This window comes from Salvia miltiorrhiza, chromosome 1 (assembly GCF_028751815.1).
Source record: "Salvia miltiorrhiza cultivar Shanhuang (shh) chromosome 1, IMPLAD_Smil_shh, whole genome shotgun sequence".
Lineage (NCBI taxonomy): Eukaryota > Viridiplantae > Streptophyta > Magnoliopsida > Lamiales > Lamiaceae > Salvia > Salvia miltiorrhiza.
Genome location: NC_080387.1, coordinates 64,219,327 through 64,289,262, shown reverse-complemented (window position 1 = coordinate 64,289,262; position 69,936 = coordinate 64,219,327). Strand labels below are relative to the sequence as shown.

At 37.9% G+C, this 69,936-nt stretch overlaps 4 protein-coding genes and 1 long non-coding RNA gene across 6 annotated transcripts; 1 reads left to right on the top strand and 4 right to left on the bottom strand.

Moving 5' to 3' along the window:
* Positions 1–22,982: 22,982 nt before the first annotated feature.
* On the bottom strand, positions 22,983–24,912 carry LOC131004827 (vestitone reductase-like). 2 transcript variants are annotated; one of them, XM_057931582.1, is made up of 3 exons: positions 24,731–24,912; positions 23,345–24,056; positions 22,983–23,266 (listed from the first exon to the last, which is right to left on the bottom strand). In XM_057931582.1, exons 1-3 carry the CDS (start codon positions 24,852–24,854, stop codon positions 23,128–23,130), a joined length of 975 nt encoding a protein of 324 aa, XP_057787565.1. In that variant the 5' UTR covers positions 24,855–24,912; the 3' UTR covers positions 22,983–23,127. The 2 variants fall into 2 exon arrangements, with proteins under 2 accessions (XP_057787565.1, XP_057787569.1); XM_057931586.1 differs by having other exon boundaries at positions 23,375–24,056; positions 24,731–24,897.
* A 1,982-nt stretch (positions 24,913–26,894) lies between these two features.
* LOC131004816 (4-coumarate--CoA ligase CCL1-like) lies at positions 26,895–33,762 on the bottom strand. The gene is made up of 5 exons (XM_057931575.1): positions 32,466–33,762; positions 29,165–29,360; positions 28,888–29,101; positions 28,707–28,809; positions 26,895–27,201 (listed from the first exon to the last, which is right to left on the bottom strand). The coding sequence occupies exons 1-5, from the start codon at positions 33,456–33,458 to the stop codon at positions 27,100–27,102; spliced, it is 1,608 nt and encodes a 535-aa protein (XP_057787558.1). The 5' UTR covers positions 33,459–33,762; the 3' UTR covers positions 26,895–27,099.
* A 7,709-nt stretch (positions 33,763–41,471) lies between these two features.
* LOC131004842 (uncharacterized) lies at positions 41,472–42,276 on the bottom strand. The gene is made up of 2 exons (XR_009095125.1): positions 42,054–42,276; positions 41,472–41,954 (listed from the first exon to the last, which is right to left on the bottom strand). It is a non-coding gene; the product is annotated as an uncharacterized LOC131004842 (long non-coding RNA).
* Positions 42,277–44,147: 1,871 nt separating this feature from the next.
* LOC131011458 (uncharacterized) lies at positions 44,148–44,549 on the bottom strand. Its single transcript, XM_057939259.1, has one exon. It carries the CDS (start codon positions 44,547–44,549, stop codon positions 44,148–44,150), a length of 402 nt encoding a protein of 133 aa, XP_057795242.1.
* Positions 44,550–53,740: 9,191 nt separating this feature from the next.
* On the top strand, positions 53,741–61,706 carry LOC131004811 (protein YIP4a-like). The gene is made up of 3 exons (XM_057931570.1): positions 53,741–55,595; positions 60,917–60,991; positions 61,176–61,706. The coding sequence occupies exons 1-3, from the start codon at positions 55,089–55,091 to the stop codon at positions 61,434–61,436; spliced, it is 843 nt and encodes a 280-aa protein (XP_057787553.1). The 5' UTR covers positions 53,741–55,088; the 3' UTR covers positions 61,437–61,706.
* Positions 61,707–69,936: the final 8,230 nt, after the last annotated feature.

The following is a 69,936-nucleotide window of genomic DNA, read 5'->3' as shown; positions in this document are numbered from 1 at the left end:
AAGCGAATGATAGCGTGATTACAATGTACGAGTGCGAGATCTATTTATAGAGTACAGGGAAGGGTAAAATGGTAAAATTGGTGTAAGCGCATGTATTTGGCGTGGTCGAAGGGTATATCCGGAATTTCATCTTTACGCGGGAAGTCTTCCGCGTTTCTGGCGATCCCTCTGATGGAGGTGATCTCTCTGGCGTGGCTAACTTCTCTGACGTGGAGGACTTCTCTGGCGTGGCTGACTTCTCTGACGTGGATGACTTCTCTGACGTGGAGGACTTCTCTGGCGTGGAGGACTTCTCTGACGTGGATGACTTCTCTGCCGATGATGACTTCTCTAGCAAAAGCCATTCCTCTGGTGGATGAGTTGTCTCTGATGGATGAAATCCCTCTGGTAAGAATGATTCTTCTGACCAGTATGATTCCTCTGGTGAGGATGATTCCTCTGATTTGTATCCTTTCTCTACTCTGCACATATTACTCCTCATCAACCACTCCCCCCTCTGGTCTGGTTGAACCGGGTATTCTTCGTGTTCAACCATTGAAGTATTGTTAAAGCTGGTGCTATGATGTTTTCCCTGATCCCTGCAAGTCCTGAAAACACGAGAATCTTAATACTATAAGAAAGCAAGGATAAAACCCTATAAATTATTCTCCAGTGTTTTTGTTACTCCCACCCCCTGGTCTGGCTAGTTCACTCTGGATTAGTGCAACTAGTCAGAGGACTCGCCCGCGTGGGTGACGTCACCCGCATTAAATGCCTGTCCGAGCTACAGTGCTTTTCCCGTACCCCGAGGTTATCTTTTAACCTTTGCGTCCTTTCGCCTCTCCGTAAGGATTTTCAGCCGTCGATTTATTTCCGTATGCCACGCGTCGCTCATCCCGCGCATTGGTAGTTGCCCGCGTACATTTTTACTTAGTCGATTCGAACTTTCGTTTTTCACTATTCTTCTTCTCCAAGTTTTCCGAACTCTTTTATCTGTGTTTTCCGGCGATTCTCTCCCTGTTCCGGCGTATTTCCCGCGATCCCCCCGCTCCGGTTTTTACCGTCAATTTTTCTCTGCCCTAGGTAATTTGCGTATCCTTTTTCTTCCCCATTATTTGTGATCAGTGTAAGTAGTTTTGAGGTTTGTTGGTGCTCTGATTGAGCGTGTTAGAAACCCTAGGTTTTGTGTATTCTGACGATGGCCTCCACTTCTGTCCCCCAACCCTCGCGGTCGCCCTCTCCTTCTTCACGAACTTCTTCCTCTTCCTCTCCCCAACTCCAGGATCTTGATAACTTCCCTTCCCCCTCTGCCTCTTATGACTCCCAAACTGTCCCCAGTTCTTCTCAGCTTAAGAAAAGGGGTAAGAAGACCCCCCAACCCCCAAAGCGTGTTCCTGAATCCCTCCTTGGCGTCGCGGCGGTTGAGAAATTGGAACGTAAGTGTCGTCACCCCGAAGGTTTAAAATTCGAGGCCTTCTCTAAAGGTTCAACACCTCCCGAGAGCCTTCGCCACCCTAGGGTAATAGTCATCTGGCAAGCCCAAATAGACGCTGGCCTAAGGCTTCCTCCTCCTACCCTTCTGGTTGATGTCTGCAACCATTTTCGTATCCCCTTTTTTTCAAGTCGCTCCCTCTGCCATCCGAAGACTATACGTCTTCCATATCCTTTGTCGAGCCCACAGTGTTAATGACACCGCCAAACTGTTCTGTCAGACCCAATCTCTTCGCATGCAGGGCAATCCTTTGTATAGCTTTGCGAGTCTTCGAAGATGTCCCACTTCTTTCCTTTCCTCTCTAAATTCTTCTGATGGCGGCTTTTTGAGCTATTATTGTTATGTGCGCACCTTGTTCGGCACCTGGCGCGATTATCATGTTCGGGAACTAGAATGGCACAATCCTCGGACTAGTTATAGACCAGCCTCTCCAGAAGCTCCCTCTGCCTTTGACTTGGAGGTCATAGCCCGTCTGAATGCTATGAACAAAGCCCAGCCCTTAGACTGTAAATACCTTGCTGAGAATAATTCGGCTCTGGCATACAATGGCCTGTTTCCCCTATATCCCCATAAATCAATAGGTAAAGAATATGAATTAGAAAATACATTAACTTTTGTTACCCTGATTTTAAATATGTGGAATTTTGATTTGCAGACATGTCTTGGAGAAAGAAGTGCGGGGACAATCTGCCCGCTATTGCTTCTCCTGTTCCCAGTGGGGAGCATGGCTCGGGGGATTCTGCTTCCCGAACTGCTCCCTCAGAACAACCAGCTGGGGCCGAGCTGGTCATCATTCCCCCGGTGATAGAGATCCCAGAGAGAAATGTGGAAGTCTCCCGCACCTTTGATGCCGAGGAGGTTGATGCGGGTAGCCTTGTTCGCAGGCGTGGCCGCCCCAGCACTGGTGATACATCTGGTGCCGGTGAAGGAGATGTCCAGATTGTGGACATTACCGATGAAGTTCCCTCGCCTGATTCGGTCCCTGGTGTCACCCTCTCCGAGCTTTCAAAGAAGAGGAAGAGAGGTTCTCTGATTTCCGTCGGTGAGAAGGAGAAACAAGAGAGCCTGAAGAAGGCCAGCAAGTCTCAAGAACCATCGAAGAAGTCTGCTGGTGGTTCGAAGGTCCTCTCGTCTGCAGTGGAGAAGGGCAAGGGGCCAGCGAAGAAGTCTGCTGGTGGTTCTAAGGTTCCCCCTTCTGCCGGGGGAAAGGGCAAGGGCAAAGCTGTGGTGCCCCCTGCTGATGAACCAGAGGATGTTGTTCCTGGGCCGATTTCGAGTTTGTCGGGGCAGGGGTTGATTGATGCCTTGATAGCTCGTGTCCACTCAAAGGACCAGGAGAAAGTGGAAAAGCTGACCCGGGGGGTTTTAGTTACTCAGCTGTGCCAGTTGGCTCTTCAAGTACCCTGCTTTTTATACTTTTATTATAGAAAAGACGAAGTTACTAACCTCTTTATTGTTCTTTCGGAATCCTTTTTGTTTTCTTGCAGGTGGAGGCTCGGATGTGGGGGGTTGTTAAGTGCATCCATGATTACGATATGTCAGAAAAAGAGAGGGAGAAGGAACAGGCGGATATCGCTAAGCGTGATGACGACGTGGCCGGGGTGGTGGAGCGTTTGAGTAAGGCTGAAGCGGAGATTGCTGAGCTGAAGGCTCAGTTGTCCCAAGCAGAGGTGGAGAAGTCCTCCCTGGTTTCTGAACTGACAAGGACGACCAAGGAAAGCCATGAGAACCTGGCCAGGTTCAAGGCGGGATATGAAGAAGCCTACAAGGAGACCCGGCGTGATTGGAAGAAGACGCTCGTGGAAGCGCAGAACCGTGCCTATGTCTTGGGGGCGCGAGATCAACGCCTGGAGTATTTCTTGTCTCCGCAGGGTCAACACTTTCTAGGGTTGATGCTGGAAGGCACCTTGGCGGCCTTCAAGCGGACTCAAGAGTACCTGGAGGATTTCGGACCCCTCTTTGCCTATGTGATACAGCAGTCCGCCTCCAAGGCGTCGCTACCCTGGATTTGCATGCCTTAATGGATAACCTCAATGATGAGGAAATAAATAAGTTGATGGGGATCCCTGCGAATTCTCCGAAGAAACCAGAATGGTGGTATCCAGTGCTGGAGAGGGCCATTCCCTATTTCGCCTTTGGGGTTGGGTCTGCTTCATTGCCCTCCGCTCCATTGTATACGCCTGCTTTCTCTGCTTCCCTGGCGGGCTTTGTGAACCGACTGCGGGATCCCACCAACAAGAGCACCCAAAGATTCTCTCAGTATGGCGTGGTGCCTCCTCTGCCCTCTGATCTGGCGGCCTCCGTTTCTGAAGATTCCGCTTCCTCCTCTTCTGCAATGGATCAGCTTCTTACCCTATATCGAGATGAGAAAACGTTTGTACAAGAAGCTGTGAAACTGCTGGACTTGGGAGTCCGTCTCCCCGAGGTGAAGGAAGCTGGCATGCTGCCAGTATTTACAAAGGGAACCTCTGCTAGCCAGATCCCTGCCAGTGATGTTCCTCCTCTGATTTCCTCTGCCTCTGCCTCTGCTCCTGCTTCCTCTACTCCCGCTGAAGATTCTTCTGCTCCTCCCTCTTGATGTCCCCTATCTCTTCCCTGACTTACAGGAAATTTTTGTAACTCTTAAATTTGTACAAACTTAGTACTTACTTCTTGTTCTTGGATGTACAGCTGTGCCTCCTTGGCATGTTTTTATGAAATTTCTTCCCTACTTGCGTTGCTTTTCTCTCTTTGTTCTTTGTGTTGTTTTGTTGCTCTTTCATGTTGGATTTATATTCCCGCATCTCCTCTGCTGGTTTGATTTGATTTTGATGACTCTTCTGGCGAGGATTCTGATGACTCCTCTGGCGAGGATTCCGATGACTCCTCTGGCGAGGATCTTGATGACTTCTCTGCCAAAGATTTCGCCGCCTCCTCTTACGAGGATTTGGTTGACTTCTCTGCCAGAGATTTCGTGATTACTTTTCATCCAAGCGCTCCTTTGCTGTTTCCCATCCAAGCACTCCTTTGCTGCTTCCCATCCAAGCTTGAGCACTCTGCGCGGAGCATGGGAGACCCGGGGGGTGCAACCAACTTTCGCGGCTTACGATTAAATAGTAACCCTCTGCGCGGAGCATGGAGGACCCGGGGGGTGCAACCAACTTTCGCGGCTTACGATTAAATAACAACCCTCTGCGCGGAGCATGGAAGGCCCGGATGGCACGACCAACTTTCGCGGCTTACGATTAAATAGTAACCCTCTGCGCGGAGCATGGAAGGCCCGGATGGCACGACCAACTTTCGCGGCTTACGATTAAATAGTAACCCTCTGCGCGGAACATGGAAGGCCCGGATGGCACAACCAACTTTCGCGGCTTACGATTAAATAGTAACCCTCTGCGCGGAGCATGGAAGGCCCGGATGGCACGACCAACTTTCGCGGCTTACGATTAAATAGTAACCCTCTGCGCGGAGCATGGAAGGCCTGGATGGCACAACCAACTTTCGCGGCTTACGATTAAATAGTAACCCTCTGCGCGGAGCATGGAAGGCCCGGATGGCACGACCAACTTTCGCGGCTTACGATTAAATAGTAACCCCCTGCACGGAGCCTAGAAAACCCGGGGGGTGCGACCAACTTCCGTGGCTTACGGTTAAGTGCAACCTCTGCACGGAGCATGGAGGACCCAGGGGGGGTGCAACCAACTTTCGTGGCTTACGATTATGTGCAACCTCTGCGCGGAGCATGGAAGGCCCGGATGGCACGACCAACTTTCGCGGCTTACGATTAAGTAGTAACCCCCTGCACGGAGCATGGAAAACCCGGGGGGTGCGACCAACTTCCGTGGCTTACGGTTAAGTGCAACCTCTGCACGGAGCATGGAGGACCCAGGGGGGGTGCAACCAACTTTCGTGGCTTACGATTATGTGCAACCTCTGCGCGGAGCATGGAAGGCCCGGATGGCACGACCAACTTTCGCGACTTACGATTAAGTAGTAACCCCCTGCACGGAGCATGGAAAACCCGGGGGGTGCGACCAACTTCCGTGGCTTACGGTTAAGTGCAACCTCTGCACGGAGCATGGAGGACCCAGGAGGGGTGCAACCAACTTTCGTGGCTTATGATTATGTGCAACCTCTGCGCGGAGCATGGAAGGCTCGGATGGCACGACCAACTTTTGCGGCTTACGATTAAGTAGTAACCCCCCATCTGCGCTGCTGGAGCGTGATTCCTCTGCTTTGCTGGAGCGTGATTCCTCTGCTTTCCTTGAGAAGAAATTTTAGAATTTTAAAATTAGGACCTACGGGTATACACCCTACTCCCCCCTCTGGTGACATGTGCAATACTCTGTTATGAACATGTTGGCCCAATTACTTCTTATTCCATCTCCGGCCCATAAACTCGCTTGGGCCCATTATCCCTTGGCCCCTTTCTTAGGCCCAATACCGTCTCTATATATACCCCTCCATCCTTCATGACCTAGCTTAGAATCCCTTATTTCCTTTCCGCCGCCCCAAACTGCTCTCCTCTCAAACCCTAGATCTCCCATCTTTTTGGCTCAAAATGCCTTCTTGTCTTGGTTGTAACGCCCTCAGTCGGGGGAGTGAGTCCTTTTGCGAAAGTACGCCGGCGCCCGTTGGTGACTGAAAAAACAGGACTCCCCCCCTCCTGAGGGTTTTATCTCCAAGATTCTTAAAGGAAGCTCCCTCGTTGCCCTTTTTCGACTTCCTCTCAGACCCTAGATCTGCCATCCCTTGTCTCTCATTTCCCGTATCTTTTCCCATCTTGGTTGTAAAGCACTCAAGTAAGGGAAGTTCCCCTCAGAACATTCACATCCTTGAAGGCTTTGCTTTTCCCTCTGTGCTTCCAGTGCAGGTCTCTAGCTTTGTGATTGTAAGGAGTGGACTTCCCGTATTTGAGAGCATAATTACCGGTTTCCCGAGATCTGGACGTTGATTGGTCTTTTCCTCCGTATTCTTTCCCTTTAGCATTTTGACTTGTTGCTTTTCTTGGTATTCTGCAGGTGTGGGGTAGATCCGGAGTGTATCTGAGGTAGATCTGGCGTGAATATCCCCCAACGGAGGAGAAAAGCTTGAAGTGTTGGCACATGGGGGCGAAGTCGCCAGCTCCTGATGTTTTGCTTTCCCTTTGACCTGCTAAGAAGCAGTTTTTGTATTTGTTTCTCCCTTATCCTGCTAAGAAGCAGTTTGTATTTTGAATTTGAAAATTGGGGATTACGGGTGTATACCCTACTCCCCCCTCTGGTGACATGTGCAATGCTCTGCATGAACATGTTAAATAGCATATGTAATGTAAGAAAGCAATAATTGAAATAAACGAACACAACACCAGGGAATTCCCTAGAACCACATATCTGTTTTATTGATATCATGGCCCCGGACCTCGTTAAAACCCCTGTGGGGAAAAAGAGTATCCGGTCGACAAGTGATTACTCCTGCTAAGTAGCAGTTATACATAGAACTTTTTGAGTGTGTTTATATTCCATGGCCTGGGGAGAGCTCTGCCGTCTGAATCCGACAATGTGTACGCTCCGCCACCCAAGACCTCTGTAACGATAAATGGTCCTTCCCAATTTGCTTCAAACTTGCCCACTGCCTTTAATGCGTCTGCTCTTTTCAATATTAGATCGCCCTTGACCAGCTTTCTTGCTCTGACCCTTTTGTCGTACCCTGCTTTGATGACACTTTTATATTTTGCTGCTCTGATTTGCGCCTCTTCCCGTTGTGCTTCCACAAGGTCGAGCTCAGTTCTTCGAAGGTCGGCGTTATGCTCTGTATCATAGGTGATGATGCGGTATGATTCCAGTCTGGCCTCCGCTGGTATCACTGCATTGGATCCGTATACCAGCGTAAACGGTGCCTCGCCCGTTGCTGTCTTCGGGCTAGTTCGGTAGGCCCAGAGAACAGTGTCTAACTCTTCCACCCATTTCCCTCTGCTCTGGTTCAGCCTCTTCTTGATCCCTTCACAGATTGTTCTGTTAGCTAATTCCACCTGGCCATTTGCTTGTGGGTGAGCCACTGAGACGAAACGCTGGGTGATGTCCATTCGGTCACAAAAATCTGCTATCCTCTGCCCTGTAAACTGAGTCCCATTGTCAGACACAATGATTTTCGGTACCCCGAATCTGCAACAGATGTTCCTCCAAATGAAACGTTCCACTGTCACTTCATCTATCTTGCCCACAGCCTCAGCCTCAACCCATTTAGAAAAATAATCTACAGCCACGATAAGAAAGCACTTTCCTCCTGGTGCTGTAGGTAACTTCCCGACTATATCAATGCCCCATTTGTCGAACGGACATGCCGCGTACATGACACCCATAGGCTCCCCTGGTATATTGATTCGCCCAGCATGTCTCTGGCAAGCTTCGCACTTGCGGACGAACTCTCTGGCTTCCTTGTTGATGTGAGGCCAGTAGAACCCAGCCCGAATAATTTTTCGTACGAGATCCCGAAATCCCGTATGCCCACCACAGCAACCTGCATGAATTTCTTTCAGAGCAAAATTAGCCTCTTCTGGAGATAAGCATTTTAGTAAGGGCTGAGTAAAAGATCGTTTGAAGAGTTGATCGTTGATTAAGCAGTAATTCTCATAGCGAGCCCTCTGATTGGATTCTTTGCTCAGCCGCTCCCCTGTCTTCAGAAAGTGTATAATCGGAGCCCGCCAATCGTCCCTGATCTCTACCGAGAAAACCTGCGAAGTCTCCATCTCTCTGGTATCACAGAGTAAAATAATTTCATCATTCCAAGTTTGCTCCACCGCACTAGCCATGCGTGCCAATAAGTTCGCTTTCGTATTTTCCTCTCTGGCAATTTGCTCGATCCTGAATTCCATAAACTTTTCTTTCATTTCACTGATTTTGGAATGGTACGCCCTCATCCGCTGATCCTTGATACTATAAGTCCCTGAAAACTGTTGGGCAACCAACTGGGAATCTGTCTTTATGATGACACACTCGGCTTTGAGCTCTGACAAGATGTGAGCCCCTCTGACCACGGCCTCATATTCCGCTTCATTGTTGAACAACCGACAAGTGAGTTTGATGGCGAACTGGTATGTCCCATAACCTGGTGAAGTGATATAAACCCCGATCCCACGTCCCTCTTTCGTCACGGATCCGTCCACAAAGGCCACCCAAAACTCTGGTACAGGATGACGAGTTGTTTCTTGTATGAAGTCTGCCAATGCTTGCGCTTTGATCGCTGTTCTCGGTTCATACTCTACATCATACTCCCCTAATTCCACAGCCCATTTAACCATTCTTCCCGACAAATCCGGGCGCCCCAAAACTTGTTTGAAGGGTAGAGACGTGCGTACTACCACTCGGTGTGAAAGGAAATAGGGCCTCAATTTTCTGGCCGTGACCATGACTGCCAGAGCAGCCTTCTCAATCTCTGTGTAATTTTGCTCAGGCCCTTGTATGATTCTGCTAACGAAATAGATAGGCTTCTGGTGACTTCCCTCTTCTCTGATAAGCACAGAGCTGATCGCATCTTCTCCCACCGCTATATACAGATACAATGTTTCACCCGGCACCGGCTTGGTCAGAGTCGGTAACTTGGCTAGATACACTTTAAGATCCTCAAACGCCGCTCTGCATTCCTCTGTCCACAGAAACTTAGTTCCCTTCCTCAGTACTTTGAAAAACGGCATGCTGCGTTCTGCCGAGCGTGATATAAATCTGCTCAGAGCAGTGATGCGCCCGTTCAGAGTCTGCACTTCCTTGATTCCTCTGGGCGGCGTCATGTCCATAATAGCTTTGACCTTTTCTGCATTAACCTCGATCCCTGCAGGCGTGACCTTATATCCCAAAAACTTCCCTGTTGTGACTCCAAAGGTGCATTTCGCTGGATTCAACATAAGCCGATGATCTCTGACCACCGTGAAGATTTCCTCCAGATCAGAAACATGATCCTCTGCCCTGACACTCCGTACAAGCATATCATCCACGTATACCGAAATGTTCTTGGCCAATTGTTCTTTGAAAATTTTCTCCATCATCCGCTGATATGTAGCTCCCGCATTTTTTAAGCCAAAAGGCATACTTCTCCATCCATACACTCCGCAACAGACGGCAAATGCCGTTTTGGCAATGTCTCCCTTATTCATCCTGACCTGATGATATCCCTGGTATGCATCCATCATGGACAATAAAGCACACCCTGAAGTGGTATCCACCAGCTGATCGATCCTCGGCAGAGGATAATGGTCCTTTGGGCAAGCAGCATTTAGATCTCTGAAATCCACACACATCCTCCAGGTGTTTGTTTTCTTGGGTACCATCACCGCGTTTGAAATCCATTCCGGATATTGCACTTCCACAATGTGCCCTGCTTCCAACAATCCGTAAACCTGTTCCCTTATTGCCGCGTCCTTCTCTGCCCCAAAATTCCTTGTTCTCTGCTTTACCGGCTTCACCTTAGGGTCCACGTTGAGGCAATGCTCTGCCAACTTTCTGTCAATCCCCTTTAAGTCGGTGGTATTGAATGCAAACACGTCTGCATTTCTTCGAAGACAACCAATGAGTTCCTCTCTGACCTGATCACTCATGGCAGACCCAATCTTTGTCTGGAAACCCTCTCTCCCTGGAAACAATTCTATCATATTGCAGACATCACTGGTGGACACCAGCGCAGTTTTTTCTGTGCTATCTCTGTCTTTTAATAAATCCGCCAACTCTTGGCGTTCCTTTGCTAAGGCGTGCACCTCACCCACCTTTCCCCTCTTCCGTGTATCTGATCCTTCTGTCATTCTTTCCCTCTTCTGGCCCGATGAGTGTGCAAGCATTTGGACGTGACATGCTTTCGACGTTGTTTGATCCCCACAAACTTCTCCTACTCTTCCCCCTCGACTGGGAATTTCATTTTCAAATGGAACATAGAGATCACAGCCCTGAATGCCGTCAAGGCAGGTCGTCCGAGTATGACATTGTACGCAGGTTTGGGCATGTCCACAACTAAAAATCGTACCATCCTTGCTCTGCTGCTATTGGCTGCACTGCCGAGGATCAACGGCAGCTCCACATACCCTAATGGCATAACCATCTCTCCCCCGAACCCAAACAAAGGAGCATTTGTGGGCTCAATGTGCACTTCTATTCCCATGTTTTGGAGGCATTCCTTATATAGAATATTCACGGCGCTCCCTGAATCGATGAAGACACGGTGAACCATGCAGCCCGCTATGTCCGCCGTGATGACCAGCGCATCATCATGCGGGTACATTAATGTACGTATATTCTCTGCTCCAAAAGTAATCGCCGGCTCTTCTGCCGCAACCGTAATTTCCATGACCCTTTTAGGATAATACCCTGTTTTTACTGCTCTGATGACTTGCTTTTTAGCCCAATTTGATGTGGGCGTCCCGTTCTCTCCGCAAATCATGTGCACTTCTCTTCTATACTGTGGAGGAGGTGCAGGTCCTTCCCTACGGTTATCTCGATTATCATCAGCTCTGCGATCCCTATTATTCCCCTGCTCCTGTCGCAGATCCCGATTATTCCTCTGATCCCGCTGGTCTCGCTGATCCCTCTGATCTCTTTGATCCCTCTGATCATTCCGCCTCTGACCCTCATTTCCTCTGTCAATGAATTGGTCAAGGAGTCCCTGGCGCACTAATAGCTCCAGTTGATGCTTAAGATGTCCACAATATTTTGTAAGGTGACCGAAGGCATTGTGGTACTCACACAATTTGTTATTGGACCCCTCCTGTGGCGGCCCATTCCGGTAGGTTCCTGGTGCCCGAAAGAACGGTTGGTCTTTTATCAAATGGAAGATCTCGTCTTGTGGTTTATTCAGGGGCGTGTACTCAGTAAACCGTGTGACCTCATTCACACTGCGTTGTTGATGGGACGGCATTCCTCCCTGGGGTGGCAATACCCTAGGAGGCAACCCTCTGAATGGGGCCCTATCTTGTTGCATCTGTCTCTCAGGTGCTTCCTCAGCTTTCTTGACCCTATGCTTATCATTTTCCACCTTTCTCGCCATCTTGGCGTCCTCCAACTGCAGGTAACCCGGCAACCTTGCCATAATGTCATCAAAATCCCTTGCTGGTCGGATTTGCAATTCGTCAAAGAAGATCCCCGGCCTGAGTCCTCTGACATAGGCGCAATTTTTTATTTGTGATTCTGCCTCTGGCACTTCCAGAGCAGCGAGGTTAAATCTTGCTGTATACTCCCTCAACGTCTCACCTTGATCCTACTTGATATCCATCAGCGAAAGGGCTGACTTTCCTACCCTCCGCGAACTCGCAAACTGTCGTAGGAAGCGAGTCTGTAAATCTTCAAAAGAGTAAATAGAATTCGGCGGAAGCGTTCCAAACCATAACTGAGCTGGTCCAGTCAAAGTAGTTGAGAAAATTCGGCACTTGATGCCCTCAGTGTACATGTGCAGCGTAACCAACCCTTCAAACCGATTGAGGTGCACCTCCGGATCGGTAGTGCCATCATAATCCAGTGAGATGGGCTTGTAGCTTCTAGGTAAGGTGTCTGCCAAGATATCGTCAGAGAAAGGACTGCGGTTGTTGATAGGATGAAACCTTGAAGTCTTAGCCCTCTTGTCTTCCTTATATCTTTCCTGCTCCCTTCTGTCCCTTGGCATGTCTCGGTCATGACGTTTGTGAGCCCGATGCCCTGGCCTGCCAGAGGAAAACTCCAGCTCCCTTTCTTCTCCTCTTTCGGTGTACCGTGATTTTTCCAGGCGATGAGACTTCTCTACTCTGTAGGACCGTTCAGATCTCTGTTCCTTGTCTTCCCTCCGGGATTTCTCCCTCAGCGATTCTTCCAGATTTTCAAGCTGATGTCTCAATTGTGATACTTGCTTTTTCAATCGTGCTTTCTCCTTCGGTCTCTCCTCCTCAAACACTAGGGAGACGGATTGACTATCAGACTCGTCAACCCGCTCTCTCCTGACAACACTGTTAAGCCTAACGCGGCTCCCCTCTGGTATAGCCAGCTCTCTGTCAACAGCGTCCCCTTGCCCCTCTCCAGGCATCACGGCCTGTTTGTTGATTGCCAGTATATTTGCCTCCTGAGCAGCGGGAGGTGGGGCCTCAGTGCCCTGCAGGTTGGCTGCTCCCACCGGGGTAGCCGCAGTAGGGATGACGGACATCATGGGAGTTCCCAGTGCCTGCCGCATGTTAGCATAGCTGAGCAAGGCCATCATTTGCTCTGCCAGCCCAAAGTTAATCGATCCTCCTCCAGACGCGGGAGCCAGATTCGGCAGATCAGAACCCGGTGTGACCAAAGCAAACCTCTGTGCGCTGACATTCAGCCCTGTTGTCGGCGTGGCTGAGATAGCCTGAAAACCCGGTGGCACCGTGAAAGTAGGATTACCCTGAAGGCCAGTGAACAACGAGGTAGGCACCTTAGTAGTGACAGCAGCAGAGTCAAACTCCTTCTCCAAGTTCCGGTGAGCATCCGAGGATCCCATGGTACCTACATATAAACAGAGTGAGAGAAAAATCCTAGCGACGAAAGCATAAATCCTCCGTTTACGGATTGAAATCCCGATATAAGAAATCCAATAAGAAATCCCCGATACCGGTACAGAGACCGTTAAGAAATTCCCCTCAAGGTAACGCTTATGCACTGGGAAATAAACCCAGCGCATAAATCTAAAAAACAGAACCCGCGTAACGGAGTTTTTCCCCGGTGAAACCGCATTAAGAATCGACGGAAAAAACAAAGCACCAAGAAAACCAAAACAACCATCAAAAGGCTTGTCAGCGCAATTCGTTAGAAATGATAGATAAACAAGAGCTATGTAAGGAAACGAACATCATAACCCAAAATTAACACGATCATGTCCTATAATAACCACAAAGCCTATAAACAACAGGATTACCGCGACAATCAACCAAATTAGCAGCATAAGGCAGTATTCAATGCATAGGACGAAAGTTAGTCTAAGCAAGCATGAAGGACATCAGTAATTATTCCTTTTAAACGCAAATTATCCACCCATCAGCAGCACAAACCCCATTACAACAACAACAAAGCATTAACCGACGTATTAATCGGTGCAAAACCCGTGAATTAACAGCAAAAAGGTCCATGAAAAAAGAGATAAAGTGCTAAACAATCTTTCATCAGTGCGAAGCCCCTAATTAACAACAAAACCACATATCCTCCCAAAAATAGAGTAATACTCAACAGCCCACAAGCATAATTCTAAGATTATCGGAGAAAACATGAAGATCATCCACAACTATCACGTTTATACGTGAAACACCCGTATACTAACAGCATAAACTCAAGATATCAGAGACAAAAGATCAATCCACCGTTCATCAATGCGAAACACTAGATCCGTAAGAAAAAAGCACCCAACATAATCAAAACAGAGCCTCACACCACAATTTTCCCATACAAAACACTAGATCAGTGAAGAAAACATCAATTCTACAAGGAAACCCTTCGTTCGTAAACAACTAACCCAAACAAACGGTAAATAAACGTAAAATTCCCCGATTCATGACTTATGCCCGTCGCCACCTTTCCCCATGCATCAAAAACATAAATCAACGCAAATCATAGCAGATTAACAACATATTAACCCGGAAGATGCAATTAACCGATCAAAAACAGTTGGGTGTCCGAATTATCGGCTCAATTGGTGCCAACGCCCGCAAATCCGATTGGAATTTCAGATCTGCGTACGCCGGCAACCGTGATCTCACATCCTAGCTCAGTAGCTTTCCCACAGACGGCGCCAGTTGGTATTTCGTGAAACCAACACCTAAACTACGAGGTGAAAAGCATAAACTATACCTAGTAAAGTTGATCGGAAAGAGCAAAGTAACAATCGGAGAATTGAGCACGAGAGCAAAATATAACTGTTGTATTCAAAAGCGAATGATAGCGTCATTACAATGTACGAGTGCGAGATCTATTTATAGAGTACAGGGAAGGGTAAAATGGTAAAATTGGTGTAAGCGCATGTATTTGGCGTGGTCGAAGGGTATATCCGGAATTTCATCTTTACGCGGGAAGTCTTCCGCGTTTCTGGTGATCCCTCTGATGGAGGTGATCTCTCTGGCGTGGCTGACTTCTCTGACGTGGAGGACTTCTCTGGCGTGGCTGACTTCTCTGACGTGGATGACTTCTCTGGCGTGGAGGACTTCTCTGACGTGGATGACTTCTCTGCCGATGATGACTTCTCTAGCAAAAGCCATTCCTCTGGTGGATGAGTTGTCTCTGATGGATGAAATCCCTCTGGTAAGAATGATTCTTCTGACCAGTATGATTCCTCTGGTGAGGATGATTCCTCTGATTTGTATCCTTTCTCTACTCTGCACATATTACTCCTCATCAAGTATAACTGAAATTAGAAAAAACTTATTCACTATCAAATCAAAACTGTCGAAATTGGTTGCTACTATTGTGAGTTTTTTTTAAAATTTGAATTGATTCTTCCCTTCTTTTTTCTCATTTAAATGAATTTTAAATGAGGTAAGTTATGATAATTTAAAGTTTTAACATATTAAATCATTTGTATTTTTAAGTACTCCATTTTTCTTGAAACCAGAAATTAAACTGTATTTTAATCTAAAATAATTTTATGTCTTTTTATTAATTCTAATATTGTAAATTTTCAAATTATATATTTCTATTATTTTATAGTATTAAGTGCTTTCAAGGGTTTTTAGGATCTTTTCCTTTTCTTTTTTTATATGCCTTATTTAATAAAAAAATTATTTTATAGTATTAAAAAAAATATTGAGAGGACATTATGTAATTAATATAAAATGATAGCACGTTATATACATTAATTTTTTTTTATGAAATGCTTACTCAATAATCTCATCGATCCAACTGATGAATACTAATGATTATTAATATTTTAAAATTATTTGGGGTTATCTCACTAATTTTTTTGAATATGTATGATTCGTGTTTTATTTTTTGTTACTGTTTTTATCTTATAAATATTAAAAGTTGAGTTTTAATATTATTATATTAAATTAATAATTTTAAGGTATTTGTATTTCATACTATATATACTAGTATACCTCTCGTGCGATGCACAGAAAATATTATAGATGCACGGAAAAATATTATATACTCCATGTGGTAAATTTATTATTTTATTATTAAATACAAAACAGTAACTTTATTACTTTTATAAGTAATAATAAAATGTGAAAATTTTGGAAAATATACATACATTACATACATACTTTATTGGAGCTTTTATATTAAATTTTGATAAACTTTTTCACCGGAACGAACTATGTGGCTGGGTCAAACATGCGCCCACGCAAGGCCCAACTCGGCCGATCCCTCCTTTTTCCCATTTTCGCCTCAGTCAATTTGACAAAGTAGGATTTTTTTTAGTTATTGAAAATGTCATTTACATACATTAAAATAGTCATTTATAATATGTCATTATTTTTTATACAAAGTATTGTTTGCGTTATAAAAATATCATTTTCTCAGTCATTTGAATTTAGAAAAGTATACTTTTTATTATTAAAAATATAATTTACATGCATTAAAAGTGTAATTTGTAATATATCATTTATTTTTATACAAAGTATCATTTGCTTTTATAAAAAATAGCAACATATTTATCATGATGCCCCATACAATATATAATACATATAATACTAATGAACAAGACGTATATCTAACGAACAAGATATATATAGTGATGAAAAATAAAATTTAAAAAATTGGTAATTAATGAATAAGACATATATACTGATGAACAAGGTAGTATATGTTGATGAACAATGCAGTATATATTGATGAATAATAAAATTTAAAATATTCTGCTTCCTCCAGGATTTGAACCTTGCGAAAAAAATTCTCCCTCCAGATACAATATCAGAAATAGGATTGATAAAATAAACGCACCGGATCGTGCCCTAGATCTCATTAAAATTAGGGGGTCTCATTGGAGCGGCCCCCTATATATATATATATATATATATATATATATATATATATATATATATGTTTATTTAATATTCAAATTGTAAAATATAGCATCTAAGAATAGTTCACGAAAATTTATTATTTTAATTTTTGTACTATTTGTCGGATAAATAGTTTTAAAAACTTGTAGTTTATAAGTGTACTTCAAATTTTATAGCTAAATGGTAATGTTTAATAATGTGTGCATCAATAATTAAATATTTAATATTCAATTGGTTCAGTAAAAAGATTATTTAATATTGAATGAGTTAGCTTATTTAGAGAGATAGCAGTTAGCAACACATTAAAAAATTTCAATTACTTAATATTTATATTTATTTTATTGTTATTTTTTAAATAGGCAATCATTTAATTTTTTTGTTTCCTCACAAATCATTTAGGATTGTTTTGGCTAATATTGAATTCATTTTCCGGTTAATAGTTTTGGAAAGTTTTAATGGAGTTTAACTACCGCAAGTTTTGTAGGAGATGTGCATTATAATATTTTTTTCTTAATTTTCAATTATATCCTTGTAATTGAATTAAATTATATTTACTTTGCTTTATATATTTTTATATATATAAAGATATTACGAGTGATACTACAACCGATATGCATCGCAGCTATGGACTATGGTACACTAATTAGGGATAGAATAAGTATTCGTTTACATCGATCGACGGTGACATCTATATATGAGGATACATGCATATAACAGGGCTCGTGGAATCCTAAATTCCTAATCCTATCTCATAATTAAAGCTATTTAATAATTATCCAATTGAATTTTTCTTTTGAAAAGAAAGAGCCAAACAAAATTTTGAGGTTGACATCAATTTCATATATAATGGGTCGAAAAGATGATATGACAACCATTTTTAATGGATCCGGCTTTTATATACTCACAAAGACAAAGCTACACACATTTATGAAGATGACATATAGTCTACGAAAATATTTTTTTTTTCATATCTATTTCAAAAATTATGACACAAATTATTAAATTTACAAATTACGTAAGTTGAAAGTTTATTTTTTCTTATGACTTTAACGAGATTAATAAAAAAAATAAAAATAATAAAAATTTTAATTTATATAATTTGTGATGATTCTAGTCATAATTTTAAGGGGTATACTTGACCCTAATACCCCTACGCGACTTGACCCTACCGGCATTGCATCAATGGGAACCCGAATACCTAAAATTTGATGAACTGCTGCAAATTACGTGTACTCTACTTGCAAATCGCGGGTATCCTACCCGCAAATTAAGGGCTCCCACAATCCGAATATTTTTTTAACGGTGGATTTATAATCTTTATTCTTTATCTTTATAAAAAGTAAAGTAAATGTAATTTAATACAATTGCAAGGATATAATTGGAATAAAAAAATATACATCCACTACTCTAAATCTAATACTAACTGCCGAAAATAATGAGGAAAAAAAACTGAATAAAATTTATTTCTACCCAATTTGTTCTCTATCATTTAAAAACTGACTTATAATGAAATCAAAGACATGATTAAATTAAAATTCGGAACTACATGATTTAGAATGATCTGTCAAATGAAAATTTTCATTCATGAATGAAATGAATTAGGACAATATGTTCTTCGAATTTTATTGTTTTCTTAATCATAGTATTTTATTTTTTTAAAATGTGCATTTATATTTATTTTTGAAAAAGACGTGAAGTATGCAATTTTAAAATTTTTATTTTTTGTATTCTTTACACAAAACACATCTTATTATTTTTTGTGTGGTATATTAAATTAAAGATCAAGAAAAAATTATTTAATACAATATATATTGAATCTGAAATAAATAAATATATAAAATATAATGATATAAATTCAATAAATTAAATGTCTTTTTATTTATATATTTTTATCTAAAGATCGAACGTGTTTAAACTTTATTGAATCTGTAAACCTTTTTTTCTTCTTATTTTGTCTTTTTTTCTTCTTCTGATATTTTGATTATATTTTCGATGAACGAAGTAAGTATATTATATGTGTAGTTCGTAATCACCGCGCATCGCGCGGGAGATACACTAGTAATAATAATAAGCGACAAAACGTCACACGTAATTAATCAAACCGATTAATGAAATTTCTTTAAAAAATTGTTTATATTTAAATAAATTATCTACAAAATGAAACATTGAAACTTCTGACCTACTCAATCTCAACACTGATCAGATCGATCAGCTTTCGAGTATGTTAAGTGTCTTTCTTGGGTTTGACTTCCATCTTCATATCTGATTTCTTCCTTTTGGTTTGGCATGTCACCTTCAAATTAATATGAATTCTTTATCGTAACTCAACTCTAACGAGTTGGGATTCATAGTGGCTTTCAATTCTGAACTTCTTTTTTACTTGTAATCTCATTTAAGATAATTTATGGATATAATTACTGTTGGTTCTTGACTTTAAATTAGATATTGAGCTTTTAGGCCTTTACTCATAAATCGAGCCTTTTGGACATTAAATGAGGACCACCTGAAAACATCCTCATTAATAGGTATACCTGATACCCGTTTTTTTATCCTACTTCATACCTGCACCCGACCATCATATACATTTTTTAGGGTATCGGATATTCGGGCGGGTATCAGGTCGGATGCAGGACAACACGATACTCTCAATCCGTATTTACACTCTAATAATTTATGCGATATAAGAGAAAATACAAAAAAATAAACTATATCAAACAGTAATCTTTTCTGTCGTAGGTTACAAATAAGCTGTACATCGCACATGAGGATATTATTTGAATTTTAGATCTTGACCCGTTTAATAAATTTTATTTAGATGAAAATTAAAAGGGTTATTATTACAAAAATAGCTCAGATTATAACCTTGTGCGACTTTTTAGTCCGTACAAATACAACTTGTACTTATCTCCACTATTCAGTTTATAGTCAAAATCAAAATTTCGATCGATTAAAATAACGAATAACAATAAAAATATTTTAAAAATTGATATTAACGACCAAATTTTTGGTCATTAAAAAACATTAAAAAATCAAATAAAAATATCAACAACTGAATTTTCGATCGTTAAAAAATATAAAAAATAAAAAATATTAGTGACCGAAAATTCGGTCGTTAAAAAAATCGATCATGAAATGATCGTAAATCGATCGTTAGGGCCGCTAATTTAACGACTGGAATTTTCGATCGTTATAACCGTTTTTATCTAATTGTGAGAATTATCAATTTTCAAATAGATTTTGCGGCCGCATTAAGGAACTTTTGTATTCATTTATTTAAATGTGGGTATTTTCGACATATTTTTGAGAAAGCGAATAGCTTCGACATAAGTCTTATAAGAAGTGACTATTTTTATAGATTAACACATTTTACCAAATCGTATATGACTTATTTTGAAGCTTATTATAATATTAAAGCTTAGTAAATTATGGATTAAATTAAGAACTATTTTGAACATTCTCACCAATGGATTATAACCTAGTTTATAGTAATATCGAAGCTTTAGTTCAATATGGATTAAATCAAGAATCATTTTCAACCGACTCATCAATTGATTATGACATAGTTTAAGCATGCTCAATTCCATTTACTACTATGAGATGTCTTAATCTTTCAACTTTTATCGCATTGACTTTAGGCATAGACCGATGGGACCCTCTACTTTCATTTCATACTAGATTGGTAGACGACACAGAAATTACTCACAAATTTAATTTATATCACCTATTTCTCATCACTCAACTAATTCAATAATAGGCCATGTATGTAAGTTGCAATTATGGGTTACAGAATTAGAGGAAGTTGTGTTATGAAAATGTAAATTCAAATACAATCGAAATTACAATATGACATTAACGGGTTCTGAATATCTGACCCCGTATATTGGGCTTTGACCTTTCAGATAATTTCACACATTGTTTGTGATAAAATTATGATTTTGATCACTTTCATTAAAAAAATATTGTTATATTCCACGTTACAAGATGAACAATTACTAAAAAGGTTTTATCATTTGTTTTGGATATATATGAGATCCAATGAATTTTTTTCGGCGACGTAATCGGTAACCTTCGAAATCACTTCACTCCATTTTGGCATTATGTAACTCATCTTCCCTCAACAATCATGTAATGTAACCCATTTCCCTCTTTATGAATTGTTTAACTTTTCGCTACTGTATATAAAGGATGAAAATAAGATAGGAGATATGACAAATTAAGTAATCTGTGCCACCATCGTTATTCATAACTCCTACTTTATAAATATTAATTATAAAAATAAAAATAAAAAAATGAGCGGTGGTTATTCTACCGACGAGAGCATGTATATATTGTGAACCTTTTAAATTCTTTTTTATTAAATCCATAATCGCTAGCTATTATATTGATTCGATGTATTTCGATTTCGATCTCAAAAAGTTTAATAAAAGTCTACTCATACCCTTTCAGTTAAACAAAACACTTTATTAATTAAGCTACATCTACAATGCTCCTCAATCAGTTGTCTTACGAAAAAATAACATACCTAGCTGTCAATAGTAGTGTGTGAAAGTTGGGAGACTCTTCTCACTCAAATTTTTTTTTTTTTTTTTTTTTTTGATCAGGAAAAGGAGATGTATATAAAAATGGTACCAGAGGTACCACAGAGAAACAATACATCAGAGTTGCGGATAGAAGAAAAGAGTGAAAAAGAGTGTAAGAGAGAAAAATTACATCAGAGGCCGACTCCAAGAAAGTTTAAGTCGGAATCACGGGTAACCAAACAACGGGTGTTCTTCATCCAAGATTTGAAATCACCTGCTGAGATGTCCGAACCAAATGCCGTACTCTTCACTCACTCAAATTAATAAAAGGTCACTTGCAAAAGCCAATTTTAGTGGCAACACTAATCCACCACCACTTCACTCATCCCCTACAAATTAAAACGTCAGCTAAATGGAGCCACGCGTCACCACTACATTAGTTACCTTTTATATTTTAAAACTTAATGATATATTTAATAAATTACTCCCTCCGTCCCACGAATCTTGATACGTTTTCTTTTTTGGGCCGTCCCACGAATTTTGACACATTTTCAAATAAGGTATATTACATTATCTCTTCTATTTTATCACATTTATTACCTTCTCTCTCCTACTTTATCATTTTTATACTTTATTAATTACACACTTAAAATACTAATCTGCAACTCCTTAATTCTCGTGCTGAAACCAAACGTGTCAAGATTCGTAAACGGAGGGAGTACGTCACAAATAAAAATTCAATTATATACAAGCATTGTCAAATGGGTGAGTGACTTCATTGTCTTATTACATGGAGTACATTAATTTAGCATTCACTCCTTAATAGAGATTTTCCATGTCTTGTTATGCAGATTACTTTCGTGTACTACAAAAACGTGCAAGACGTGTTTTTATTGGTTAAAGAAGTGATTAATAATGATTTAGTCATTAGTTTTTGTGCTTGCGAATGGATAAACATTAATTTGTACTTCTTAATATATTGCACATCTGAATCCAAATGCTCTTGAATTCGGAAATGATATCTATATATTTGAACTTTTTTTTAGAAGGGTATATAATATACCTGTAACACTCTAATATTTTAATTGATACAAAATATACGATTTTTAATAAATTTAAAGTCCAAAAATATTATACAGATTCGGGTGATTCTATATATCACCTAGGAAGATGGTATACATAATACAAATAATTATTATTAATTTTATATTATCTTAATACATCATATGAAACAACATATTATAGTTTACAACATGATATTAATATGACATATAATAAAAAGAAATCTCAGTCAAATATATCATACATTATCCCATATCACGTACCAATAAGTCCCTTATTATAAACATGTGACTTATTATTATCAATACATAAGATAATTTCAATAAATTAAGGTGTCCGGCTTACTGCAAGTATGAGCCCACATTTTTCAACTAATCTTTAAATTCAGCCCAATACTGAGATATCCGCGTAACTCTTATATCGTCTTCATTTGAAATGATTAAATTCCATGCGCAATAACAGCTTACCAATTCCTATGGGCTCGATTATCCCTCAAATATTTCTTAAAATTTTCTTAATAATATTATCCATTTCATAATGTCGTAACTCAAGCAAATGAAGGAAATATGATTAAAGAGTTGGGGATCAAGAGGAAGAAAGAGGAGTAGGAAGTGATGAGAAAAGGGAAATTTGGGTTAAGGCAACCAAAATGGAGTCTACATGGATTAAATATATAATAAGGGCCTTTTAATTATTTTTTGGAGCTATATGATATTTTGTATTGTGGGATCCAAGATGTTATTCAGGGATGAAAGGCATTGAAAGAAAAATAGAAGAAATTAGTACAACTGTCTCACTCTAACTTGGCCTGCTCCCCTCAAATTCTTCTATAATTTCTTATCTTCTTTGATACAAATATATTGGAATATTACAAAAATTAAAAAATTCTAGTGGGTTCAAAACACATAAGACCGCAAATTACGTGCTAATACCTTTTAAAATGTTATTTGATGTATAGATACAACGCTCTATACAAACAGATATGTGAAGATGAAGAAGATGTAAACAATTTTCAAACAAGAGATTTCTTTATTCTCATACACCAACCATTTCACAAAGCTAGGAATTTAAGTTATGCGATCCAAAAACCTGCCATTTATTGATAATATCGGAAAATGAGTAGTCCATTAATCAAACTAGCACAGGATGCTGAATCACAGAAAGCCCTTTCGCTTGCAACATTCAATGGCGTCATCGAACATTTCCTCGAGGCCGTATTTATAGGTGAAGCCAGTTTCCAACAATTTCTTGGATGAAATGCTGGTGAATGGAATTGCAGGATCACATAAACCTCTGCAAAGAAAGAAAAACGATCACTTGATGTTCCGAATGGAGTAGAGAAGATAAAAATCAAACATGGTGCAAACTTACTCCGGGCTGAGCATTTGAAAGTGGGGATACCTGGTGCGAAGAAACTCGCACAAATACTCATATTTAACTTCAACAGCGGAGCAAAGGTACCTTCCCTGAGCTTGAGGATGCTCAAAGAGGTGTATATGCGCCATGGCTACGTCGTCTGTGTGCACCATGGGAGTGATCCTGCCATATTTGATCTGCTTCTCGTTACCAAGGAACAGAGCCAGAGAAGACCAAACTGATCCGGGCAAGTTGGGGCACACGAAGGGCCCATGGATCCAACTCGGGATCACACTCACTACCTCTACACCGCCGAATTCAAGAGCAGCCCTCTCAGTGGCTGTCTTTGAAACAAAGTAAGAAGCTCCAGTGGTGTTCAAATTTCTGGCGAAATCGATATCGCTCCACTCATCCTCGTCCAACACATCTGGGAGCTTCTCCTTCACCGCTACTGTCGACAGGCTGGATGTGTACACCACTCGTTTCACCGTCTTCGACTTCACGCAAGCTCTCAGAATTCCTAAAGTCGCCTCTACGCATTTTTGGCTGATCGATTCTACGGTTTCACTACTATGGAAGTCTATGGGGTGAGCAACATGGAAAACTCCTACGCATCCTTCAATTGCAGCTCCAAAACTATCTGGATTTTCAAAATCCGCGTTGAAGATGTGGAGTCTGTCGCGTGCACCATCTAGGTTTTCTAGGAAGCTAAGCTCTTTCTTCAAGCCTGAAATTGCATCATATTCATAATTCTTACGATTTCAGAATTTCAATTATTTAGTTGGCAAAAACATTTGAGATCTGTAGACAACCAATTAATTGGGTACAGAAATCGAAATCATTTGTTTCAACCATTTTTCGATTTATATAATTAATTAATGTTTTAATAAAATAAATAGTCATTTTTTCTACATATCCCACCGCCTTGTTTCTTTCTTAACTAACCCAAAGTTAATTAAAAATGATTGATTAATTAGTCCATATTTAACTAATCCAAACTTTACTAAAAATAATTAATTTAGCTCAAAATCAGCCTACTGTTTTCGCATGGCATTTCATATATCACACCTATCTCCAATATTCTTCTTTCATTTCCTAGTTTTGAATAATTAAAAATATTATGGTTCAAATTGCAATTTTTATAAAACTTAAAAAGTGAAAATGGATTTGTGAATAGTAGAAACTCAAATATAGGTTTTTACAAACCAAAAAAAATATGAATAGTGATAAGTTTTGGTGTTGGATTGGAGCAAAGATTTTACTCTATTAATTTTAGGTTTTTGGTTTGGGTTGGAAATGCTCTTAAATAGCTAAAAATTACTCCATATATTTGAATAAAAATAAAGAGAGACAAAATTGGTGAGCAGGCACACACAAACAGTGATTCACTGATTTATATACCAGAAGGTTGGGGCCTGACAGTAGCGTTGACGGAATAGCCATGTTGAAGAAGCCTCTTTATAAGCCACGACGCCACATAGCCGCTTCCACCCGTCACACACACTCTCCCCTTCCTCTCTTCCATCCTGCCCTCTCTCTGTGTGTGCTTCCATTAATTTATACTGAGTGGAGCAAAGTATTCAACTTAATTAGCTTTTACCGTATATAACTGTTTGGCCTTATTTTATTAGCAAACCACCAAATGGTGACACCTCTCTCTCTCTGTCGGTGAGACCGCGACGGGCCAACTCCTTTTTCTTCTTAGGTGGTCTTGAGCACGATCGAATGTACCGTACAATTAAATTGCACCCGTATTCAAATTCTGATTGGCATTTAATTCGAACCCACATCTTAATTTGAACTGTGTAAATAATTACACTATTGATTATATAGACGATACTGCCTGAAATTGATACTCCCTCTGTTCCATTATTTATAGCACATACTTTTTCGACACCGAAATTAAGGAAAGTAAGATTGTAGTGTAAAAGTGTGTAAAAGAATGTCACTACAAGAAAAACGCTTATATGTCTATATATTATAATTCTAATTCTAGAATAATTATATCTCTAGAATAAGTTACATTCATGTTATATAAAATATTAACTTGGGATACCCAAAAATGGAATACGTGTCATTAATAATGGAACGAAGAGAGTACTATTTTATTATACAAATGACATTGCGTATAAATGATATTTATAACATAGTAATTGACATTGTATATAATTGACATTATTCGGTTATACAAATGACACTAATCGTATAAATAACACTATTCAGTTATATAAATGACACTGCTTATAATTGACATTGTAATAGTGTCGTATAACCGAATAGTATCAATTATAGGCAGTGTCATTTATATAACTGAATAGTGTCATTTATACGATTCGGATCAGGATGTAGGTTCGGGTCAGGGTGCGACTCAGGGTCTGAGTGTGGGTATAACCCGATTGTATGGGATATTCGGTTATACCCAAGTTTTTGTGTTTACTCTTTTCACCTCAAATAAATAGTTCTAATTTTTCATTTTAAAGTATGTCCACGAAAAAATAATTTTATTTCATTTATAAAAATTATCCAACAATATATTATTTTAAATATATCATTTTATTATTTATTTTCATCATCATATACGGCTAATTTTTCATTTTAAAGTATGTTCACGAAAAAATAATTTTATTTCATTTATAAAAATTATCCAACAACATATTATTTTAAATATATCAATTTTATTATTTATTTTCATCATCATATACGGCCCACCATTTTTACTCTTATTATTCATTAAATTAGTAACCCTAAGGAGTGATCAATTCTTTACTCACAATACATTCAATTATTTTTATTAAAATTAATGTCACTCTCTTTTATGACAATTTTTTTAAAATGGAGGAATTATTATTTATAGTGTTTATTTCTGAAAAGAAAATAATTCGTATTGGTTCACGATAAGTGTAGTACATTTAATTCGACGTAAATTTTAATCAAAGTTGGGTCCTATCGCGCGTGTTGAAAAATAAATAATTAAGGTTGAATTATAAAAAATGAATGTGACTCACGTGGTATATTTTTTCTATATAAATAAGTGATATTTGTAAGTTTAATTAAATAATAATCATATATCAAAAAAAGAAAGCTATGCACTTATGGACAGTACCTAACAAGACAATATCCCATAATTACCGTGTAAATAGAGTTGAAAATACTGTGTAATACTCTGAATTTTGTAAAAATATGGACAAATATGTAAAATGAGAAGAAAAAAATAATTGAATAATTTTAATAAAGATTTTAAAGTTTGTATGCAAAATGAGAATTTGTTGAAAGTTACTAATTTATATGCAATTAACCCAAGATTTAAATCCAACTTTAGATCAAAATATGACATATAACCAACGCTAGAAATTACCACATTCGTCCCTAAAAATTGTGACCTTATTACTAAATAGGAGTAGGTATGTCTCTGAAAATTGTGATTTTTTCTTATTTTAAAATGACCCCACACCCCTCACTATTTACAAAAAGATATGAACTTAATCTCTACTAAACACAATTATCATATTTTTTTTAATATGTATCATTTTTATTGAGTCACAATTTTTAGAGACGAAGAGAAGAGTTCAAAAAGAGAAAGGTAAACGTAATTTTAATTAATCCGATTTGTCGTCCATACATGCAAGATAAAATTGTAATTTGAGATAATACATATATATACACCCTTCATTTACTAACATCGAGCTTAAAATTGAAAATATAAATATCCTCGTTCCAAATGTCAATTTATTTGATGTTAGTCTAATACTACTTGAGTAGCTCCATTGAAATTAAAGTCTAGCTCGTAGATCTTTTCTTAAAATTTTACCCGTGGGGGCTTTAGGAATTGTATCGGTAAAAAATACACGATTGATCCGCTTGTACGGCGCCACCTGTATCAGTATCACATTAAACAAATATTCACCGCCAATTTATTCCCAAATACAAATTGCAACTTTAATACTAGTACTAATTATAATCTGTGCAATTCACAGAGGCCTTATACTATCGTTTTCATTTTGATTTAAAATATTTATCACGATTTATTAATTATGTTAAATATAATTTATTTGTGAGATAATCAAACTAAATTTCTTCATCCACGATCTATATTATCTAGAAACAATAAATTTCATTTTTAACTCTCTAATCCATAATTATATTTTATTATTTCTAAATTTGTTTATTAATCTATTATCTAGAAGGACAAAATAAAAAGTCCAAATAGACTCTTCTTAAGTCCAATACTATTATCAATTTGACTGAAATTAAAGTCTATCTATTTTTTGCCACACTAATAAAAAAGGCATTATCAATTAATGTAAATATACATATCACATTATATAATACAATATATAATGTTGCTCAAAGAAAGCGCATCATCCATTGCATTGTACATAATATATATAATCAAGGAATGACATGAAGCGCAGTCTGTTGATAAGACGCTTCACCTTCAACTAATAAGTGGGGGGTTTGAGTAACCTAGAAGATTAGAGTGTGAGTGTGTTTTTCCTTTTTTTTGGTGTAACAAATATATATATATATATATATATATATATATATATATACACACACGCATTACACAGTATATATGTATCATGATAGTATATATTCCAACTACAATCATTTTTCATGTAATCATTTTCTTACAAAAAATATTTCCAATTACCATTACTTTCTTGTTGAAAATAAATGAAGATAAATTTTGAAAATATTCTATCAAAATGATTTATAAAAGTTTTTGTACAATTAAGTTATTTAAATTTTTATGCATTACATATTAATTTTATTTAAGTATGTGAATATGTGAAATATCTAACATATAATTATTTTATATGATTAGTATATTTTTGCATAAGATTTAAATTAATGTTCATGTTGAGCTTTAACTATATATTAATGTGGGTTGGGCTTTAATAAATTTTTGTTGGGCCTTAATATTTTAAATGCTATTGATCAATAAAAAGAAAACCCATTTTATTGATATAACTAAACTATATATATACGGTCTGGAACCTTATTTTCGCTAATATCATCATCATCGGGGTTTTATTTCTAGTAACTATTCATACATATCTTTCAATTTGTTAAGGGCAGGTCCTACTTGAGGGTTAAAATCATATGGTTGGGTTGTAGAAATATTTGACTTTGAATGTAGAAAAGTTTAATAATTGACAAACGGTGAGCTAGCTAGGTCACTAACAATGTGTCAGCATGATGCTAGAAATAGTCAACTCTACCTCTATATAATTCATTTGAAGATTTTTCAATTTCCCAATAAGCAAGGCAAATTTATGTAATATTTTGAGTCATATATTCAATTATAACAGACCACGCCATTTTCATCTCTTATTAATTTTTAGTGAAAAGAAAAGTAATGTAATATTAATAGTACCTGGTTCGCTATATATCTCTTGATCTCTAGCTCGGTAATATATGCAGCATTTGCTCGCACTACAAATGCAACTGGAACTTCTCCAGCAGCCTCATCCGCCATACTGCGCGCACGAATTTAGTTAGTTCGTTTCCACATTTGAAATGAGTGAAATTAAAACTAAAAATTCGTATATACTGACGGCACAACGGCAGCTTCAGATATAGAGGGATGTGCGACGAGCAAAGCTTCAAGTTCAGCAGGAGCAATATGAAAGCCTTTGTATTTGATCAATTCCTTCAACCTGTCCACGATGTACACTTCCTCATCATCGTCCACGAACCCTAAATCGCCCGTGTGCAGCCACCCCTCCTCATCAATAGTCCTCCTCGTCGCCTCCGGATCATTGTAATACCCTTTAATTTCCAACATCCATAAATTAATCAAGGCTGGTTCAAGAAATTATTCAGCGTCTTTACCTTTCATCACAGCGTCTCCCTTGATGCAGATCTCCCCGGTCTGATTCCGAGGAAGAGAGGCGACGCTGGAGGGGTCCACGATCTTCATCCGCGCGTTTCTAATCACAGTTCCACATGAACCAGCTTTGAATTTTAATGGCCTCTTCGCGAACCCTAAGCTCATCGATAATACTCCAGCTTCTGTCATACCATAACCCTGTGCATCACATTGCTTTCTCACCTCAGCTTATCATACTACTTAATTAATATAGGGAAGGATATATGCAGTACTGAGTTTGTTCGGATGAGATCTATACTGTCATACCATAACCCTGTGCAACTGTGCATCGCATACTTTTGTCTCGTTCCAAGTGTCATAGTTTTAAAATAACAAAGTGGTTCCACTATCCATCTTTTACCTATTTATATACCTTTAATTATTTCCATTTTAATTCTATTCCTCTCACAAAATCAAAATAGGCTCCACCACTTTTTATTTTTTTTTACCCTTTAATCATATTCACCAAAAAATTCTGTGCTAGGACACTTATTATGGGACGGATGAAGTATATTTTAATAACATTTTTAATGAAAATTGAAATTTTAAAAGAGTTATATTCCTTAATTTTAGGTTTATCAATCTAAATAATACATTAAAAGTAAAATTAGATGATAAAAATAATTATACACCGTAATTAATGGTCTGGATCCTAGTTAATAATAATAAAATTAAATTAAAATATACAAAATTAAAAAAACATATATATATATATATATATATGTCAAAATATAGAAAATTAAAAGTGAACACAGAATGAGACACCAAATATACATTGAATTTCAAGGGGGAGGATATGGGAAAGGATCCTCTACCGTGCACAGCATGGTGCTGTGCACAAAAACAAGATAAACAAGGTGATTTAGTATTTTTTTTTTCTTTTTTATGTTTTTTTTTTAAGTTGAAATATTTATTTCCTTTCTATTTGAGTGCACAACACCATGCTATGTGCACAGTAGAGGTCCTAGAGAATCTTTGTCCGGGAGGATATAGAATATTAAATTAATGCTACATAGATAAAACTAAGTACTCTCTTCGTCCCACGAATCTTGACACATTTGATTTTGGCACGAGAATTAAGGAGTTGTAGATTAGTGTTTTAAATATGTAGTTAATAAAGTATAAAAGTGATAAAATAGGAGAGAGAAGATAATAAAAGTGATAAAATACGAGAAATAAGGTAATAAAAGTAATAAAGTATGATAGAGAATGTAGTAATATTTATCTTATTTAGAAATGTGTCAAAATTCGTGGGACAGCTCAAAAAAGAATACGTGTGTGGGACGAAGGGAGTACTAAATGTTACCATAAATTAGCGTGCCGAGTGATGACAATCGGAATAGTGGCCTGCCCACTTGTCGGCCCATTCGCGAAATATCGATACGTGACCATTATTGAGTTTTTCTCTCTGGTGGAGAATTCATGAGGCCGACTCAATTGGCCCACACATAAATTATTTATAAAACCTTCTCACTTTATTCTCACTATATTTTTTAAAAAAAATTATTACCCAAAATAAAGGAAGAAATAAAAATACACTAATACTCTAGCCCTCTAAATGATTTGAACTTCCAACCTATTAGTTAAAGAAAAAATATTTTATTAATAAACTACGTTTCATTATCACTATTAAACACCAATTAATTCTTAACAAAATCCTTAAAGACAATATCGTATTTCTTATCATATTATGAAATTACACGAATATATATTTATATATGATGGAATATAATCTACTATTTATAAAGAAAATGAAAACAAATAAAACCTAAAAACCCAAAAATATCACATGTCGATCTGCTTGAGTCGGGGCTCATTATAACATCTTTTCAGAAAAATCCTATATACGGAAACAATATTGAGAATTTTAAAAAATATATATACTTTCTTTGTTGTGTACGTAAAAATAATCCTAGAACCTTCTGCCACGAATTTTATTAATTGTAGTTAAATATATTGTGAATGAAAAAATAAATTTACATTAATTAGTTGAGTGTATTGTAAATTAAATAATATATTATATATGGTAAAACATGTAAATAAATTGATATATTAAGAATAATATAATGTTATATGAAATAAGCATATTTTTAGTAGACATACTAAAAAGAAGTTAGAACTATTTTTTTATGCAAGTAGATATTACAATAAATATTGCAAGTTAAGGATTGATGTAGACTTACTAACATTTGACCCTAAGTATAACTATAACCATTGGTTAAAAAAAATAGAAGTGGTCTTGGATACAATCGGTTGTACCATACAATTGGGTTGCACTCTCACTTAAACCTTGACTCGGACCCTGATTCGAATTCGTATTTTAATCCGAACCTTACAAATAATATTATTTTAGTTATGGGTCAACCCGATTGTATACGGTACGCTCGATTATACTCAAGTTTTTGTGAAAAAATATACATATAACCATTTCATGAGATGTATAAAGGTAATCTCTTGAGTTGACAGATAGTTAACGCCACCTTACATATATAGTTTATATACCAAAAGATAGATATGTAACCAGGGGGCTTAGCCCACTGGCCACCGGGTCCTCACTTAAGTGAAGTGACCCGGGTTCGATCCCTCTTGGGAACGAATTGGTGATTGGAGATATAAGGTGGAGTTTGGTGAATGGAGAGATAAGGTGGTTCTTGGAGTCGATGGGGAACTAACTACTATAATCTAACATGACTTTGACCGATCAAAAAAAAAAAAAAAAAAAAAAAAAAAAGATAGATATGTGAAAGATCTCCCATGAATAAATAAATAGAAAATCAGGTATTACTTGATGTTTGCTGATATCAGTGACATAAATCTCTTTAATTAGCAGCCAATAGTCAACTTAACAAATTTTGTTCATTTAACACGTGTGAAATGATCTTCTATCCGGGCCCTGTTCTCGTATCCAGGAGTATCTTTGCCTCTCTGAATTCTTTTTCATTTCCTTCTTTAAGTTGGAATGATTTAAAAAAAAATGGGCTAGGAATTAGAATAAGATGGTGAAGTTCAAGTATCGTATATTCCTATCTAAAGTTACTCGCACAAAATCTATTTTTTTATATTTGGCGTGTTATTTGTACGTTATCTAACTATAAGTATGAGCTCCCAATGGTGTTCGCCCGATTCAATTCAATTATTCAATGTACTTAATAAATATGATAGCATTTTTTAACTAAATAAATATGATAGTTATATATAAATCTAAAAAAGATATTCAAATAAAGCTAATCGATAAATAGAGAGTGAAATTAATTAGTGAATTACCTGGCCAATAACGGCATTAGGGAGCTTCGCTTTGAGTGCTAGCTCAAGTTCTCTATCCATGGGCGCCGCGCCGCAGACGACTCTCCTGACCGACGAAAAATCGAACTTCGCCGCCGCCGGGCTCTTCGCAATCGCCAGCAATATCGGTGGCACAAATGGTGCAATCGTCACCCTGTATTTCTCTATTAACTCCATTAACTCACTGATTTCAAACTTAGGCATAATCACCACGGCCGCACCGACACGCAGGCAGCAGAGCATCACCGAGATCATACTGTACACGTGGAACAGCGGCAACACGCAGAGCATCCGATCCTCACGATCGATGTGAACTGCCGGATTCTCGCCGTCCACTTGCTGCGACACGCACGCGACTAGGTTTTTGTGGCTCAGCATTACTCCCTTGGGGAGGCCGGTGGTGCCGGAGGAGAATGGCAGCGCCACCGTGTCGTCGGCGTGGATCTCGACCGGCGTGAGCAGCTTCTCGTCGGATCTCCTCAGTTCGGCGAAGTGGATGATCTCCGGCGAGGGCGGGGGGTCGATCGTGGCGATTTTGGCGCCGGCCTCGGCGGCGTAGTGCTTCACCTTTTCCACGTGGCAAGCGTGGGTGACTATGAGCTTAGGTCTGGAGATTCTAGCCTGAAGCGCGATCTCCGAGGCGGTGTAGAGAGGATTGGCGGTGGTGGAGATCGCGCCGATGAAGGAGGCGCCGAGAAATGCGAATGCGAATTCGGGCGAGTTGTGGAGGAGAAGCATGACGACGTCCGATTTTCGGATGCCGAGGTTGTGGAGGCCGGCGGCGACTCTGCGCGCGGTGAGCTCGAATCCGGCATGGGTGAAGGTATCGCCGGTGGCGGCGTTGATTAGATAGGGGCGGGCCCGGTGGGTGGAGAGGTTTTGGAAGCAATATGTGTGTAGAGGGAGATGGGTGGGTATATTGATGTCTGGAAGCTTTGAACGGAAGATGTGTTCGTTTTCCTGTTTCAACTCCATTTCTTCACTTTCTCTAACTAATGTTTTCTGTTTTCTCTCTTCTTTCAAAACAAACAAGAAGTAATGTTTATTATTGCTGAGGTGTGATTTCGGTGACTTTTTTGGGACATGAGATTGTATCACAATTTAAAGCGACCTTGAATATGTACTATTTACATCCTTCCCTTTCATTTATTGTAAAGTATAGATTACTCTTAGGCTCATTACTCTTAGCTCTAATTTGTCTGCTACTCAGCGGAGACTTTTTATTTATGTGGGATTTATTAGTAGATATACTTCAAGGTCCATCTAATGTGAGATGAGAGATTTTAGAACCAATTTTTTGTTTATTGAAGATTTTCTTTTGCAAGTAAAATTTATTGAACCACGCACGAGAGGTGCAACCCATCAACGATACACGAGGAAAGAAAACAAATAAAAAAAGCATATTATCCTAGCACATCTAGGCAAGTAGAAGGATTGCAAATCCAGTCGCCCAAACGATAATAAGAAATACTAGGAGAAAGATTAGAAATTCAAAACCAAAATCTAACTTATCTAATCTCGACCAAGTTCTCGCTGCTACCAGACAAGCTCTTGAAAGATTAGAAATTCAAAATCAAAATCTAACTTTTATAATCTGTTTATTGAAGATTTAATATGCTAAAATTATAAATAGATTCGTTCGTACTTATTTTTAAAGAGATAAATATGTTTGTCTTGTCTTCAAGGAGTTGTTTCCATTCACGATTCGAAAATTATTAACTTGGGCTACAGGAGAAAATAGAAGGTTTGAAAACTGTTTAAAATATTCATATCAATTTTTCATTACTTCATCGATTGAAAATTAAATAAAAAGGATACACATCATTTTATTACAAGATTTCACCAATTAAAACATAAATAAAATAATATGATTTGTAAATATTCATTTTTAAATAATAGTCTTCGATTTAAACTGAAAATGACTAATGAGTTGTACTTATTTATTACTTTCTCCGTCCCATAACAAATGTCTATTTTTTTACATGAGAATTTAGGTGAGAATGATTAAATAGTAAGAAGATAAAAAGTGATGAAGTTCACTTTTTGTGAGATGAATAGAATTAAGTTGGATATAATTAAAGGGTAAAAAGATTAAAAGTGGTAGAACCCACTTATTATTTTATTTTTTTTTCAGAAAGTAGACACATGTTATTGGACAACCCGAAAATGAAAAATAGACATTTGTTCTGAAACGGAGGGAGTATTAATGTTCACTTAGTTTGTAATATTTGGATTTTATTTAGACAATTAACCAATTATTACAATAAGTTATTTAATAAATTCAAATGAATTCGTAAAGTCAACGAGTACTATGTGAGTTCGGGATGAGAATGAGTAGTTATCGATATTTATACTATGTATTGTTGATACTTAATTTGTAATGTTCAAGTTTTAAACTTTTAAAGTTTAATGTGTTTGGGTAATTCTCGAAATGTCATAGTGTATTTAGAATTATTCTTTCTTTTTTTTAACTTACATTGCACAAAATGATGTTTTTTACCTTACTGATTGAAAATTCAAATGTTGAAAAATAGACGGATGGTACATTAATTCAAAATCGATAATTCGAGGTTTAACAAAATATTTTTGAGAATTTATGATATAATCACTACAAAAAAAATCAAAGTTACCGACGGCTTTTTCCTGCCGCTAAATATAGGGTGGCCGCCGGAAATACATTTACCGGCGGCGAGAGGCCGGCAGTAATTTTTCTCGTTGGTGATCTCCATTCCGGCGGCATATGGCCGCCGCTGGTAAATAACGATGGCACTGCCGCCGATGAACGTCGATGTTGATCGCCAGACTAGGGAAAAATAGTGGCGGCAGTTGCCGCCGGTGATTAGTGGCGGCGACAACGCCGTCGGTAAAGTCCACCTGACGGCGGCCGCACGCTCGCCGGACTGCCGGAGGGTTACTGGCGGCTTTTTGTTGTCGGTAATATTTTTTAATTTAATTTAATTTATTTATTTATTTATTTATTTTATTGTATATCCACAATTTATTTCCGTATTTATACAGTATTGCATAAGTTAGACGAACTTCTCAGTCGATCACTCATCTTACTTGTGCTCTGAGCCAAGCACGCTTAACTTTGAAGTTCTTTTTGAGTGGTCACCAGTACAGAACACTCGTATTATTGATATATCTAGTACCTATTAATTCATTTAAACTCTATTTCAATATACAATATACAATATACATTCATAACCTTAGAATATGTTGAGATGATATACAAGAGATGTTGTTAATTACGGATCATGCTCGTTTCCGTCCTTATTTTTATGTCGAAAAAATATTTATTTATTAATTTATTATTATTATTTTTTATCAATCTAGTTTATACACAATAAGTAGATATTCTACTTAAGATTCTTGATTCCAAACTAGATTAGTTGAATTCTTACTATGAATCATAGATTAATGAGTGATGAGTGAATCACTAATCAAATTAACATTCTTAAGTTATAATTATAAGATTCTTACTAAGAATCTTGAATTCTTACTAGGAATCTTAGATTAGTGATGAGTGATGAGTGATCTCACTAATCAAATTAACATTCTTAAGTTATAATTATAAGATTTTTACTAAGAATCTTGAATTCTTTCTAGGAATCTTAGATTAGTGATGAGTGATCTCACTAATTAAATTAACATTCTTAAGTTATAATTACAAGATTCTTACTAACGAAAAACGAAAAAAATAACAAAAACAAAATGAACAAAAGGAAAAATTAGGGGAAAAAAAGTTTAGCAGCTCACCGGCGGCAAAAAGTCACAGGCGATTAGCGGCGGCGACTTTTTGCCGCCGGTAACTATCGCCGGACAACGATATTTCTAATGCCGGACGTCACCGGCGGGCTCCGGTGCCTGTGATTAGCGGCGCCTCACGCCGCCGGTAACTTATTTACGTATATAAATTAATTCATATTATTAATACCGGCGGCGCCGCCGTCGGAGATCACCGGCGACATCGGTGCCGCCGGTAACGCCGCCGCTATTTTGAAAAACACAGGTCGGCCGCTCCGCCATTGGTGAGCCACCGGTAATTACCGGCGGCGGCAGAGCCGCCGGTAATTTTCGCCGCTAAATCGACGATTTTTTGTAGTGAATTGATAGTGCGAAAATAATTTGAGGTTATAGTAATATTTATCCTAATAACCTAAGTATTTTATAAATTTAAATAGAATTGGGTAATTGGCGGATACGAGTTTGGGATAAAAATTAGTACTAAAATCAGTTTTTTAAAAGTGTCCAAACACTAATCGATATACCTTTTCGAACTTTTATTTGATATTTAATATTTTATTAATTATTAATAATACTCTTTCTGTCCGCAAATCATTTTCTTAATTTCTTATTTTCGTTTGTCCACGAAATATCTTCCTAGTCTATTTTTATAAATAATCTTATTATCATTCTTACAATTCACACATTGTTACTAGTAGATCTATTATTTTTGAAAATAATTCCATTAATTATCATATTTTTTTAAAATAAAATTGTAGACTCCTTTTCCGCTCATTAAATACACACATACTTCTCTTAAAATTTATGTCCACTTCTTGTAAGAAGATATTTTGTAAACAAAAGAAGTGTTTATTTTCTAATATTGGTTTTATTATTACGGTGATAAAGACTTTACCTGGCCATCGATAGGTCTGCGAAATTAAGTAGTTGCATTTACACATATTAATTATGAAATTGATTCTGAAAAAATCGGATAGAATGTCATTGTCGACAAAGGGATGAGATGTAAGTTACGAGATGTAGTGTGATATTTAAAAATTTATTTGTTTTAAGTTTCAAAAAGAAATAAAAAAACATTTTATTGTTTTCTTAACAAAAATTACTTAATTGTTAAATTATATATATATATATATATATAGGGGCGCGCTCCAGTGAGACCCCCTATTTTTCGTGTAACATGAGTACAATGAATAAGACATATAATACTAATGAACAAAACGCATATCTAATGAACAAGATGTATATACTGATGAAAAATAAAATTTAAAAAATTCGTAATGAATAAGACATATATACTGATGAATAGGGCCGTATATACTGATGAACAATGCAGTATATACTGATGAATAACAAAATTTAAAATATTCTGCTCCCTCCAGGATTCGAACCCTGCGAAAAAAAATCACCCTCTAGATACAATATCAGCCATAGGATTGATAAAATAAACGCACCAGATCGTGCCTTAGATCTCACTAAAATTAAGGGGTCTCATTGGAGCGGCCCCCTATATATATATATATATATATATATATATATATATAAGGTGGGGTTAACATAGAAACCCCCTTAAGATGAAAACTAGGAACCTAATCTTAGCCTTTAACACAATTTTAAATGCATACTAGATCTTCAATTTTAAAGGCTAAGATTAGGTTCCTAGTTTTCATCTTAAGGGGGGTTTCTATGTTAACCCCACCATATATATATATATATATATATATATATATATATATATATATATATATGGGCGCGCTCCAGTGAGACACCCTATTTTTTGTGAGACACTGAGTACAATGAATAAGGCATGTATATTGATGAATAAGGGCCACAAGACAATATATACTGATTAGTAACGAAATTTAAAAAATTGATAATAAATAAGACATATAAATTGATGAACAAGACAATATATACTGATGAATAATGAAATTTAAAACATTTCGCTCCCTCCAAGATCCGAACCCTGAGAAAAAAAATATCCCTCTAGATACAATATCAATCATAAGATTGATGAAATAAACGCACAAGATCGTGTCTTAGGTCTCACTAAAAATAGGGGTCTTATTAGAGCGCTCCCTATATATATATATATAGGGGAGACTAAAATAAAAACCAAAATTCGGCTCTAAAATAAGAACCATTATATGCCCTTAGATTAACATAATGCAACGACAAGATCTTAATCAAATTAAACAAATAGATTAATGCCAGATTTTCTAAATAGGATAGAATAGTAATTTCATTATTTAACAATGATCTTTTCCATGAATAAAGGACCAGATTATGTATCAGCAAATCTTCAAAATTCCATACATATAAATCTTTCGCAAACTTTTAAGTAAAACAAAGAAAAAATACGTGTTATCCCTGTTGAAGAACACACTCATAAATCTAATGAAAAATTCATGTATGTGAAGATAGTAATCACAATTATTAGACATCATATTCATTGTTTTATTCATTACATCACAATCAACATTGTAGATGGTATTCCAGTGAAGAACATATGTAATCAATTTGCGCCTTTTAATTCAAACTACACTATGTTTTTATTGTTGAACTAATATGAACTAGTAGGAGTTAAATCAAATATTTATTTTATTGTTGAATTGTCATGAATTATGTATTTTACTTATGAACTAGCAAGAACTCGCATGAATTAAATTTGTGCAATGAACTATTAAGCAATTATATTTGAAAGTACTGTATGAATTATTAAGCAATTATATTTGAATGTACTCTATGAATTATCAACTGTATGAATTATATGCGTATGAATTATTAGGCAAATATTTTTGAATGTACTGTATAAATTATTAACTATATGATTTATATGGTATGGATTATTAGACAAGTATATTTGTATGTACTGTACGAATTATTAGGCAAGTATATTTGTAAGTAATGTATGATATCATTTTATTTTGCAAAAGATTGGGCATTGATTTTGGGATTGGAGAATCAATGTAGAGAGAGATGAAAAAGCACTTACCAAACATACCCTTCTGCGAAAATTAGATGATGTATTATATGTGCATCATTTTCGAATGTAACGTCCCACTACAAGTAAATCCGATCCGTCCAATATTTGATACGAATGGTCCAGATTTGTTCTTATATTATAGTCTAAGGGGGGTTTTCTGTATAGCCCACCCCTATATATATGGGTGAGCTACCGTGAGAACACATCTTAAAATAAGAAATAAGAGCAATTTTTAATGTATGAATTCGTTGTATAAATGTATGAATTGTGAAAAATAAATTTTTGCTATCTTTGGAATTCAAACTCAGGATCATAAATTCATCCAATAGGATTACGAATCAATCGTGTAAATCTTGATGATCTAAGGGATGAAAATAATTCTTATTTTATATTTGAAGAAGTTTATTTATTTTAGCCCTCATATATATATATACACAGTGGAGTGCAACTTTAGCTGCTCACGAGCTCACTCGAGTAGCAATAAATTTGTAGATGGAACGATGAAGTAATCTTATTTTTTGCAATAGTTGCTTGATCTTGTGTGAGTTGCTCTGTATTAGTGAAAGTAAACTCTGTTAAAAGAAAACACAATAATTGGCTTATTATACATAAAGCTACTTATAAGTTCATAACTATCAAAATTAACCCGACTACCCGATTATTAATAGTAGGGGTAATAGCCGAAAAATCCATGAGAAATTTTCATTTTCTGATTTATATCATGACCCTAAAATTTAACTTCCAAATACATCAATTTATAATTGAATCGCAATTTTCCCATAAATTACAAACTCACTCAAATCAAATCTGATTTGGCGATCGGAACGTCAACGTGGCAACCGGAATGCCGATGTGGCAGCCGGAATTACCACATCACACACACACTTCACTCTCTCTCTCTCTCTCTCTCTCACACACACGTCACCTCTCTCTCTCCCAAATTCACACACAAACACACACAAATCCGCCGCCACTTCTCCAACCGGCGTCGCCGACCACCGCCCCCAAAATCGACTCATCTCCTTCGCCGGAATGCAGATTCACATTTGAAACAGAGCCTCCGCCCTTCTCTGTCTTTCGCTCATCTCCTCTCCATCTCCGCCGACCCCCCCCCCCGCCGCTGCCCTCTCCCACAAACAGAATTGATGCACCAACAGCCTCAAACACAACTCTCCAAACCTCTAAGTCAATTTCTGATTTTTAGCTGCACCCGAAAGTTTTAGGCATCAAGTAATTTGTGATTTCTGTTTCATTTTTTGAAGAGAACATGTCCAACATGACACTCATTGACAGATCCTCTAAATGGGCGGATTTGTCTGTCGCCGCCTGACGCGATGATACCTTCAACCGGCGGAGAGAAAAGGGCTGACAGGGGAGGTCTGCGGCTGTGGGGGAAGTGGCGGCGGGGGATGGGGGAAGATAAAGGTACCGGCGGAGGTGGAGGAAGGGGGAGAGCCGACGCGGGTCTGGGGAGGAGGAAGTGGCGGCGCCGAGGTGGGGGAGGAGGGAGGGTCGACGGAGGTGCGGATGGGGGAGGTGGCGGCGGCAGAGGGTGGAGGAAGAGGGAGAGGCGGAGAGCGACAGGGGTTGGGGGAGGGGGAAGAGTGACGTGTAAGAGAGGGTGCTAATTAGGGGGTTTTTTAGATTTTTTTAATGTATATTTTATCTTAATTATTTTTAATTAAATATAATTTATTTTTAACTCTTAACAAAATGACGTCGTTTTGTTTAATAAATTGACACATCAGATTCGATTTTGCCACATAGGAGACACATCAGTTTTAATTTGGTCGGAGGTTTTCGCCGTGGGAAAAAAGCGATCCAATTATAAATTAATGTATTTAAAAGTCAAATTTTAGGGTCATGATATAAACCAAAAAATGAAAATTTCTCATGGATTTATCGGCTATTATCCCTTAATAGTATTAGTGGCTGGGCTCTAACCCGGCCCGTCCAATTTGACACTTATAAAAGCCACTATATAGTTTAGTAATGATATATGTAGTGTATTAATGATTGAATCGACAAAATATATTTTTATTATATTTTATACTTTTTATGTGTAACCACGTAGCTATACTACATTTATTATTAATTTAATATTGACAACTAAGGGTCCGTTTGAGTGCGTGGTATAGAAATGAAGGTATTAATTATATAGAGATAATTAATCCATATTTTGTGAGTTTAGTTATTTAAACTATTGTTTGATGACCACTAAATAATGTATGTATAACTAGAATTAGATGTTTGATAGGTTCTGCTAAAATAATTTAACAGATATATTAGATGTTGAAATTACATGAACACCCTCTATTAATACAAGAAAATGACAAAATTATCCTAAGCATAATTGGGGGAAAAAGGAAAAAAACTAGTGATTGAACACGTAACCCCCACCCCTTGTGCAGCAGACTGCAGACACCTTCCCCCCCTCTCGCCCAGCCCACCCCCTTCTACCCCACCTCTTTCTTCCTTCTTCCCCAGGCAAGTTACGCCTCCCCCATCTTTTCTCTGCCAAAAAAAATTTCGCAGCCTTCTTCCCTATAACGCTGCCATACCCCCAACCAAAATTCATGTTTTCCGTCGCCCTCACCCAAAATAAAATCACGCCCCGTCTCCTTGTCGCCGTCGCGAGCAGCTTGCATCTCCTCCTGTAAGCTTGCATCGGCCCCTCCTCCCAAAAATTGCGGCCGAACCACCCACCCTTACCTCTCCTGTCGGTAAGCTTGCACCGGCCCCTTTCAGATTTGTATCGAAAGCAAATAAATTTGGCGAAAGAGAAAAGCATCGAGAACAAAATCATTACATGCCCAAAAACAGAATTTCGCAGATCTTACCTTCAAGGGGATTTGACGAAAATCTCATCAAAGGACTGAAGAATTCATATTTTGAAGTAAATTGAGGGATAAAATTGTAAACATAATTTGTAATCTCAAACACTGTTCATGCAATATTACTGATCAGGGGTGAGGGCCGGATGTGGTTTCTAAGAGGAACATTGTTTTTCAGCGGGCTTAGAGATTAATGCGGGCCTGGAGTATTATTAATAAAGCCTATCAAACTGTGAGTTTAGGGGAGATAAATAAGCTAATACCCCCTTGTAACCCCTAACAAGGTATTATGTAATTATACAAACTTAAAATTATAAACAGAAGCTTCAGAAAACTATGAACTGGTTGGTTACATCAACAGATACTTACACCATAATCGGTCAATTTTCCTTTTTAAATTTCCTAATTGTCATTTCCACCTATTGTTACTTTAACTCCCAAGTATTCAATTATTCAAACTTTATTAAAAAAAATCGTCTAACAATTAGTTGAATTATTTTACTATGCAAAATACATAACATAAAATCTAGTATATATAAATTTCCCAAACTAATTTATAAGACTACATATGATGAATCTTTTTAGGTATTTGTCAAATGAATCATGACATTAACCAATTTTTACAATTTTCATATGACTTTAAAACATTTTCAATAAACTTGAGTGTATCTTTAATTTTCTGTTTTTTTATTTTATTTTAAAAGTATAAAGCTAGCAAATGAAGTACAATGAGGTTTAGTTGTAGGGAAATTGGGCCTCCAGCCCAGATTTGAGATTATCTGTTGTCTAATTCTTCCACTATCCTTTATTCGAAGAATTAATTAATTAACATATGTTCGAAATTTTCGGTTCTTTTTTTTAAAGGTAATTCCATACATGATAAATAGTCACTATTTTACCCTTCGTAGTCCATTATTTATTGAATAATTAAATATTATTTTACTCATTATAGTCCATTATTTATCGAAAATAAAATGTAAGTAATAAATTTATTGTTTTATCTTTAATTTTAATTTTTTTAATTAAACAACAATTTTATCGATGGCTCCCTAATTTTAAACAATTAAAAACACCCATATAGCCACTTGACATATCGAGATTGTTTATTTGGCATGATTGAATATTTTTATTTCTTATTAGTAGGATTTCTTCAATCTCATCCTTTAAATGAGATATGAATCAAGTAAAAATTATTTAAATAATAATCAAGGGCATTAGAATATCCCAAAGTTCAATCCATTTAAATAACAATAAATTGACCTTACATTTTCATTTAGTCTTAAAAAATAAACGTCTCCTTAATGACTACGCGGAAGAAGCCTCGATCTATGCGACCACCTTTCCCCATTTCCTTCATTCCGCCTTGACATGCCCTGTCTAAGTTTCGATTGGACATCGGTGAGGTGGATGGCTCTGCAAATCCTCGACCGAATGAACCAAGAGATGATATAGCTAGCTTCATCACACCAATACTCTTAACGCCCAACTTTTAAAGATCTTGAATCTCGTTTTTACTTTGCTTCACTTTCTTTTTTAAATTCAAATTTTCCATCCGAATCAAACTTGCAAATAATATCAATTTAATATTGATTATATAATTAGATTATTATTTATTCTCATAAAGTTAAATTATTTATTTAATCATCCTTCAATCTTACTTTATTCCATTAATCTAATTTATCTCATCCGTTAAATGAAGCGAATACATAAATAAACAAGGCACTAAGGGATGGCTGCAAAGTCCAATTATACAACTTAAGTAGCCGCCAAAAAAGAATTCAATAATTTTGACACACAAGATTAATCTTTTGTACACCATAGCAAATTTGCTATGATCTAGTATTATTGGAGTATAAATCTCAAATGTTTACAATCAATCAAAGCATCGAAGAATCAAAATGCTATACAAAAACCAAAGCCCTTAATATTCATCACGATCCATTACATCAAACAATATGCACACAAATAAAAATCACACCGAAAAAATAAAAATAAATCCGAGACTCTTTTCATAAAAACTAAAAAGTCTCCAGCACTCTCGAATTCCGAAATTCCAGCGAAGAGAGGGGAAAAAAATAGAATACTAGAAAACTCAGTGTCTTACGATTTGTTGAGATTAATCGACGGTGAGGGAGATTTTGCAGAAGTAAAGCTATCAGCCCTACAATAGTTGAGCTCTAAGGAGATTTGCCTCTCAATCTGGAGTTGCTTATAAAAGTTAGCGATAAAAGCATCGGCTTTGGTATCGACGTCATCTTCGGAGGGATAGCTAATAGTCCGCTGCAGACTCCTAGCGGATCCGGGTGCCGGATCGTCGGATTCGGAGTCATCCAAACAGGCCCTTATCCCGGGCCTATCGGCGAAGCTCAGCCGTCTCTTGCTAGATGATGCCCCCACCAATGACGCCAGTTTCCATCGGTTAATATTGAAATCCAGCAGAAACGTGATCTTCTTCACGGCACGTTTCAGCCGATTCACCAATGACCACTGCTCCATGCCCATCTACGACTTCAACTATCTATCTAATACATATGTTTAATGGAGTAATGTTTTTATGATTACAAGTAGACAACTTGATGGGGCCTGCTGTTGTGGAATTTATATATGCGCTATGGCCTATTTGGTTATGAAATTGCTAGGTAGGTCGATGCACCGTGTTAGCTAGGAAAATTAATTAGAAATTTTTATATGGATTATTTCACGTCACATTATGGATTATATATTCTTTTTTGTTGAATAACTTTTTCTTTTAGTAGCATAATAGTAATGAATATGAAGTAGGTTGCAAATTTCCAGAAGAAAATTTCCAAACTAGTCGACGGCTTCGACCACAAACTTAAAACTTAGTTCCGTGTTCGACAAAGTCAACAAGACAAACTACTTTTCTTTAGTTTAACTCTTTTCATTTTTGCCCCATTACAATCATGCACCATAAGCAGCCCTCGTGTTGAGCTTGCCAATGGCCGGGCTGGGTCCGGTCCATCGGGCTTCAGATACTATGTAGGTCGGGCCGGCCTGCTCGTAAAATATTATTGGACTCGATTTTTTAGAATTCAACCTGGTCTAAAAGTTATTAAATAGTGTAAAATTTATAGGTTGGTCGGATATAATTTACTGTCTAAATGCACTATCAAGCTCGGCCAAGCCACCCCACAATCGTTCGAGCCAAAAATCCTACAGCAACCTGGCCAACCCGAACGTCATCCCTTCCGTTTCGTCGGATCGAGTCTATTTTGCCACTTCAATTTATTTTCCTAAATTAAGGAGTAATGGCCTATAAATCCTCAAACTTTACCCACTTTTTCATTTTGCATCCATAATTGCATAAATATATGAACTTGTTAATTTTCTGATTAATTTTGCACCGGACGACAAATTACCCTCAAACCATATTTGACGTGACAATATAATTTTTGACGTGGCACACACGCGCGTGTGTTTTAGAAATAATTAAACAACCTCGTTTTATACAGATAATGAGCAACGTAAATTAAAAACGTTTATGATTTTTCCCATTTATGTTTAAACCCTAATTTCTTTTCTGATTTCCTCTTTCTCAAATATCTCTCGATTTCATCCCCCACTTTCTCTATCTCAAAATTCTCTTGACATGGAAAGTAGATAATCTAGTCAGGGTAGTTCATCGATAAATTCGTGGAACTTAAGTCGTGCAAGCATGAAATCTCTATAAATGTAAAAACGTCCCACACGGAGAAAAACCCAGGGCAGCGACTATCACTGTCGTTGCCGAGCGATAATTGTGCGAATTGAGCATTTTTAGATGATTTCAATGTGTTCTTGGCTAATTTGAGTTAATTTTTGCTTTTCATAGTTGGACGATTATAGCTGCATTATCGCCTTGATTTGATAACTTCATTTCTTGGCCCTTGCTCTTGTTGTGCAGTGGAATGATTGTGGTTGTTGGCAGTGAATTGATCTGGAGATGTCTTCTTACTACAAATTTTGCTTTGCAAAAATCAAGCTTAAAAGGGACAAGGCTGTGGATCAGTCTCGATGGAGAACATAAACATAGAAAGGCTGAATTTGGAGAACAATAAAGTTGATGGAACGAAGAATCAACTTGAAGAGTTGGATGAACATCAATGAAGTCTAGGAGCTTTGATTGAAAAATCAACAATGGCGGAATATATATATATATATATATATATATATATATATAGGGTGTGGTTCTAGAGAGAACTACATTATTTGTGAGAACGGGAGAACCATCAAATCTAATGCATCCACTGTAAAAATTAATGCATTCGCTATTCATCCAACAAGATGATGCATCCACCGTAGATCTTGATGATCGAATGGCTGAAAATGGTTCTCCGGTCTTCTTTCATTTATGGTTCTTTCTTGAACCTCTCCCTATATATATATATATATATATATATATATGGGTGAGGGCTATCGTAAAAACACTTCTTAAAATAAAAATAAAAACGTTTTTCAATGTACGAATTTTATGTAGAACACGTAATTCATCCAACAGAGTTAAAAATTGTGAAAAATAAATTTTTGCTACCTTTGGGATTTGAACTCAGACCACGAATTCATCCAACAGGATTACGAATCAACCGTAGATCTTTATGATGTAAGGGCTGAAAATTGATTACATTTTATATTTTAAAAAGAGGAAACTTATAAAAAAAATACCACCTTTTAAAAGTGATATGTTTTTTAGCCCCTTTTTAAAAACAACTCTTTTGTATATCAAAATGAATTAAAAGACTAAAATACCCTTTACGGTCCCCACCACTTTAATTTTCGCGCAACATTACACGTGCCCACGATCATGATCACGATGGTGGACACGATCGGGCCCACGATCATGATGATGGACACGATGGTGGACACGATCGTGCCCACGATCATGATCACGATGGTGAATACGATCGTGTCCACCATCGTGTCCACGATGGGCACGATCGTGGGCACGATGGTGTTCATCGTGTCCACGATGGTGGACACGATCATGCCCATCGTGCCCACGATGGTGGACACGATCGTGCCCATCGTATCCACGATCGTGGACACGTGTCATGTTGCGCAAAAATTAAAGTGGTAGGGACCGTAAAGGGTATTTTAGTCTTTTAATTCATTTTGGTATACAAAAGAGTTGTTTTTAAAGAGGGGCTAAAAAATATATCATTTTTAAAAGGTGGTATTTAAAATCTTGAACCCCTTTTAAAAAGTATTTTTATTTTAGCCCTCTCCTATATATATAGGGTAGTTTCGGTCACTCTTGTTGTAGTGTGTCATTGTTGTTAGCATATATGATGAGTAGGTGAATTATCATGTAACATTGGTTTAGAACTATTTTGAAATTAGTTGGATAAATTGGATTATATTATTATATTGTTATTGAAGACTAATTTCAATCATGTTATTATTCCTAAGAATTTGTGTTGCAAAGCCCATTTGGTCAATGATCATATATTCAAAAGTGGAAAGATAGCAGTACAAGATATGAGAATAGCTAATTTGGTGGAGGTACTATATGAGCACATTGGATTGGGATTCTGTATGATTTTAAAGGACTTTAAAATGTCTATAGATTTTAAAGGATTTTCGAAATTCATAGACTCCGTGTGGAATCGCGTGGAGTTTATCGAAATCGATCGAAATCTCACGTCTGAAGCTCGGATTTCGTCATTTGTATTTTTTTGACAAATCCATTAGAATCCATGGATTATTAAAATCTATGATGTTGAATACCACCTGATTTTAAAAGACTTTAAAAAGTCTAGTTTGAATACATCTGAATTTTAAAAGACTTTAAAAAATTTGGATTGAATACCTCTGTATTTTAAAGGACTTTTAAAAGTCTGGATTGAATACACCCAGACTTTCGAAATCCTTTAAAATCCTACAGAATCTCAATCCAATACACCCCATAGAATTGGACCTTGAGTTAATTTAATGTAACTCGGGATTCGACACCGTCTAAACTTTATCATAAAAACTGATATAGGTAAATTTAATTGAAATTGTATGATTTTTGGTTATCGGAGATTATTGTTTCTTTTTAATAAATTGTTTTTTGTTAATATAAAATAACTTGTACACCCATCTTTTATGTGATTCAAACTTCCGACTTATTCGTTAGAGAAAAAATGTCTTATCAATTAAGTGATTGAATTAATAGAATAATTGATATGAGGAATATATAAGGATTGTTCACTATTGTTGGGAACCCCATGGAATATCAGGTTTTATTTTGATGATACCAAAATCCTTAGGTTTGATTTGTAACAGACTAGAACTCTTTTGAACTCAAGTGTTAGAGTTCGTTTCTAGTTTAGTTAGCAGTTCTGAAGACTGAAGGACTGAAGACTGAAGATACCAATTGAAGTATCAATTGAAGAATCAGTTTGAAACTGATTACTTAATGCGTGCTTCAAGGACTCAGCAGACTGATACTAAAGTCAAGTATCAGTTAAACATTCTTCCTCGGACTGAACTTCCAACGTTCAAAGGAAGTCACGTGCTTACATGTACAGCCGCATTAAATGCAGAGATATCAGGATCTCCTTATTTTTGCAGAGGTCATTCCTATTTGGTGGCTACTTTATCAGAGATGCCACATCTCCTGTCCCTCAAGAGAGCCGTTTCCACCAAACAAGGAACCTCGAAGATTGAAGCCTCAGCCCAAATTCGAATTGCTCTCCAACGGAAGAAATCTTAAAGACGGTCTCCGCCACCGGATCTATTCAAGACCTCTCCAATAAATAGTGCTCGAGGATCAACTTCAATCTTCACCAATTCAACGACCTAAGTTGAAGCTCTGCCGAAATTGCTACTCAGCCCAAAGCTTAATCTCCCCAAAGCTTGAATCGAAGAAGAGAATTCCATAGCCAAAAATCAGTCACTACTGATTACACACATTCTCTTAGACATTAGACATATATCTGTTTACCTAGAAGCCCAGGTCAAAACTTGCTCCAAAGAACTTGTTCTTTGAAGTATAGTTGGCAAGTTTTTCAAACCTCCTTTCACAAGAAAGAAGCCGAGTGTTTGAGTGAATAGGAGTTCAGGAAGGTACTCTGACTCCGTGAGATCCTAGTGCAAGGTCGTGCTAGGAGTGAGAAATCCGACGCGAGTGAAGCGTGGGTACTGAAGTAAGGTCTCTTCAGTGAAACGGTTGTGTGCACCCGGCAAGCACACGGTACGGTTTGCAGTGCACTAGTTAAGCACTTGCGGAGTGAATTGTTGGTCTGATCAACCGACCGTGGATGTAGGAAAAGATTTTCCGAACCACGTAAAACTCTCTGTGTTATTTACAGCTTTCAGTCTTTCCATTCTTATCTGTGTTCTTACTGTTGATAAACTGAATACTGAATAACCGCAAAGAGAAACCTAAGACTAACAACTTGCTCAACCGAGGCTATTCCGAAACAAGTTTATTTCCGCTGCGTATGATATCAGTCTGACTGATCTATCTTCTGATAGTCAGGAAGATTTATATCATCTCTGTTTTAGCAAACTCGACTGAAGCTCTTACGTGCATCAGTTAAGTTCCAGTGACTTAACTGATAACTCATTACTGAAGAGTTTTCAGTATCAGTCGTCAACCCTGTTTGGTCAAAACTCTTTTCAGTCAACATGTGTCAAAGTTTGCATGTAAAGTTTCGTTTCGATCTCATTCTAGAGATCCCTCTGTTTTTAGAGGAATTCGTCAAAAATAGCCCATAGGTGTATTCCCACCCCATACACCTATTCGAGACCCTCCTACTTAACAACTATATATTACTCCCTCTGTGCCAGCTATTACTCAGGGCCGTATCTATGTCTCATGAGGCCCTAAGCGAGAATTTTAAAATAGGCCTCTATAATATAACTTTTTTTCAATATAAATATAATATTTAATATTTAGTAAAACATAAAAATCACCAAAGTTTAGGAATTGCAAGAAAAACAATATGAAAAATTGATATTATATCAAAAGAACCACTTCAAAATAGGCAAATGTTTCTTACTTTTAAAGAAATGCAACATGTCTTGCAATTTTAGAGGGAAATATTTCTTACTTTTATCCAATTCACTTACTGTTTCTTTTACCTTTGATCTATAACACGATGAAACCTATATAAGATGAATCCTTGTAAAAATATAATACTAATACATAATATATATATATATATATATATATATATATATATAGGGTTGGGTTCCGGTGGATCCCTATGCTTATAATAGATCCGTAGATCCAAATCTAGACCACACATTTATGACATGTGGCGCATCAAGATGGTGACACGTGGCAAGGCATTTCAAAGCAAAATCTGGAGAGGGTAAAATTGGAATGAAATTTTCGAAATTAAAAAAAAATAGATTTTCTCAAAATAGGTATATTTTAGATGCATAAAGTTTCATACGAGAATGCATGAACTTTCATATAAAAATAAATAAAGTTTCATATAAAAATGCATAAGATTTCACCCCACCCCAACCCCACCCCCCACACCCCTGAACCCCACCCCACCCCAGAACCCCACCCCCTACCCCCCACCCATCCCCCCACCCCCCCCAATTTTTTTTTTTAAAAACTGATTTTCTGACCACTGACCCACCCCCACCCCCCACCCCCCATCCCACCCCCCCAATTTTTTTTTTGAAAATCAGTTTTTAAAAAAATAAAAAAATTTTTTTTTTTTGGGGGGGGGGGGGGGGGGGGTGGGGGTGGGGGTGGGCCAGCAATCAGAAAATCAGTTTTTGAAAAAAAAAAAAATTTGGGGGTGGGTTGGGGGGGTGGGGTGGGGTGGGGGTGGGGCAGGGGTGGGGTGGCGAAACTACCAGATTTATTAAAATGAAATGCATTTTTTGTATAATTTAATGCATTTTTATGTGAAAACTTTATGCATTTTTGTTTGATTTTATATGCATGTGAAACATGCCTATTTTTGGGGGGTGGTAATGGGGAGGGTTGGGGGGTGGTGTGGGCTGGATTGGGGGGTGGTATGGGGTGGGGTGGTGAAAATACCAAAATTGGAAAAATTAAATGCATTTTTCTGTTCAAAGTTATGCATTTCATGTGAAAACTTTATGCATCTTTGTGTGAAACTATATGCATCTAAAATATATCTATTTTGAGAAAATCTAAAAAAAAATATATTTTTTAATTATTAAATCCGAAAATTATATTCCAATTTTACCCCTCCAGATTTTGCCTTGGAATGCTTGGAAGCTCATTTCCACGTGTCACCATCTTGATGCGCCACATGTCATAAATGTGAGGTCAAGATTTGGATCTAGAGATCTATTATAAGCATTGGGATTTATATGATCTCATTCCTATATATATATATATATATATATCTATATATATATATATATATATATATATATATAGAGCAAAAAGATCCGTAGAGAACTGCAAATATGTTCTCTATATAGAGAACATAAAAAAGTTACGAATAAGTCTATAATTTCGATGAATAAATTAATGTATCTTATGAATAAGTTTTGGTCTGAGTTCGAATCCTAAGAGGGACGTGTTTTTATATATTTTTTCTGTATTTTTACTGAATACACATATTCATTAGTTGTGCGATATATTTGTTAACTTTATAGATTTATTCATTGTTATATAATAATAATAATAATAATAATAATAATAATAATAATAATAATAATACACACTAAAAAATGGGCCCCTCAAAATTTGGGGCCCTAGGCAATGACTTGTTTGTGCCTATGCCTAGTTATGCTATTATTCTCTCTATCCCAGCTAGAGTGAGATACTCTCTTTTTTGGGTGTAAAGTGAGACTCTCTTTTTTTTGTGTAAAACTAAAAGTTTTACCTTTTAATCACATTTTTCATCTACACACAAAACATACATTTCTCAATTTTCGTGTTAAAAAAAATGTCTCACTTTAACTGGAACGGAGTGAGTAATTAATGAAGTTAATCGAGTACAAACATATTCAAGGGTATTGAAAGTGGAGAGAGTTCTTGGTTAATAAGCAATTCTAGGCATGATTCCACTTTCAATGTTGAGATACTCAACATGTACTCATGTAGTTTTATATGAGGTAAGTCAATGAAAGAACATGCATGAATTATTGGTTTCCCTAGATCAAATAAAATTCAACTCTATATTAATTTATTAATAAATCAAACGCTTTGCTTTTAACACTCAACATGCAATTTTTCGGGTTGTTTTCAATTACATTTTGTTCGCTGCAAGTTAAATGAACAATAAATTTTGTTTACTATGATTGTGAGGTGTAAAAAGCGATGAAATTTTTGGAATTTGAAATGCAATGAAAAATCTGACACAACTTAAAATAATGTTGGCAACAGAAAAATTCTCAACAGAAACTTACAAAAATGGGCTCGTAAAAATATTAAAGTTATTAATATTTGTACTATTACGTCCCTTTACCCCCAATTTAATTTACATGTAACTCGTCTCTAACCCTAAAAATATGATTAGAAAAATACACGCACTGGAATTTAGCATTGTCATTAAATTTCTTTCTTTTTCTCTGTAACTGCATTTCTCTCTTGCTCTTGCACACATCGCACCACGTTTCGTTCAATTCGCACCAACTGCACAAGCATCGACTTCTGCATATGAGGAAGTGTCTTAGGACATAACCCAGAGATTCCAAGTCGTCCCTTCGGCTTTGTTCTGAAAGCATGAACAAATTGCAGAAACAGTTATGGAAATTTCATCAAATCTCGAAGAAGGAATAACCATTGTAACACAATACATTACTCACCAACCCCAAGATGTGTATTGACACTTAGCAAGCCATACCAGTGAGATTCTTGTTTTCCCTGGAACGAAATGTTCAAAATCCAATGTCATATTTTGTGTGATACAGCCAAGTGACGCCAGATTCAAATTTCCTCCAAAATTTTAAATAAGGGGTCGAACAATACATAGTGAATCATGGTGATGCTACAAGAATACTTGGCTCTTCCAGGAATTTAAAAACTGGTTGCGCTCTCGTCGTGGCATATATAGCTGGTCTTCGGATATGCACTCAGGATCTGAAGTTGTTTACTGCATGCGTATTAGTTAGTGGTGTTTATAGAGCAACTGATATTTAATTAGGGAATTTTGTGAGTGTTTGTGCAGAGGCAAACGCGAGTTAAATCATGCGGCAGCAATGGCGACAAGGGCATCAATTGACAAACGATTTTCTCGACGAAGTAGAAGTCGAAGGGGATCAGGGGCTCGAGGTGGTGGTGGCGTCACCAATTGAGAATGGTGGAACGATGGCGAGCTTTGAGATGAACGACGAAGAAATAGGCTGTAGCAGCACCATGGAGAGAAGGATTGAAGAAGAGTTACTACCTTTTTCAGGGGCTACAAGAGGGTGAAATAGTACTTTTATTAATATTTTAATAAATTAGAGGCTATAAAGAGTAAAATTGGGGCTATGAATAGAATCACCCTTTTTTCTTTTATTTCAGGGAAACAAACGGTTTAGCCCTCACATTTCTTGCACTTAAATACACATGCATCAGCAAAATGATCGCAAAATCTTGTGAAGATGAGGTTTGTCCCCGTATGAGATTTATCCATCCTCATTTTATTGATTGTATGAATTGATAGACTTTTAGGGTGTGTTTGAAAACCTGGTTGAGTTAATGACATTTTCCTAAACCCAAGGAAAGGTTGTTGGGTTTGGGCCAGCAAAGCTAAATGAGCTCATGTTTGGTAGCACTGTGTTATAAGTGCGAAAAGGTACTAGGTTGTTTGATAACACACACTATCTTCACGTCATAATGACAAAAGGTCCAAAATATCCTTAGGAACATTACTGAATGACTAAGGTGTCCTTCACATTTTTTTTAGTCAAAACATGAAACATTTTCAAACAAAAAATTGTTCAACCATATGCCCGCTGACAATGTTCTCAACAAAGCTAAAACACAGCTAAACAATGAATCTATGGAGCAACTCAGCAACGACAACAATTCTTCCAGCAACTTGGTCGAGGTCCCGTTGACCGCTGGATGTGATCTTTCGTCCTTCCAGCAACGACACAAAATTGATGCAGAAGCAGAATAAATGAGTGAAGATTATATCTATCAATCAGTCCCAACAACAGAAAAACACACGGTCTCCCAATTAACAACTCAACATGGAAATTTAATTCCTAAATTTCGAAAATTGAATCCTAATTTCGAAAAAAAGCTTCAAACTCTCAGCTCACTAAACCACTCTCGGCTTCAACCGAAGTATTAGAAGCTTCAAACTACCAGCAACATAAGCAACCCTCTCAAACCAAGCAACCTCGCTCAACTCTCTCTCTGGTCGGAAGTGTCCAAGAAAGAAATTTCAGAAACCAAGCAGAAATTGGCGACATCGCTCAACTCTCTCTCGCTCAGAAACCAAGCAGAAGTTTTAGAAACCAAGCAAACTCGCTCAACTCTCTCTCTGGACGGGGGTGGCGACATCGGCCATGGCTTGAAAAGCTTGCAGAAATCGACCGAAACCAAGCAGCCCTCTCAAACCAAGCAACCTCGCACCTCAATTCCAGAAATTAAAAAACTTGCAGGAGGCGGCTAGGGCTTGGGCGAGGGAAGGGGATGGTGAGGGTGGGGAAGGAAGCGGCGAATGCAAGAGGCAGCGGTGAAGAATTGAATTAATTTGAGGTGAGGAATTGGGGGCAATTTTGCCCACGAGAAATTAAACCAGAATCACTGTAGCATATAGTTCCCGTAACCGAGGGTGACCCTCAGTTGTGTTTCCCTTAATGAACAGTGATTTTGGGTCGGGCCAATGATCTAATACGGGCCTTCCACTTTAATAAATTTACTTATCAAACACAAAAATAAGCCTTAGAGTTTTAGCATGACCTATAATGGGCAAATATGTCAATATATATATCGTCTTAATATTTGAGTAAAGACTTTTGGATGTAAAATTTATTCCATAGGCCCTAACCATGAAGTCAGTGAAGTCCATTTGACGCCATCACGACTTGCTTGCTTCCATCTAAAGAAAATCCGGCATCTCTCTCAGGCTCACCACCACCGCCACCGCTGCGATTCGGCTGAAAAACACCACCGCAATGTCTTACAGTGACACGGTTCCGCTGCATCCGAGCTCCCAATCGGACATCGACGAGATCGAGAACCTCATCCACTCCAACCCCTTACCCGTCCTCCCCGCTCGCCCCCCGTCTCCTCCACGCGCCTCCATCCCCGTCTCCTCCGCTCCACCTCCTCCCCCTACCTTCATCCCCTCCAATCTCCCCCCTCCGACCGTCCCCAAGCCAACTCCCGTCCCTTCCACCGTTCCTAAACCCCCTCTTGCCCCGCCGATTGGATCCGCCAGCAGCAGCGCCGGAATTGCGTCCTCGGGGTTCGGTTCGCCCCCCAATACGCTCACGGAGCCTGTCTGGGATACTATTAAGAGGGATTTATCCAGGATCGTGAGCAATCTGAAGCTGGTTGTTTTCCCCAATCCCTACAGGGAGGATCCGGGGAAGGCATTGAGGGATTGGGATCTCTGGGGACCCTTCTTCTTCATTGTTTTCCTTGGCCTCACTCTCTCCTGGTCCGCTTCTGTTAAGAAGGTAATCTTGTAATGTTTACTTTTGTCATATTTTGTTTCTCTAGTGATAAATCATTTATGCTTTATTTGTGTAAGTGCCTTTTCCTTAAACCAAAACCAAAACCAAAACCAAAACCAAAAGAGTATGCATCTCCATCATAAGAGTTGTAGATTATGTTTCAAATGCTAGACTTTAGATCGGATACTGTTTTTGCTTCCTATGTATTTACTTGGGATGAATCTTTGTGGTATGTAGCAAGTGTGACACTACTCTTTTTTTTTTTTTTTTTTTTTTTTCTGGGCGATTTGTTGCAGAAATAGATAGCATCAAAAGAAAATAGGGCTTGTAATGAAATTGGGACCTTATGACCTAGAGATGTTTGTACGAATTAACTTAACTTGTCAATCATCAATGTTTATCATCTTGATTGCCTGGCACGAATTATGGCTGGAGATAGTTACTAGAGCCGAAACAAGATAAGCCTTTTCCCTGTCAGATAGGACTTGATTAGTGGGTATCTGTTCGCATCAGCCAAATATGGAGTATGTTCCTGATGGTTGTTGCAGAAGGCAATATCTTGATCCTATATGCATTTACAAGTATATGTTTGTATAGTTTTCTCATGGTTTATGGAAGCATACACACATTCGTACGTACATACATATACGCATATATAATATACTATCCTGGTTTTTCTACTAACGTGGAGAGGGTTGAGTTCTGAAACTTAAAAGTCCCTGCCAGTCCAACATCATCTAAATCATGTCAAGAACAAGATGTATCCAAGTTTGACTTTTACCTTTAGTCATTACTACATCTGAATCTTTCGACCAATTGTTGGATAGTGGCATAGTGCACTCAGCAGAGTTGCTTGATCACCTGTAAAATGGGTTTCCATATGTGGTCACTCGAAATATGTCCTGCCAAGTGCTGGTCATGCATTATTGGATGGGATGTATGTTTGGGGAGTGTGTGTTTAAATTCTTGGCGCGTGGTATGTTGCACAGTTGCAACTGAGTGGAATTTCAGAATCTTCTCGGTCGGAAGGATTTGAGTGGAAAGCTGTCGTTTTGCTAAATGGGTTTCAAATCTACCACTAACTCAAAAGAGTGCTCAATGTTCTCATTGAGATTCAATGCCTACTTTCTCCAGACAGTCAAACTCAATAGTAACTAGTATTTTCTTTCAGAAAGTGGGGTTTCTTTGATAATTGAAGATCTTTACAGTCTTGCAAAATACCCATCATCTTCGATTGTGCACTGTCTCTTTTCAGTCAGTTGAGAGTTTGCACTGTCTCCCTCGTCATCTCTCGTTATCTCTCCTTCCCTCCAGATTTATTGTGCACTCTCTTTCTTTTCGTCAGTTGAGAGTTTGCCCACTGCCATGAGTGACCTTCTGCTTTCTGTTTTTGCTGAAAAAGATCAACTCAGTTCCAACTTAAGTGAACTGTAGATTTCAAAATAAAATCACTCAACATGGCATTATAGGATGAGATCTGGACTGTCAAACGAATGTACTTTGTCAATCTTTCCTTCATTATACAATCACATACTCAAGTCATTCAATAGAATAATTGCGTAATTGAAGGCAACTTGTATGTGAAATAGTCCTGCAGTTTCATATCTATTGTTATGGACACGGAAATCTTCAGGTCCTTCATCGAAATGTACCTCGTCTCTAGTAAGTGTGTAGTGTAAGAATTTTTTAGATTAGCACAGATATTCAGTTCAGTTATGTGATTTATGGATATTTATCTCTTAGAGTCATATCCTGCAAATCATGTCACTCCAGTACTTAAATTCATATGCTGATTATCTAAGCTACTTCCAAGTTCCATCAGCATGCATATTTCAGACACATGTCTTAAATGATGTTCCTAGTCTCAGTCTTTTTGTAATCCACTTGAATCACAACCCTGTTGGCTTATTATTGATGATTACCCTGTGAATGAGGCAGTAGTGAAGCCTAGAATATAGTACTCCCTCCGTCCCACTCCCATTAATAACGTCCCAATTTCATTTTGGATTGTCCCATTTATAACATCTCAACCCAAAAAAGGAAATAAATTAAGGCCATTTTCTTAATTTGCGTGCCTCATTTTCACTTTATTTTCATTTACTATTCTACCACTCTCTCTTTCTCTCTCTTCATCTACTTTTCTTAATCAAGTTTAAAACTACCACGTTATTGCCTAAATCCTCATTCCTTAATTTACGTGCCCCATTTTTTTGGGACGTTATAAATGGGGCGGAGGGAGTAATATATGCCTTTTTACTTGCATCCTGAATGAGATTGGTATTAAATATTGCCGACTTAAAAGGAAATGTTTGAGGTACTCTTTGCAAAGGGCCATTGGATTTTGTGGTTTTTACTTGTTCAAGATACACTCACATGAGGTTAAAGAAAAATAAATTTTTAGGCACTAGTTAGTTTGGAGGCCTATTTTAGAGTCATCAAAGTTGGTTAAAACTGAGTTGACTGATATTAAGGGGGGTGTATTTGTTCAGGATTTTTATAGATTTCTGCAGACTTTTAAAGTCTGGGTGTATTAGTTCAAGACTTTTAAAAGTCTTTTAAAGTCTTGGTGTATTAGTTCAAGACTTTTAAAAGTCTTTTAAAGTCTGGGTGTATTCGTTCAATATTTTTAAAAGTCTATGAAAATCAGGGTGTATTCGTTAATCTATGGACTTTAAAGTTGGAATGACTTTCATTGATTTCGTTCAAAAAATAGGCATCAACAAATCCGACGAGACACCACGAGAATTCACAAATCTGGCAAAATCACCGCGCTCGCTGGGTTCTAGCGGCCGCTGACCCAGCGCTCAAGTATGAAGAAGCCAGCGCTCGCTGGTCTGTCTCAGCTGATAATTCATTCCCTATAGTAACCGTAGAAGCCTTCACATCTCTCATATATTCCTTCACTGCACTATTGTTCAAACTACTCAGAGCGTGGTAATGTTTGCTTATTTTGACCAAAAAATGGTAGTACGCTACAAAGGTCAACCCTATAGTGGCAGACCTCGAAGAAGCCACCACTCCCTTCGCTAAACCATCTTTCCTAGCAACATAATCAAGTTCCTCGCTTTGAGAAGCGCTGGGACTAGTGGAATCTCCTGCTGCATCGCAGTCTGTTCGCTTCCAATGAGCCAGCCAGAGACATTGGTATGGCTGCACAGTTTGTCTGCTCCTCTCAATAGCATCATTAACATATCTTTGCAACAATGGAAATTTCCATTACCCAGCGGGCGCTGGGCCTCAAGCGCTCGCGGGGCCTACAGCGCCCGCGCGGTCTCCATGCCCGCTGGCTTTGTGGATTTCAAATCCGATAAAATCATGAAAAATTCTTGCTAATTCACCTAAAATCCGAGCCAGAATTCCTTCCAAATCATGAAGAATCCATGAGACTTTTATAGACTTTTAAAATCCATGGACTTTTAAAATCTACACAAATCTTGAACTAATACACCCCCCTAAGAGTAGGAATGGGTTTCCAGAGGCCTATTCTAGAATAATCAAAGTTGGTTAAAACTAAGTTGACTGATAGTAAGAGAAGGAATGGGTTTCCATGAAAATAAATTAATTTGTGCATGGGCTTGGGCTTCTTCTACTGATGATAGACTTTTTTGTTTGGCCCTCTGGGGATTTATATCGAGGTCATATTGAAATGGGTTCATTTTATTGAAGTCCTGTTGGGATGAACTTCTCCTTGTTTTGATCCATGTAAGCAGTCATTCTGGTCTTACAGGGTAACCATGCAGACCAATGCATAGAATAAAAATATGGCCCCTTTTTTTCATTTAAACAAAATAAGTTGTATAATACTCTAATTTATAAATATTTGGTTGAAAGAAACAATAGAAGGAGACTTCCTTCAAGGCTTCAACAATTTCTAATTCTCATATATATTTTTTACTCACATTTTGAAAATCTCCACCATTCCAAGACTTGTTATGGATTTTTTAGTGATTGGCATCTATCCCCCCCCCCCCCCCTCTTTCTACTGGGGCAGTGATTGCTGCATCAATGACTTGCATTCCTCTATAAATAGTACAAAAGCCAGCTCATGATCGTATATTTCAACAGAGAAGGGTTTAGTAAGTTATAGGTAAAAGTTGATCGGCCAAAAGAGCAACTTGATATGCTCTTTAGCTGCATTTGGCTCATTGCTGTTTGCATAAGAGAGGGGAAAATTTTAATAATTATTCACCTTGATCTTATGGCATCTATATGGTGGATGAGTAGCAGTTTGTTGTTTTTGCCTTTAAGGCCTTGCATGCGTTGTGCTGCTTGTTATTTAGAATATTTCATTATAAGGATTGTTTGGATGTTTAGCTAAGAAATCCAAATATGAAACTTGAAACCAGTTCACGAACTTTCTTGCCTTGTAGTGCTGGTCTCAAGCTGTTGCATTTTATTTGTTTCATTTTGTACGGCTAGTTATTTTTGCATGGTCTAATTTTGCCTTGATTATCAAGTTATTATCTTTTTAAAAAAAAGATAATAAAAAGTTCAAATTTCTTTGAGGTAGTTTCTTCTGATATAATTTTCCTTTTTTTTCTTATTGCATTGAAATCAAGACTAATGTTTGCTACCTTTTTCGAGTATCATGGTGCGTATTAATTTATTTCTTCTGATGCTATCCATTTTCCATTAAATGTGATATCTAACTTAAATTTCCATTTTCTTCAACATTCTATTTTTTTTATATTATTACAAGCAATTTCACAGGCCCCGATCCCATCTTTTTTTGTCGAAAACAATATGACTTGCATTATGACTAGTACAACGAGCCATAAATCATATAGTCTCATTAAATCCGGAGGCAAATAACTAAATGCTCTGTAGCTGCATTAAATGCCAGAACAAGAAACTGAAATTCATCATCCATTTTACCTATTGGATTTCTGCTTTTGCTAACTGCAATAACTCTCGAGTAGGTAAAATGGATGATGAATTAGTTTCAGTTTCTTGTTCTGGCCTTTGTCTTGCTAGGCATGATGCTGCTTCTTGTGTAGAATATGGAATGGGTTTCAACTAAAGGGGTGTTTACTTTGGATGATGAATTAGATTGACAATGCATAGATTATACGATCTAACAAGCTCAATATTAATCAATCCAACAAAGTACGTGGTAGATTACACTACCTTATCTTTACTTATTTAAGCTATTACCCAAAGTAAACTTCCCCTAAAATGCTGGTAGAAGTAGGGGAAAGGAAATAATGTTAACAGGAAGTTATGTTTGGCTAAACTCTCCATGTATATTGAAGTTGAAAATAATTTGTAATCGTTCAAGCAGATATGTCTTGACTAATGATCTTCGTTTAATATCTTGTTTTCAGTCTGAAGTTTTTGCTGTTGCATTTGCACTTCTCGCGGCTGGCGCTATAATTCTGACCTTGAATGTGCTGCTACTGGTAGCTCTCTCTCTCTCTCTCTCTCTTACACACACACACATGTGCATGAACAAGGTGCAAGTAAATGCTATGAGTTGTCAATTTTGACTTTTAGCATGGCCCGTTCATTCTGATCAAACTTGCAAGTTCTCCTCGAGGAAGTAATGCCTTGTTCATTCTCATCAAACTTGTGTACGTGTTTTAGGGCGGTCACATCATCTTCTTTCAGAGCCTAAGTCTTCTCGGTTACTGTCTATTCCCCCTGGATGTGGGTGCCTTGATTTGCATGTTGAAGGACAACGTAATAATTAAAGTGGTGGTTGTCGTCGTCACATTGGCATGGAGCTCGTGGGCTGCATATCCGTTCATGAGCAGCGCTGTTGGCCCGAGGAGGAAAGCCCTTGCACTTTATCCCGTCTTACTCATGTATGTGTCGGTGGGTTTCCTCATCATCGCAATCGACTGATCAATGGTGCTCTGCTCTGCTGTGCTGCTCATAGTGACACTTACACTAACTGTACGGCGTTAGGTATCATTGATTCCAATTCAAGTTTTGGCTCTTCTGCGATTTCCTTCAGATTTCACTTATTGTGGCTGTACGTATTATTCTTTTTATGGTTTTGTTGGAATCATATGTTTATATGCATATATAATCCGGATGAGTTCTTTTCTGTTGCTTCTATTTTTGAATGGTGGAATATATTTGTGAAATGAAATCCTAGTTTCTTGACTGTAATTGCGTGTATAATGATTAGGGAGGCTATTTGGCTCGAGGTAGGATTGTAAATTAATGAAGCTACTTGCTTGGAAGTTTGTTTGAGCTTGTTTGGTGAGGCAGAGGCTCCTTAGTTAAATGAGTCCAACCTTGAATTTGACATTATTTGAATTGTTAGCTCGTGACCAAGTTAGTAAAATATCTTGAGAATATAAAAAACTGTTAACTTTGTATATCTTATTAGGAATGTATGTGTATGTTAAATATCTAGTTTTACAATAAAATGTTACTCCTTCGTCACACTTATAATATCATAATTTTTTTGGACTTTAGATAGTAAGAAAAAAAGTGTAAAGTGGGTAGGAACTACATTATATTTAAAAAAAATCTCAATATAAATGAGACAGACTAAAAAAGAAATTGTGTCATTATAATTTATAAGTGAGACATAAGGTGTAATATTGTCTAGAATATGTAATTATATATTTTTTCTAATGATAATTTTTGAAAATTGGTTTAAAATCGGGAGTGTGAATAAATTTTTTGTGCTCAATAATGTTAGTAATAATTCGATAATAAATCAGTCAAATTTAAATTAAGAATTATTTGGCGTGGCTCGAGTCCATGAAACACTTAGCTCAAGGCTGTATTTATTGTCTTTTCACAAAAAAAGGCTGTATTTATTGTTGACCACTGGGTTGAAATATGGCATGCCAAAAAACTACGTTTTTCAATTAGCCAATGTGTACATTACAAATTATATTGAGAATTAGTTGAAAATAAAAATGTTATTCTCTTTCACGAATTACAAAATTTGTGTCAATGTATTACCGTAAATAAATGTTACTTCCTCCGTCTCACGAATCTTTACACATTACCAAATAATCGGCGATGGCGACAATGGCCCCAAATTTTCTGGCTATGTTTTGTCACCAAAAAACCAAAAACTAAAAAATCAAAAACCAAAAAATCAAAACCAACAGCCACCTCCAAACCCTAGATCCCCAAATCCAGAGCCTAGAACCCCAAATCAACGTCGGTGTTGTGGCAAAATCCAAACCAAATTCGTCAAGCAAATCCAGAACCAGAGAACTAGACCAAAAAACATTCAAACCAAATTCGTCAGGCAAACCAAAAAACCAATTCAAAATCAGAGAAATTGAGCAGAGAAAAGGGCGACGACGATGGCGACGGCGACACCGGCAACCCTAGGCCCCCAAATCGCGCGGTGAGGGGAAGGGTCGCAGCCGCCGCCGCCTGAAAGCCCTAAATCCCAAATCGTGCCACCTCTTTAATTGGAGACAGAGGGAGATGCGAGACATAGTGAAGACGCGAGGGAGATGGGAGATGCGAGACAGAGGGAGATGGTCGAGAGAGGCGGCGGCCATGGGGGTCGCGGCAGAGGGAGGCAAGTGAATACGCCAGGGAGGGGGAGGCTGAGAGAGAGATAGAGAGAGAGCATGGGGGTGGCGAGGGGGAGAGAGCATACCGGTGCTGTTGTCGTCCGGCGAGGTCAGGCGGCGGGCGCGGGGCGGCGGGGATCAGAAGGGGTGGGCGGCGGGGGTGGGGGTGGGGGGAGGCTGTGCTTGTGGTGTGTGTGTGTGTTTAATTAAAGAGGATTTAAGTTTAAGTAATTAATTAAGCTTAATTAAATTGAATGTTTCCATTTTAAGAAAGTTGCCAACAATAATGGAACAGACCAAAAAGGAAATGTGGTCAACAATAGGGACGGAGGGAGTAATAATTGTTACCATCTCTCTCATACTTTATCACTTTTATTACCTTCACTCTCCTACTTTATCACTTTTATACTTTATTAACTACATACTTAAAACACTAATCTACAACTCCTTAATTCAAGTGGCAAAATCAAACGTGTCAAGATTCGTGGGACGGAGGGAGTAGTATTATACTTTATTTGTCCATCAAAAAGTGTTTTACTTATCTCTTTTCTTTATCCACGAATAAAAGTTTTATTTTAATTTTTTGAACTATCACATTATATCTTTTCTCATGAATATAAATTGTAAAATGTTTAGTTGAGAATTGAGAGAACTGATTCGAGTACATTATGCAGTGAGAAATAGTATTATTGAAAATGTGACACACACTCTCTCTCTCTTTCATGTACTTTTATGAATGACAGTATACACACTATACAGACAGGTTTGCGAAACTCATTATATGATCTTCTGCATCGTTGGAAAATAAAATTCCAGAACTAATTTTATACTCAGCATATGACACAAGAGTTAAATTCTGTGGTTGGTGCGGAAGAGTCAGAAGTCAGAAGTGGGATAGCTAGCTAGAGGGATTTTAATAATCAATGAATTTGAATTCACGTACATTGAATTAAAATTTGTTTTGTAGGCTTTGTATTTGGAATGGATTTACAGAAACACACATAAATTAATGAATTTGCACTCTACGCTCTCGATTTTATTAGGGTTAGTCTCTATTTTTATCAAAATTCAAACTTTAATTATCAATGCAATAAGAAGATTAATTGGGTAAATTAATTTAATGGTGGTTGTGATGTTGGTCGCGGGGCTGGCATGGCGAGCTTGTGACACTTGTTTGTAATTGCGTGCAAGTCATGCATTCAAAACACCAGAAATACGACACCATTAATGAGCACTGTAAAATCCCTAAACATAAACTTGTGATATCGTTTGAACACGTCAATCACAAAATAATATGCGCACATTTTCTCTTTCACTTGCTACTTTAACCCCTTTACTCTATGTACGTACATCCAAAAAATAATGTTTCTCTCCTATCACCAACAATTATGCACACTCTTATTGGACGGAGGAAATATACGACGAGGATTTTATCTTTTAAATTTCGAGAAGATGGATTTTCTACTATATTATTATTATTATTTTTTTTGATCAGGAAAAGGTTAGTGGATTTTATTAATAGAAAAGCAACAGGCACCAGTGATGCCAAAAGAAGTCAAAAAAGAAGGTTACCAAAAAATTGAGAAAGACAAAAGGAAGAAAGCCTTCAACAGCAGGAGCAAAGAGGCCAAGTCAAAACTAATCTGCAACACAGGCGGCTCCAAACCACGATCTAAAATCCCTTAAAGGTGGTGACCGGCTGAAAATCTGTTGCCATCCCCAAAGCCTAGTTTTGATCTCAGCAATCACCTTTTCTACTATATTATTTTGATGATGAAAATTTATAAGCACACGAACTATGATTTTATAAATAAAAAAGAAGCTTGGTGGGGACTAGTCCACCATTGTATATAAGGCTATTCAAACATGCAAGCAAGTGACACGATTGCGATATATCTATAGTCAAACAATGTTACAAATAAGTACGAAAAAGAAACAATATCAACCAGATACATATTTACAGCGAAATATATATGAAACTTACAGTACCCAACATGACTTACGTTCTAAATAATAATCTACGTGTATATATATATATATATAGGGGAGCTAGCACTAAAATAAGTACACTTTTTAAAATATAAAATAAGAATTATTTTCAACTCTTAGATCATCAAGATCTACGGTTGATTCATCATCTTATTGGATGAATTCATGGTCCTGAGTTCGAATCTCAAAGGTAGAAAAAAATTAATTTTTCGCAATTCATACCTTTATACAACGAATTCATACGTGTTCTACATAAAATTCATACATATTTCCTAGTTCTTATTTCTTATTTTAAGAGGTGTTCTCATGGTTCTAATGAGATTTCTCATATTTGATGAGATTTTAGATTGATTTGTAGATGTTGATTTAGTGACTATGACTGATATTTATCTGGAAGGAGAAAATATAACTGTGCACTAACAAAGTCCAATACATAGGGACCAAATCGTAGTGTGCCATATATATATATATATATATATATATATATATATATATATATAGGGAGATGATCATGTGCGAACTGATGAACAACGATGTTCATGTGCGAACCAATGAACAAATACATAATATACATGAACAAAAATGCATGAACAATGATGTTCATATAGAGAACCATGAACAAATACATAAAATACATGAACATAAGCACATGAACAACGATGTTCATGACATGAACATCGTTGTTCATGTGACGCATGAACAACGATGTTCATGACTTAATGTTGAACAATCGTTGTTCATGCTGAATTGAAATTTTATTAAAGAAAACGGAACCTAAAAAAAAAACCCCAAAGAGAAGACCAGGGCCGGGCCTCATTAAAACCTCAAATCGAGGATAAAGAGTACCCGTCTAGATACAAAGAAAACATGAAAGAAACAAGGTGCGGCGGAAACTGAGTTGAGGAGACTTCGGAAGTTCCGGCCGTACCATCACCCCCAAATCTCCCCGGTTCCCACCAAGCACCGAAACAAACAACCCAGGACAAGCTATCGCGCCATGCGAACAAAGGAAGAATGTACATCATCGAAAACCAGCTGAGCAATCTCAGGAATAGAATGAAGCCAAAACCCTTCTTGCGAAAGAGAGGAAGCGAGGTAATCGGCAACTTGGTTACCTTCCCGGTAGTTATGAGAGCAACGGAGGTTGTAGTGCTCCACACCTTTAAGCGCCGCCCACCATCTGCTCCGAAAACGCCACGGGACCGGAACCTCACGATTATTGAAGACATTAACAACGTATGTTGAATCAGATTCAATCCAGAGGTTATACCATTGATGAGCAGCAGCCCTCTCAAGAATGATAATAAAAGCAAAAAGTTCCGCCTCAAAGGCAAAACCGGCTCCTGCCGAAAAGTGAAAGCACGCCACCACCGAATTAAAGGCATTTCTGACCACACCACCCGCATGCATCACCGAAGGATTACCCCTAATGGACCCGTCGATATTGGCTTTGAGCCAAGAAGGAGAAGGAAGGGTCCAGCCCACATCAATGGTGACCGGAGCAGGGCGCGGATTGCCTGCAACAGCAAGGCGACGAAGGATCCCAAGCTCAAACACCGAGTTCGCCATGCTTCCTAATTTAAAATTGCTCGCAGCCTCCAAAAAGGAAATCTTAAGAAGCTTCATCAAAGCATGAGGTGAGGCCACAACATTTTGAAAAATAGATTGGTTACGAGAGTACCAGAGACCCCAAAGAATTGTAATGACGCCCACACGCCAAAGGCTTGTCACCTGCGCACTTGCATTATAATTCATAGCAAAGATAATGAAACTGCCAATATCATGAAAAAATGGAACCTCCATCTCAAACCATGAGAAAAGAAAACCCCATAAAGGCTTAGCAAAGTTGCAACCCCAAAAAAGATGATCTATATTTTCCTCTGCATTGAGACAGAGGCTGCAAATGTTAGGCCCAATGAAACCACAACGTTGAATCGCATCCATAGTAGGAAGACGGCCCAAAATGATCCGCCAACAAGTGATAGAACGACGCACCGGGATGAAAGGTGCCCAAATCCACTTCCCCCAATCCACCGAAGGAAAAGGTGGAGCGAAATGATCAAAGGCCAAAGAAGCCGAAATATTGCCAAACCGAGAGTGCACCCAAGCTCGCTCATCTTCCATATCCCCAGTCGGAAGCGAGATAATGTCGAAAGCAACCTCCGGAAAAGCCACCAGAAACGAATCAGTGAGATGCCAAATATCATCAAAATAAAAATCTGACACTTTGTGGTTGAGAAAAGGAGCCATGTAGCTCGGAATACGTAGGCGCGAGGAGATCTTATACCCGAGCCAATTGTCATGCCAAAAAGAGACGGAATCTCCTCGTCCAATAATACAGAATGTATCCTGCACGATCTGTTGAATCGGCTTACGAACACCAAGCCAGATAGAGGAGGAAAACCAACGGGAGGAAGGACTTAACATCGGGGAGAGATAACGCCGGCGAAAGAGATCGAAACCAAGGGTTCGTTCCTTTATGATTTGCCAGCCCAATCTGAACATAAAGCTGTTGTTGATATCAGAAAAGCTCTTCACACCTAAACCACCCCTCAGCTTAGGAGCGCAAACCCTATTCCACGCAACCGAGGAACGAGCCTTTGACGTGATACACCCAGTCCAAATAAAAGAGCGACAAGCTTTATCAAGCTCATGAAGCAGCTTAGCCGGCCATTGATAAATAAGCATGCTATGAACTGCCGAGCTCTGAATCACCAAAGCCACTAAACAAACCCGTCCAGCCATAGAAAGTTGCAAACCCTTCCACCTAGAGAACTTCGACAGAATCAAATCTTTAATCTTGACCAGATGAGAAGCCGAGACCCGGCCAGGGAAAACAGGAACCCCCAGATAGGTGAATGTAAGGGAGGCAAAAGAAAAATGGAGAATACGCCGAAGACGCCTCTGCACCTGCGTAGGAACCCCCTTACCAAAATAAATAGTAGACTTATCGGTGTTGCAATGTTGGCCCGAGACTTGGGCATAAATTTGCAAAATAGAATTAATCATGATACACGAACGTTTAGAAGCGCGACAAAACAGCAACACATCATCAGCATACAACAAATGCGATGGGAAACACAACTGGCGAGACATTTGCATCTGTGAGATAAAACCATTATCAACCGCGTGGAGAAGCAGTCTACTCAAAAGATCTTCAGCAAACCGAAAAGAATGGGAGAGAGAGGATCTCCTTGCCTCACTCCTCTGCGACAAGCAAAATAGCCATGCACCACTCCATTAAACATGACAGAAATACGAGCAGAAGCGAAGATAGTTTGAATCCAATTTCTGAAGACCGTAGGAAAACCAAACGCCTTGAGAACCACATCCATGAACGCCCAATTCAGAGTATCAAACGCCTTCTTAATATCCACCTTCAAGGCCATATTATTCCCTTTACGAGTCCGATTCATGCAATTAACACCTTCTGACGCGAGCAAAATACCTTCATGTATCGAGCGTCCCGCCACAAACCCGAACTGATTCGGCGAGATAATGTCAGAAGCAAAGGTATTAACACGCGTAGCAAGGATTTTCGTGATGATTTTAAACAAAAAATTTCCCAAGACAATAGGTCTATAATCAGAAATAGACACGGCGTCATCCTTCTTAGGAAGCAGAGTTAAGAAATTGGAATTCAAACCCTTAGGCAAGTAATGTCTCTGGAAAAAACGTTGCACCGCAGAGATCACATCCGAACAAATAATATCCCAAGCAACCTGAAAAAATTTACCACTGAAACCATCCGGCCCAGGAGCACCGTTGCCATTCATGGAAAAAAACCGTTGCCCGTATCTCATCCTCCGACGGGCAACAAATGAGCGACTCCCCTTGATTCTGAGTAACTAAATTAGGAACGTGCGCACTAATCCAAGATCGATCCATATCCGGGGTAGAATCAGCAAAAAGATCGACGTAAAACTGAACCACATGATCAGCCATAATCGTGTGATCATCAATCAAAATGTCGCCAATGCGAAGCTGCTTAATGTTCAGACGAGATCTCCGCATCCTCACCATATTTTGATAGAACTTAGTGTTACGATCCCCATCTGAAAGCCATTTGATGCGACTCTGCTGTTGGAGAAGAGAAGCTTGACGCGAGAGCATAGTGTTAATCGAAGCTTCAAGCTGTATCTCGTGATCAAACAACTCCTCCGTGTAGCCAGAAACCCCAATAACATTCTGAAGGGAGGTTAGTTGCTCATATAAACCAGACAAAGCAACGTTGAAATTTCCAAAAGTCTCTTTATTCCAAGTCTTCAAGTCTTTGCGCAGCCGCTTGAGTTTGCGCATTACCCGCACCATAGGGCAACGAACATCAATCTCCAGAGACCAGGAATGTTTCACCAAATCCAAAAAGCCCTCGTGAGAACACCACATATTCAGGAAACGAAAATGTTTTTGAGCATGCACCTGAGAAAACGAACAATTGAGAATAATAGGTGAATGGTCAGAACCCACCCTCGGAAGAACACGATAACTGATATTATCCCAATAATCAGAAAACGAAGCGGAAACGAGAACACGATCTAAAACCGACTCCGTGGTGACAGGAAAGCGACGCCTATCAGTCCAAGTGAAAATAGGCCCAGCAGATACAGGCTGAAAAAGCATATTATCATCAATAAAATACCGAAACTCCCGACAAGCAATATTACTAGGATTACGCCGACCCCTACGCTCATGTGCCCCCAGTAGAGCATTAAAGTCACCAATGACAACAAGGCTACCAGTAGAGTAGCATGCTAAATCTTCCCAAAGTAAACGACGCGAGATATAATTACAACTCGCATGTACAAACGCCGCAAAGAAAGAGAACCCCGGAATCCCAACCTCAAGCACCACTGCTTGAT

Coding starts and splice junctions, on each gene's coding strand:
- LOC131004827 (XM_057931582.1), bottom strand. CDS start 24,854: ATGGAAGAGAGGAAGGGGAGAGTGTGTGTGACGGGTGGAAGCGGCTAT. Junction 24,057..24,730: donor TGTCAGGCCCCAACCTTCTG/GTATATAAATCA, acceptor ATGCAATTTCAG/GCTTGAAGAAAGAGCTTAGC. Junction 23,267..23,344: donor TTTCAAATGCTCAGCCCGGA/GTAAGTTTGCAC, acceptor CTTTCTTTGCAG/AGGTTTATGTGATCCTGCAA.
- LOC131004816 (XM_057931575.1), bottom strand. CDS start 33,458: ATGGAGTTGAAACAGGAAAACGAACACATCTTCCGTTCAAAGCTTCCA. Junction 29,361..32,465: donor CTAATGCCGTTATTGGCCAG/GTAATTCACTAA, acceptor TGTGATGCACAG/GGTTATGGTATGACAGAAGC. Junction 29,102..29,164: donor GGGAGACGCTGTGATGAAAG/GTAAAGACGCTG, acceptor TGGAAATTAAAG/GGTATTACAATGATCCGGAG.
- LOC131011458 (XM_057939259.1), bottom strand. CDS start 44,549: ATGGGCATGGAGCAGTGGTCATTGGTGAATCGGCTGAAACGTGCCGTG.
- LOC131004811 (XM_057931570.1), top strand. CDS start 55,089: ATGTCTTACAGTGACACGGTTCCGCTGCATCCGAGCTCCCAATCGGAC. Junction 55,596..60,916: donor GGTCCGCTTCTGTTAAGAAG/GTAATCTTGTAA, acceptor TCTTGTTTTCAG/TCTGAAGTTTTTGCTGTTGC. Junction 60,992..61,175: donor CCTTGAATGTGCTGCTACTG/GTAGCTCTCTCT, acceptor TACGTGTTTTAG/GGCGGTCACATCATCTTCTT.